Source organism: Capra hircus, chromosome 18, assembly GCF_001704415.2.
Source record: "Capra hircus breed San Clemente chromosome 18, ASM170441v1, whole genome shotgun sequence".
NCBI lineage: Eukaryota > Metazoa > Chordata > Mammalia > Artiodactyla > Bovidae > Capra > Capra hircus.
Window position 1 is genome coordinate 19423247 of NC_030825.1, and position 71642 is coordinate 19494888.

Sequence of the window (71642 nt, forward strand, 5' to 3'; positions counted from 1 at the left end):
GCATGCATGCCTTAATGTATTTAGTCTTTGATTCTGCCTCCGGCCTTCCTTTATGAATAACCTTGCTCTCAGAGACCCTTCAGAGTGGGGACATTCGGATGATAAGCGGGCAGCTGTCTGACTTGGGCTTCTCATCAACTTCATTGCTTTTACATTAGCTGGGGTGGTGGAACCTGAATGTTAGCGGCTTAATTGCACCCACTTTTTAGCCCTCTTCTTGAAGATTGATTCCAGGGCTTTCTTAGCATACTACATGCCACCGTCTGTAAAAGCGGAAAGCAGCAGCGCTCTTAACTGGAACAGCAAAGTCAATTGATGCGTTTCTCCTGTTAAATTTACTGGCTTTATTGAAAGGTCTTTGGGGAGTTGCTTGCTCATTAAATACACCAGATACAAAATCTCTCTTAATACATTATTATCTAGGTAATATAGAAGACTTCCCCAGCATGAGCTCAGAGAGAATTGTCAAAGCTTTTCGGAGGCCACCTCGTAAAGCTTGCCCTTCTCCTCCTAAGCATCCGCTGTGCGCTTCTGCGATTCAGGCTGTCTTACTCTGCTTGTTCTGGCCCAGCCCATCAACCTCATTGCCTGACTCCCTGCCCATCGTGGTCCAGGCCAAAGTGTGGCAAGAGCTAAGGCAGCTCCCAGAATGGTAGAAAAGGTGATGTCAGATCTCAATGGCTTTTTGAATTGAAGAGCTGGAAATGACTTAGAAACAGCGGCATCTTACTGTGCACGCATGCGCGCGCGCGCGCGCGCGCGCGCGCGCGCACACACACACACACACACACACACACACACACACACACACATTTTCTCTTTCTCTTTAGCCAGGTGTCTGCCTTATCTTCAGATAGTGGCAAGAGGATTAATTGGTGGTGAAAGTGGAGAAGAGGACAATGGCTGGCTGGTCCCGTCTCAGACGTTCTGGGACCCCCAACCCTCGTGAGAATGTTGAATTAGACCCTGGCTGCAGCCAGCCGAATTCTGCTTCCCGAGGGACATGGTTGGGTGTGCATAGAACCACTCTCCCCACTGGACCACGGGCCCCAGAGAGTCCTTACTTGATGTGAGATCTTTACTAAGTCAATTCCCAAGTTCTGACTGTCAGTTTCTGAGTAAAATCAGGTTAAAAATTCCTTTCCCTCTTTACAATTTTGGTTCAAAAAAAAAGATTCCATCACTTTCCTAAAAGGATATGGGTCAGCTAACAGCATAGGAAGCCTCAGATAATTTTAACAGAATAGAAATAGAAGGGAAAGCCCAGAGTGAAGGGGAGGAAGGGGAGCTTGCACATGCTTAGTCAGGGGAGGCGTGGGGCACCAAGGGCTTCGTGAGCAAAGGACCAGCCAGTGATGCCTGGAGGGATGTTACATTTAGAACAGGGCACACACACAACCCCAGCATTCTCGCCAGCCTCCCCCTTCCCTTCAGACTCCAGTTCTGTATCAGGCACTGTACTCACCGATTGGAGGTGGGGCTCTTAACCTCTATTGTGGTAGGGGTCCACTGGCAGTCTCAGAATGATGCTTTTAAATGTGTAAAGTCGAAGATATGGCCTTGCAAAGGTGGCCAATTATATTAAAAGCCAGTCATGAAAATATTTTAAAAATTATCTAGTGATGTGCTTTTGTTGGCCTATTATGTAATATGGCGGAACTAACAATGCTTTTTGAAGCAGTGATAAGCAAAAATGCTTTTCTGATGTATCTGCAACAACTGCAGCAGCGTGATTGGAAAACTGTGCTTTCTCTTGGTGACAAAGTCACAGGGACTGGGGACACCATTGCAATTTGTTGCCTGTGTTTGAGAACTCCATGGACAGAAGAGCCTGGCAGGCTATAGTCCATGGGGTTGCAAAGAGTCAGACATGACTGAGCGACTAACACTTGCTTTTTCCGGAATGAACGCAAGTGCGCATCCTCTCCTGTGACCAGACCATGCTTTCCAGAAAATAGAAGGGATGCTCTTCTCATTTCAATCACCGTTTGGTGATTTCCATCTCATGCAGCAACTCACAGCAGCTGGTAAGACCCTGTCTCCTCACTTATACTTTCCCTGGCTCCACCCATAGTCCTTCTGGCCATATTTTCCTGGAATGCACTGAGGTTACTCCTGCACAGGACCGATGCAGGTTACTCCTACACAGGACCGATGCTCCTGCCGTGCCTCTGCCTGGCACACTGTCCATGCGTGTGTCTCGTCTTGTCCTGCTTCATTTTCCTTCCTGGGCTGTATTGCTATAAATGTGTCTCGTCTTGTCCTGCTTCATTTTCCTTCCTGGGCTGTACTGCTATACGTGGCAGTGTGTATGTATTCGCTAGTGTGTGATCTGCTTGCCCAGCCGCGCTGCGCCTCCCACGAGGGTGAGGACTCGTTTCTTACTTGCTGCCCACATGCACCTCACATGTAGTTAGTGCTTGAAAATACTTGCTGACAAGGAAAAGACATTTTGGAGAATAACTGAGTAAGAACTAGCTATTAGACGAGAAATTATTGTTAATTTGATTGAGTGTGATTGTGTCATTGAGGTTACGGTGAAATAAAGAAGCCGAAGTATTTATGGGTAACATGGCATCCTGGGATTTGCTTTAAAATATTCCAATTTAAGGAAAAATAGGAGTTGATGAAACAAAAATGGCCAAATGTTGATAACTGTTCAAATTAGGAAATGAATACAATGTGGGCTAATTATGTTACTCTCCTTCTTTGGTGGGGAGGGGTTGTTGAACATTTCCATAATGAAGAGTTAAACATGCTTGTTGACCTCAGGGGTGAGGGAGCGAATGGTGTGTAAAATGCCCTTAGTCCACATCCTAGCACAGGACAGGCACTTACTACTATTAGCTTGTAAAATTATCCATAAAAGTAATGAAGAAGCAGGTAAGGGAGTACACTGGGGACTGGAGCAGCCTGGACTTGGAGGGGGATGACAGATACCATTGTTGCTGATGCTCTTGAAAAGCAGCCCCCTGTCTGCCACACTCATACCACGGCCTGGGCAGGCAGGGTGAGTGTATCTTGTGCCCATGGCCAGTTCACCCTCCATGGCTCCCAAAGGATGTGTCGCGGCTGAGCTGGGTTGAGCAGACTCGGAAGGTGGAGGGCTCAGTGAAGCTTTCAGGACGTTTGTCCAGCAGCCACACCACACCTGCTCCATGGCACTGGGACTCTAAGAGGCATGGGGTGAGCTAAATGAGCCCTGGCCTGGGCAGGATGGGCAGGGGCGCCACGGAGCCACACACTTATGCACTGCTGAGTCATGGAGGTCCGGAACCGATGCGGTCCAGGTTCTCTCTGTCCACTCAGGGAGCCGGGCGCCCTGGGGAGGATGGCATGTCGTTTCTGTAGTCAGATGGGCAGAGGGAGCCCCAGTGGCTTTCAGTGGGGCCAGGAACACCGGTCAGATAGGACTGAGTCTATCGCCTGGAGTGTCCTGCTGGTCAGAGCTGTAAAGGTTCAGTTAGTGCTCCTGGAGGTAGGCGGGGGAGGGGGGTGGCTGCACAGCCCACCTGGCTAAGGGCCTGCTCCGCTTTGTGGCTTTTTGGCCACAGAGCACTGATGGCTGGAGGGCAACTGTGCTGGGTGGGGACGTCAGCTCACCCTGTTAGCTCTGCAGCCTTGGGCCAGCCACTTCTCTTTCTGAGCCTGTTTTCTAGTCTGGAAAATGAGGCTAATGATAGTCCCCGTTGGGGAACCCTTCTACACTGCTGATGGTACAGCCTCTATGAAGAACAGTATGGAGCCTCCTTTGGAGGAGGGCATGGCAACACACTTCAATATCCTTGCCTGGAGAATCCCATGGATGGAGGAGCCTGGCAGGCTACAGTCCATGGGGTTGCAAAGAGTCGTACATGACTGAGCGACTAAGCACATGGAGGTTCCTTTAAAAACTAAATATAGAGCTACCATATGACCCTGCAATCCCACTCTTGAGCATATATCTAGAGGAAAACACAATCCAAAAGGATACAAGTGAAAGTGAAGTAGCTCAGTCGTGTCTGACTCTTTGCCACCCCATGGACTGTAGCCTACCAGGCTCCTCCCTCCATGGGATTCTCCAGGCAAGAGTACTGGAGTGGGTCACCACTTCCTTCTCCAGGGGATCTTCCCCACCCAGGGATCGAACCCTGGTCTCCTGCATTGCAGGCAGACGCTTTAACCTCTGCGCCACCATTGCAGCACTGACTTAGCATAGCCAAGACTTGGAAGCAACCAAAATGTCCATCAACAAAGGAATGGATAAAGAAGATACGGTCCATATATACGATGGGCTATTACTCAGCCATTAAAAAGAATGGAATAATGTTATTTGCAGCAACATGGATGGATCCAGAGATTGTCATACTGAGTGAAGTAAGTCAGACAGAGAAGGAGAACTATCTTATAACATTCTTTATATGTGGGATCAAAAAAGAAATGATACAAATGAGCTTACTTACAAAACAGAAAGAGACTCACCAACTTAGATAATGAACTTATGGTTACCAGGGGGAAGGTACAGTTAGGGAGTATGGGATGGACATGTACACACGGCTATATTCAAAATGAATAAGCAACATGGCTCTACTGTACCTTGAGCACATGGAACTCTGCTCAATGTTATGTGGCAGTCTGGATGGAAGAGGAGTTTGGGCTGAGTCCCTTCTCTGTTCTCTTGAAACTATCATAACACTGTTAATCGTCTATACCCCAACACAAAATAAAAAGTTTTTTAAAAAATTGATGGTCTCCACTTAATCAGGCACAGTGCTTAAGGGAGGCAACGTGGGTACCATGCCACACATAATGCCTGGCCAGAGCAAACACCCTCTTCCACCAACACAAGAGAAGACTCTACACATGGACATCACCAGACGGTCAACGCCGAAATCAGATTGATTACATTCTTTGCAGCCAAAGATGGAGAAGCTCTATTCAGGCAGCAAAAACAAGATTGGGAGTTGAGTATGGCTCAGATCATGAACTCCTTCTTGCCAAATTCAGACTTAAATTGAAGAAAGCAGGGAAAACCACTAGACCATTCAGGTATGACCTAAATCAAATCCTTTACGATTAGTGGAAGTGACAAATAGATTCAAGGGATTAAATGTGATAGACAGAGTTCCTGAAGACCTATGGATGGAGGTTCATGACTTTATACAGGAGGCAGAGATCAAGACCATCCCCAAGAAAAAGAAATGCAAAAAGGCAAAATGGTTGTCTGAGGAGGCCTTACAAATAGCTGAGAAAACAAGAAAAGCGAAAGGCAAAGGAGAAAAGGAAAGATACACCCATTTGAACGCAGAGCTCCAAAGAATAGCAAGGAGAGATAAGCAAGTCTTCCTCAGTGATCAACAGACAGTTCAGTTCAGTTCAGTCGCTCAGTCGTGTCCGACTCTTTGCAACATCATGAATTGCAGCACGCCAGGCCTCCCTGTCCATCACCAACTCCCAGAGTTCACTCAGATTCATGTCCATTTAGTCAGTGATGCCATCCAGCCATCTCATCCTCGGTCGTCCCCTTCTCCTCCTGCCCCCAATCTCTCCCAGCATCAGAGTCTTTTCCAATGAGTCAACTCTTTGCATGAGGTGGCCAAAGTATTGGAGTTTCAGCTTTAGCATCATTCCTTCCAAAGAAATCCCAGGGCTGATCTCCTTCAGAATGGACTGGTTGGATCTCCTTGCAGTCCAAGGGACTCTCAAGAGTCTTCTCCAACACCACATTTCAAAAGCATCAATTCTTCGGTGCTCAGCCTTCTTCACAGTCCAACTCTCACATCCATACATGACTACTGGAAAAACCATAGCCTTGACTAGACAGACCTTTGTTGGCAAAGTAATGTCTCTGCTTTTGAATATGCTATCTAGGTTGGTCATAACTTTCCTTCCAAGGAGTAAGCGTCTTTTAATTTCATGGCTGCAGTCACCATCTGCAGTGATTTTGGAGCCCCAAAAAATAAAGTCTGACACTGTTTCCACTGTTTCCCCATCTATTTCCCATGATGTGATGGGACTGGATGCCATGATCTTTGTTTTCTGAACGTTGAGCTTTAAGCCAGCTTTTTCACTCTCCTCTTTCACTTACATCAAGAGGCTTTTTAGTTCCTCTTCACTTTCTGCCATAAGGGTGGTGTCATCTGCATATCTGAGGTTATTGATATTTCTCTCAGAAATCTTGATTCCAGCTTGTGCTTCTTCCAGCCCAGTGTTTCTCATGATGTACTCTGCATAGAAGCTAAATAAGCAGGGTGACAATATACAACCTTGACGTACTCCTTTTCCTATTTGGAACCAGTCTGTTGTTCCATGCCCAGTTCTAACTGTTGCTTCCTGACCTGCATACAGATTTCTCAAGAGGCAGGTCAGGTGGTCTGGTATTCCCACCTCTTTCAGAATTTTCCACAGTTTATTGTGATCCACACAGTCAAAGGCTTTGGCATAGTCAATAAAGCAGAAATAAATGTTTTTCTGGACCTCTCTTGCTTTTTCCATGATCCAGTGGATGTTGGCAATTTGATCTCTGGTTCCTCTGCCTTTTCTAAAACCAGCTTGAACATCAGGAAGTTCACAGTTCACGTATTGCTGAAGCCTGTCTTGGAGAATTTTGAGCATTACTTTACTAGCATGTGAGATGAGTGCAATTGTGCGGTAGTTTGAGCATTCCTTGGCATTGCCTTTCTTTGGGATTGGAATGAAAACTGACCTTTTCCAGTCCTGTGGCCACTGCTGAGTTTTCCAAATGTGCTGGCATGTTGAGTGCAGCACTTTCACAGCATCATCTTTCAGGATCTGAAATAGCTCAACCGGAATGCCATCACCTCTACTAGCTTTGTTCGTAGTGATGCTTTCTAAGGCCCACTTGACTTCACATTCCAGGATGTCTGGCTCTAGATTAGTGATCACACCATCATGATTATCTGGGTCGTGAAGATCTTTTTTGTACAGTTCTTCTGTGTATTCTTAGCTATTTGTTATTGTTGGCTTGGGGTGGGGGGCAGAACTTCACAAATATTTCTCAAGTGATCCAGTTTGTTTCACCTATTGCCCACTATTCCCCTGGAGTGGCAGAGGGTTGGTTTTTACTGATAAAATTGGGAGCAGTTATCAGGAGAAGGGGAAGGATGCTGGGGCATTGCTCCCCAGCTGCTCATCTCCCAGCCCCATCTGGCCAACCCTCCCTTGTCATGATGACCACCATGGTCCTGCTGAGATGCACAGCAGGGACTTCCCTCTGCAGAAGGGCTATTCTTTGACTGCTTAGTCCACACTGGCACTAGGCTAGGTGCTTCATCTGTGTGATCTTATTGAACTCTATGACAATGCTATAACTTAGATATTTGTATTATCCCCCTTTTAGAAATGGGGAAACAGGTTGCTGGAGTGAAATACTTTTCCTGGTAGAACCCAGACTTGACTGTAGATAAATCAATTATGAAAGTGAAAGTCGCTCAGTCATGTCCACCTCTTTGCGACCCCCTGGACGATACAGCCCACGGAATTCTCCAGGCCACAATACGGGAGTGAGCAGCCATTTCCTTCTCCAGGGGATCTTCCCAACCCAGGGACTGAACCTAGGTCTCCCACATGGCAGGTGGATTCTTTACTGGCTGAGCCACCAGGGAAGCCCTATACCCCCAATATAAAATAAAAATTAAATTTTAAAAAATTTCAGAAGAGACTTGATCAAAGAATCTGAGGGATCAAACACTTGTTCTCTTTCCCCTGGGCTGGTTACAGGGGAGACTCGATGCCTGCGGGGGTGGGGTTCACCCTGGAGGGGCTTGGAAAGGTGAAAGCATGAAAGTCGCCTTGCCTTGCACCCGAACCACACTCTTGAGGGGAGGGAGGGCTGATCATGACAGATAAAAGGACACCTGCCTCACTCTCTGGAAAATAATGTTCTCCTAAAGTACCGTGGGGCTTCCCAGGTGGCTCAGGAGTAAAGAATCTGCCTACCAGTGCAGGAGACTCAGGTTTGATCCCTAGGTTGGAAAGATCCCCTGGAGAAGGAAAGGGCAACCCACGTCAGTATTCTTGCCTGGGAAATCCCATGGACAGAGGAGCCTGGTGGTCTATAGCCCATAGGGTCACAAAAGAGTCTAAACAGCAATAACAGCAAGGTGCAGCAGCCTTGGCTGAAAGCATAAACTGGTTTGTGACTGAACGTCCGCTGATGCATCCTCCTGGGCTCCAGCGATAGCAGGTAGGACTGTGAGGACTTGGGGTGTCCCAGGATGAGTGCTAGCCTAGAAGTTCCTAGCTCGGCTTCCAGGTCTAACGCTTAGAGCCTCCATTGTCCTCTAACCTGGTGGGACCCAAGCCAACCCTCAGAGACAATCCGGGGTGTGTTTGAGTGACCAGGGTGCAGCGCTGGGTCTCCCTCTTCCTGGGCTCCAAGCCAGGAGGGGAACCTCTGGAGCAGCTATAGCCCCCTTGCCATCTGACAGGAGAACATATTAGAGAACAAACCCTGCAAAAGCAGGAGAGCTGAGAGATGGGAGAAGGTTTTTCGGATCCTAGGCACACCATTAAGCTCCTGGATCAAGCTGTGTCTGAAGGCAAACTGGCCGTGGGCTTGTCCCTTAATAAAAGCTGGCTCATTGCTCTTTTAGGTTAGCCGCTCTGGGTTCTTGTTTTCATCACTTGCAAACCTAACGGCTCCAACGTCATTGGAAGTTTGAACACCCATTTGAGGGGGCCATGGGGAGCCATTGCACGTTTTTGAGCTGAGGAAAGGCAAGCAGTGAGCCTCACTCCAGAGGGTGTCTAGGGGGGCTTCTAGGAAGGGGGAGAGCACGCTGGCCGCACCTGCCCTGGCGGTGCTTCGTGCCTGTCTCTGCCTGTTGCCTCCACCTGCTGGGGAGAGCGAGGCTCTGAGCATCCATGTGCCCTGGCGCTGGCTTCACTCATAAGCATCTTCTCTGCGAGAAAATGAGCTTCACATCAAAGTGTTTCCTCAAACACAACAGCCTTCCCCTCCCCACTGCCTTGCAGAGGCAAGAAACCTCATTTAACCACCTGCAAGTTTCCATTCATGGTCCCGTTTCATTACGGGAATGCTTTAATGGGGGCTGGGCGGGCCTGGGAGAGATGCCTGCCACCATTACAATTAACTTGTTAGGAACAATGACGCCCAGCCAGGGCCCTGCCGGCTTGGGGTGTCGGGTGGGTGTGATGAAAGCGTGGGCCCACAGAGGGGGTCTGCAGCAGGGCCAGGCCCTGGCGCCGCAGGAGGAGACCGTCGAGTGGGGGCCCAGCTCCCTGCTGGCTCTGGGAACATGCCCATCGGTGTCCTAGCACAAAGGGACCACGTGTGCCACCAGACACCAAGTGCCATCTTTTGTGACTTAACCAGGAGGCTAAAAGCCTAGCATTTGGCGTCAGACAGCTTCACCACTGGACTGTCATCAACCCGTGCCACTTTCCTGAGCCTAGTTCTTACTGGTAAACTGGAATGGAGGGTGAATGCTTGTAATGGGGGAAGCAGGGTGTGTGGCCTCTGTGCTGGCCACTGTATCCTTATTTAACAAGGAGTGGGCCTCCAGTGCAGGAGTCCTGGGAGAGTAAATGGGTCAAATATCAGCACCAAAATCACGGTGTAAAATCTCAGGGTCCTAGGACCTGGGCTTGAGCCCCCTCCCTTAGCAGGGCAGTCCCCCTGGTTGGGGAAGGGCAGTGATATCTCCCACCCCCTCCCTGACCCTTTGACTCACAGACTCGGGGGCATCCTGGGACTTAAGGACTGGGAGGGTCCTCGCAGTCCTCAAGGTCGGTCCTCATCATCCCCAGCCAATGCTGACTCCTGGGTCACTCACTCCCGCCTTGAAACACACAGCTTCGAGCCCCATAAGAAGTCCAGTCAGTCTCTGTGGTTCCTGAAAACTCAGGGTCTGGGGGGCGGGAGGTTGGCTGTTATCTTTGGGTCACTGTGGAAAAGTCTTACCATCACTCTCGTTCACCATCACCTCCTCCAAGCAGGTGTCTGAGAGCTAAAGTTAAGCCCGTCCTCTCTGTAGATCTGGCTCTCTGCCGGCCCTCAGGCTTGTGCCTGAGCAAGCGTGGGTTTTAGAGGAACATGGGTCCTCCATCCTTGCTTGTATGGATGGCTCTCTTGGCACCTGATAGAGCTGGAGGTGGGGAGAGATCGGCAAGGAAGGAGTTGAGTTGTGTGTCTCCAGCCTCAGCAGCACCAAAGCAGCCCCATCACGCTCTCTCCCCTTCCTGGGCCCTCACCTGGGGCCACTCTTCCAAGAACTTCCTGCCCAACTCCCTGTTCCCAGCCCATCTCTCTCCACGAGCCCGGCTCGTTCTGGTGTCGCCTCCTCGTGCCTGGCGTGATCACCTCTGTAGCCCCATTCCCGGGCCTTTGCACGTACCGCTCCCTCCACTGGGACACACAGCCCCTCACCCCGACTCCTGGCTGTTCCCCTGAGGCCTCCTGTGGCTTCCCCATCCCCCACTTTGAAGCAGGGGCCAGTCCTCCTCACCCTCAGCTCACCTTGAACTAGGCTTTCCCTCTCGTTAGCTCTGATGGTTTCTCCCCTGCATCTTCCCAGCACCCAAGGGGTCTCACAGAGATGTGGGATGCTGCTTTGCTCCCCTTGTATCCCCGACCTCTAGGTAAAACCTCCTCACCTGGCTTGACGCCTGGCCTGGGCTGCCAGGTAACCAGGGAGACCCTGAGTAAAGGCCCAACGTCTGGGTGAACCATCCCGGCTTCTCCCCAGTGCACAATAGCACCTAATAATTAACTCTCCAATTAGGCCCGTAATAAAGGCTTAATCTGGGGCTCACTGGTAATGAGGCTGCTCACAGCCGGCCTTTCATCCTGGGCCCAGGCCGGGGCTCCACGGCCCCCACCCTGGCTGCGCGTCAGAGCCACCCCCTTGTTAAGCCGAGCCTTGGCTCCCTCCCTACCCGGAGCCCGGAGCGCGGAGCCCAGGGCTGTGCACCTCACAGGAAAGCCTCTGTCTGTCTGCCGGGCCGGGATCAGCTGCTGGGAGCGTGTGCCCGGTGGGCAGAAGGCCCTCCTCGTTACGGAGACGGGGACGCACCAATTGGCACAGCCCATGAAAGACTTCAGGTCTGCGAACGTTAAGACTTAATTGCCTTATGGACGCTCAAAGAATGGAGCGGCTTCTCCAGGGAGCGGTCCTCGCCTTGCTTCTTTCCCCCTCCCCACTGGATCATGACAGGGCCTGGGACAGACTAGAGGAGGGAGACGAGCTCCCCTGTTGCAGACTAGTGACAGGTTTCACCTCCACATCCCATCCCCAGTGACTCGCTTCCTCCCTGACTTCTCAGAGGTGATTCTTCTTCTTTTTTCAAACTGGAGTATAATTGCATTACAGTGCTGTGTTAGTTTCTGCCATAAGGCAAAGTGAATCTGCTATATGTTTACGTAGCTGCCCTCCCTCTTGGACCTCCCATGCCGCGACCCCATCCCACCCGTCTAGGTCATCACAGAGCGCAGAGCTGAGCTCCCAGTGCTACACAGCGGCTTCCTATGAGCTGCCTACTTTGCACAAGGTAGTGTCTATGCCCATCCCAATCTCCCAGTTCATCCCCCCCACCCCACCCCATCTCCACTTACCTATTCCCTATGTCTGCGTCTCTATGCCTGTCCTGCAAACACATTCATTTGCACCATTTTTTCCCTGATTTGGCATATCTGTGTTATTATATGGTATTTGCTGTTCTCTTTCTGACTTACTTCACTCTGTGGGACAGACTGATTTTTAATTGCATTTTCCCAGCAGAGACAGGGCGTTGAGATGGGGGCAGGGTGGGCCAGTCCCGGGCACATTCCCAGCATCCCCCATTTAGTGGGACTCACTTACCTTGCAGGGCTGGAGTTCTCAGTAAATCCGTGGATGGGGTCAGTGTGAGGAGGAAACCGTGGCGCAAAGCTTCGCTGGCTTGGTCCTGACCTCCAGGCCCTGTGGAAGCGCGTCTGCATCTGCAGACCTCACCCAGGCCCACTCCCTGCCCCGTTCGCTAGCTCCCGCCTCACTGGCCACGCTGACCTCGCTGCCCTCCTGCTCATCCACTCCAGGCCTTGCGTGTTAGCGGTTCCCCTCCATGCAAAACACAACTCCTGGATCTTTGCACGGCTCACCGCTTGCTATCATTTAGATGTTGCTTCCAATGACACAGACAACCTGCTCTGTACAATGTCAAGCTCACCCTTCAGAGGCATCCCCTTACTTTACTCTCATGCTGTCAACGTTTCATTAACATGTATTCAGCAAGCATCTCTCTCCCTCTCTGAGACGTGCTTGGGACCCATCTGTTTGTTCACTGTGGTTTGCCTGGTGCCTAGCTCTGTGTGGGTATCTAAATATTTATGGAACAACGAGGCAGATCTCCTCCTTACAGACCCGCAAATGCTCTTTCAGCCCCACGGGTCTGGTGGAAAACCTCTCCTAGCCTCGTCGGGGACACACCCCTCCGAGGACTTCGCTGTTGACAATGGTACCTTCTTGAAGTCACCTCCATTTCCACGCTGGCCCAGTGGGGCCAGGATAACGAAGCTGCTTTAGCATAAATAATTTGCTTCCGAGGTGTAAGAAATAGGGAATATTTTTAGAAGGCCTGCCCTCCTAGGGGAAGTAAATGACTTATGAAAACGGGATTTTTCAAAGTGGCCTTCAAGAGAAAAGGGAGCCGTGTGTGATGGCCAAAATGGAATTCTATGAATTAGTGCGATTCATTATTCTGGCCGTGTGCACATAGACACACACACACACAGGCACACACACTCACTCGCTCACTCACTTTTCCTCCCTGCCTTCCATTTCATGGTCTTAGCTCAAATCTGAAATAAAACCACCGCAGCCCTCCTCCCCTGGCCCTCAGCGGCGGCCTGTCTGATTGGATCCCTCCCACAGCCCTGAAGACCGGAGCTTCAAGGAGGAAGCTGTCGGGGACACGCTGAGCCCTCGCCTCTTAAAGTGCGCGCCGTAAGTTACCTTGAAATGTTATTTTATTTTATTTTTTTAAAGTATTTTAGGTTCAACAGACACTTGGGTTCCTGTTAACAACTCATTTAAGGAGAAAGTGGGGGGAAGGCATTCAGATCAAGGCTCCTTTGACAACACGGACCTCCTTACTTTGAATCCTTACACTGGGGATCGGATGAAAGATCTCGTGGAAGCGCAGATGGGCAGGCGTGGGTGAGAGAGAACAGATGTTAGCCGCAACAGAGACGCAGGCATCTTGGGACGGTCTTTGTCTGCCCAGTAATGGAGAATAGATTTTGGAGGGAGGGGGCTAGTGGGAGGCCCAGAAAACCAAGATACAAAACCCCCCACTTTCGTGGCCATTGTATTTCCACTGGAGTCTTGATCTATGGAAGATGTACTGTTTGGGGAACTAATAAGGCAACCAGCTCGTTTGAAGAGGCACGTCTGAAAACCAAGGTCTGGAGGAGTCATCCATTGCTGACTCCTTGGGTTCTTTCTTCCATTGTCTACAAAATCTGGCCTCCAAGGAGGCATGGATCTGTCTGCCTATCACTCCTGAAGCCCCAGACGACCGGCTCTGGACTCCTTGTCTGGAAGATCATGGTAGCTTTCCACTGTTCACAGGCTCAACTTCCAAATCCCAGGCTGGTCCTCCATGAAGTGAGTTGGGTGCACTCTGCCTTACTCCCCAGTCCCCACACCTACCATGACCTCTACTCCCATCACACCCACGTCCTCGCCCATCCCACTTCATTCTTCCCTCTTCCATGGAAGGCCCCCTTCTCTGAGCAGTCTCTTCTCTCCCTGGATGTCCAAAGTCTACATGTCCTGGCAGACCTGACTCCCAAGAGCCTCCTGAGACTAGCCCATCCTCACTGAACTCCTTGGTGAGTTCTCACACACTGATTCCAAACGCATTCGACCCACCTCACTGACGGTCATTCTAGTCTACTGTCCCCAAAGGACTGTCAGCCTCCTTGGGTTAAGGATTCGGCCCCGTAGGTGGCAACACAAGGCATAGGACATACAGAGTGGGCCCAGGAAGTGCTGGCCTCTTGTAAACTGTGAGAAGTGGCCAGGTTGTGGGCAGGAGAATGCAGCCTCACCACCTTCTCCTGGGGCTCTTCCACTCCTGAGGCTGGGGAACAGGACTCAAAAGGAGCTGCCACCCTCTGCCAACTGCTCTAGAGGACTGATGATCCCTGGGGCCAGGCTAAAACTCTCAGCTGCTCAACGTTGTCTCAACTCTTTCTGTTCTATGACAGTTCACTCCATCGATAAAGAACTGTTAAGTGGCCCACAATGTGCCAGGCACTGGTGGCTATGCCAAACACTGTTCCCCATTCTCTTAGGATTTACCAAAGACAGGCTTGATTACAGTTGTGATAAATGCAGGGAAGGGTAGGTGAAGGCTGCTCCAGGAGTACTCTGATGGACCTAAAATTGCTTCTCAATGTGAGCCAGCTGTGCAGCTGTGGAGGACACTGAAAGCCCTGAGCTGTCCTGATGGACCTCTTGATAGGATGCTCAGAGTAGTGAACTGACGGAAGGTCGGTTCTCACTGAGGGTCTCTGGTGAGGCCGGTACTCTGAGAACGTATGGACAGAAGCAGGGCTTGTTATGAATGTGGAGGCAATCAGACTGAGGCCAGAGAGGCTCCGATGTTCTCTGATGCCAAGTGCTGTCTCCTCTGTGAAATGAGGCCCTTCTCCCAAGTGCCATGTCCTTCAAAGCCTCACTAACGTCACCCTAGTGGTAATCGATCACTCCCTCTCTGTATCTGTCTCACTTCCTTGATGTTTCTGTTAATGAAACTAGTGAGCTACCTTGTATCATGGCTTCTTCTGCAAATGTTCAGCCACTCTACATCATGGTGAACTTTAGGAGAATTGGAATTACATCCAGTTCTCTGGGTAATAAGGATTCTAGGTGAGGGCATAAACCAGGTACAAGTTTCTGGCATGCCTGCTATCACCTCCTAATTTGGTGGCCATGACAGACATTATTAATCAATCCTAATTAATTTCATTTAATCTCATTTATGGGCTTCTCTGGTAGCTCAGCTGGTAAAGAATCCACCTGCAATGCAGGAGATCCCAGTTCGATTCCTGGGTCGGGAAGATCCGCTGGAGAAGGGATAGGGTACCCACTCCAGTATTCTTGCCTGTATAATTCCTTGAACAGAGAAGCCTGGCAGATTACAGTCCATGGGGTTGCAAAGAGTCAGACCCAACGGAGAGACTTGCAGTTTCACTTTCAATCTCATTTCCGCTATACTTCTGTGGGATTTAAAAGCACCTTCTCAGAAGCGTCTTCTCTGATCACCCTCCAAAGGAGGTAATCCCTTCCCCAATTGTTTTCTATGAATAAACCCATTCTTTACAATGCTTGTCACACTTAGCCATTGTGTATTTTTAACTTACTTAATGCCTGTTTCCCCAACTAACCTAAGCTCCATGCAGTGGGATTATGTCTGGTTTTGCTCACCACAGAATCTCACAGCTGAGCAATCTTTGTCACATAGGAACAGCCGAGTAAATGTTTGTGGCAAGTTGACTGAATACTTCAGGCCATGAATGATTTATTAAAGAGAGAACCCAGGCTTCCTCATCAAAATGTGTGTGTGTGCGCATGCGCTCAGTCATGCCCGACTCTTTGTGATCCCATGGAGTGTAGCCCACCAGGTACCTCTGTCCATGGATTTCCCAGGCAAGAATTCTGAAATGGGTTGTCATTTCCTTCTCCAGGGGATTTCTTTCCAACCCAGGCATCGAAATCTTGCATTGGCAGGTGGATTTTTCACCGACTGCGCCACTTGGGAAGTGCCCCCTTGTCAAAAAACTTGGGATGAATCCCAACTCTGCAACTTCCTACCCAGGTGCACTTGTCCAGTCCTGCCTTTCTCCAGGCCAGGGCTCAGACTGGTTAAGAGTTTAAGCTGTTAAGGCCTAAACCTGCCATCTTAGGGGTTTCCTGCAGATCTGGGACAAATCCTGTCCCTTTGGGCTTGGTAACCACGGGAATTTGATCTTGAACCTGAGCGTTGGTTTACTTTGGACCTAGTGGGCTGGTGGTCAGTGTGGGCTCAGGAGATGTGTCCTGGGGGCAGGGAGCAGAGTTGCAGCCCTACCCTCCCACTTGGGTCCGTGGTGAGACCCCCTGCAACTCCTGGGACCCTGTGGGGTGGGGCCCTCGGCTCCCAAGGACTGGGCTCTGCTGGCACGAAGCATGGACTTGACTCTGGCCCTTGATTATTGAGGATGTGGTAGTGCCATTCTGCCTGGATCCTAATTTCCTCTCTTCCTCTTCCTCCATCTCCCTTCTACCAAGGTGGGGGTGGTGAGAAGGGTGCTGTGAAGCCCACTTTGTTGCTTCTATGGCTGGGGCCAGATGGCCCCCTCCGCCCTGGAGATGTGAGTCCTACCCCCCCGGAGCCCGTTTCTCTGCAGACTCACCCTGCTCTGACCACTGAAGCCTGCTGAATAAGTCCTGGGGGAGGCGGGTGCCTTAGGCAAAGCAGGTCCCCTGGCCCTGCAGCCTGTGGGAATTTGCGTGTGTTTCTGGCGAGCGGAGTGGGGGATCGGGGATGGCCCTGTGGATTGGTAGGGCCCCAACTGGCTGCCCGCAACCCCAGCCGCCTCAGCTGGGGTGGAGGGCAGTGGCTATCAGGAGTCCAGTCTTTCTTCCGGAATGGCAGGCCCATGATCTCTCCCCCTGGGGGACCAGTTAGGTGGGGGAAAGTGTGTCCTTCCAGCAGAGAAACCAAGCAGAAAGCCCAGGCAGGCTGGAAGCAGGCAGCCCTTGGGTCGTTTCAAAGGCTTTCTCTTCAGCAGAGCTGACTCCACCCTCCTGCTTTTGCCTGGCCTGCCCTTCTTCCCATCTCTGCCCGGTGAGCTTCTACTCATGCTCGAGATCCAATTCACATGTCACCTCCTCAGAGAGCCTCCTGTGACTCCTCCAGCCGAGGTTACTTGCTGCCTCTTTGGGTTCCTACCCTCTTCATTCCTCTTCCATTAGGGGTGGGGGGTGCCCTCAGCTGAGTAGTTACTAATCAGCTCTGACGTCTTACCTTCTGCCTCTAGACAGCGAGCTCCAAGGACATCATCCTTGTGTGAGCATCTGTTCTTTCTGCTTGTCTTACCTCCTAGTGCGGTGCTTGCAGCAACCAGTCCCCGTGATGTCCTCTGTGACTCTCGACTCCCGACCATGGGTGGTCCCCTCCCACAGTGAATAAGGCAGAGCTGTGTGACCAACAGATGTTGCGTTAGTGATGGTGTGTGTGGCTTCAGAGGTGGAAGCATCAAGGGCAGGATGCTCCTGCCTTGCTCAGAGGTAGTTGGCACCATGTCATCAGGATAGATGAGCGGCTCTAGGGAGAGAGACCAGCGTGGAGAGGAACTGGGGCCTCCTCCCCACCACCAGCACTCACCAGCCACCCATGTGAGTGAGCCACCTGGGCAGCAGTTCCTCAGCCCCGGCCACGCCTTCAGATGACCTCAGCTGACTGACAGCTTGACAGCAACCTCAGGAGCCATGCCAGCCACGCTGCTCCCTGATTGCTGACCCATAGAAACGGTGAGACAATCCATGTTAATTATTGTTGGAGGAAAACCCTTCCCCAGCAATAGATGACTGATAAGGCCCCCAGAGGAGAAGGCAATGGCACCCCGCTCCAGTACTCTTGTCTGGAAAATCCCATGGACGGAGGAGCCTGGTAGGCTGCAGTCCATGGGGTCTCGGAGAGTCGGACACAACTGAGCGACTTCACTTTCATGCATTGGAGTAGGAAATGGCATCCCACTCCAGTGTTCTTGCCTGGAGAATCCCAGGGATGTGGGAGCCTGGTGGGCTGCCATCTATGGGGTCGCACAGAGTCGGACGCAACTGAAGTGACTTAGTGGCAGCAAGGCCCTCAGATCCCCTGGGGGAACTACCTTCCCCCTTCTCTGCTGTGTGTGGACTTGGTGGAACCGTCTGTGAGGATGTTCCATCTTCCCTGGACCAAGGGATGCGGACCTGACCTTGGAGAGGACAATCAGACCCTCTCCCTGAAATCTGTCTGTCAGACAGAGATACCAGATCAGGAAGTGGTTAGGGTGATCCTAGAAACCACTTGATATCACCCACCCCCACATAAACACATGCTTTTTGTGACTGTGCCAAAGTTGGTTACTGGCAATCAAATACCCTGGACTGGCACAGCTACCTTGCAGTCATCACCCCCCACCCACCATGCTGAGATCACACACCATTCAGTAAGAGTTCAACCACTGTGTGTCGGATAAACAAAAACCCGGACATGTGAACGCTCTCAGGGCTATCTATGGTGAGTTTAATTTGTGTTTTGTTTGCACTCTTGGAGGAGAAGTTAAAAGCCTGAGAATTCTGTGTGCTTGGCTCTCCGCATTTCTCCCTCCACACCTTCCTGGAGGAAACAAGCCCTGGGTCACCTGTGCCCAGGCCGGGAGCAGCAGGTGTCTGCAATTCACTGGCCTGCCTACCTTGGCCTGGAAGCCTGGGCTCTTTGAGGTGAGTTCTGGGGTGACAAGAAAGCACAGGCAGGAAAAGAGGGCCAGCCCAGCCTTGACGGCCAGCACGGCCAAGATGCACAGGTACCTTAGTTGCTGTCAGCAGCTTGGAGGTGCCAAGCCCCTTCTGGGAGAGCCAGCAGTGTGGCCCGTCTCAGGAGGCAGGACCGTGGCCGTGGGGCCTCCCAGCGGAAATCCTGGAGCCCGCTCGGTGCAGAGCCAGTGCAGCTGCCCACCTGCAGGGCACCTGGAGGCGCTGCGGGCTGTGACCCCTATAACTCAGCAGTGACTAGTGTAGATTGCCTCCAGTCTGCACCTGTACTGCTCTAGGTAACATCTGGGCTCCTGGGGGTGTGAGAGAGGAAGCCCCACCCATGACTGAAATGGAATTTCCCACCAGACCAGCAAGGCAGAGGCACAAAACTTAATCCACAAAATGAATTCATAGTAACTGAGGAAAATGTTCCATTTTTTTTTTGCACCTCTGTTTGTGGAATAAGACTCAAAGCTACTAGAATGTCAGCTCCATGGTGGAGGGAACTTTCCTTTTTAAAAATTTATTACTGTATTACAGGGTCTGGTACGCTGCCCGACACACAGTAGGTGCTCAGTAAGTATTAATGTATAAAGGCACGGGTAGAAAATAAATTAGTGGGCTGCCCACTAAGTGCTCTGCTTCCTAGCTGGCATTAGTGATAAAGAACCTGCCTGCCAGTGTAGGAGATGTGAGAGATACGGGTTTGATCCCTGGCTTGGGAAGCTCCCCTGGAGGAGGGCGTGGCAACCCACTCCAGCATTCTTGCCTGGAGAATCCTGTGGACAGAGAAGCTTGGAGGGTTACAGAGAAGCCTAGCGGGTCACACAGAGTTGGACATGGCTAAAGTGACTTAGCACACAGCAGGCACCACTATGTGCGAGAGACTTATGGAAACTCCCCCGAGCTTCTTTCCACGACAAGCCTAGAAACCTGGTATTCTCAGCCACATTTTCTCTTCCTCCCTTTCTTTCCTCCCCTCCTTCCTTGCTTTCTGCCTCCTCCCCTCCCCGCTCCCTCTTTCCTTGCTAACCCCATTCCAGCTGTCCCAATGCACTGATACACGTTCTTACAGCGCACTGTTTATATGTATATATCTCTCTAGTTTATATGATGGTTAGTGTGTCACGTCTCATCCCATTTCCCACCTTTCCCACCACATTCAGCATCCCTCGTGTGGAAGGCCTCTAGTGCCCAGCTACCCCTATCAGCACTGAGTGAACATCCTCGAGCGTGTCTCCAGTGATAGAACTTGGGGACGTACACCCGGGTGCAGAATTGCTGGTCACTGCAACGTCTGGGTGTAGCTTCACTAGGACGGGTGGCAATGATCTACTACCTATGTCAAGGTTTGAGGCTTCTTTCATTTCCATATCTGGGCCATCCTCGGCATTCCGTGGCTAAGTAGTATTTTCTTGTCTCATTAGGTATAGAGTAATCCTTTAAATTGCATTTCCTTGCCTTCACCTGGGGGGCAGGGAAGAATGGCAGCTTCAGAGAAGTGACATGCCCAGGGGCTCTCAGCTGGTGTGAGAGCAGCTGGGCTTCACCTGCCCACTCTGGGCTCAAGCTGGAGACACGGCCCAGCGGCCCTCGTCTGGGCTGAGGGCTCTATCCGCAGCCGGTCACACTTGAGCAGATGCGCGTCTTCCGCTGTGATCGAGCCCCACCTGGTGGGGCTGAGAGGGAACTGCCTCTGTGGAGGGGGCGAGACAGGACGGGAGGGGAGGGCACCTGAACTGATCACTTTTCAGGCTCTCCTTGGTTTCTGTTTTTAAATTTTCAAAATTGAGATATAATTGACACACAATTTCAGATGTACAACATAAACTTTTCTTGTGATGAGAATTTTCAAGATCAACTCCCAAATACACAGCACCCCATCATCAACCATACTCACCATGCTATACACTAATCCCCGAGACTTATGTATCTCATGACTGGAAGTTTGAATCCCTGCCACTTTCACCTTGCAGGTGAAGAGAAGCTGAACTGTGTCTATTCTGAGGTTTCTATTGTTTTTAGCAAATAAAACTAGAACTCTCACAAAAACATATAGTATACCTTTTCTTAAAGGGACTTTCAATAAAATACAATATACCAGCATAAGTTATGACCAACCTAGACAGCATATTAAAAATCAGAGACATTACTTTGCCAACAAAGGTCTATCTAGTCAAGGCTATGGTTTTTCCAGTAGTCATGTATGGATGTGAGAGTTGGACTATAAAGCTGAGCACCGAAGAATTGATGCTTTTGAACTGGTGTTGGAGAAGACTCTTGAGAGCCCTTGGACTGCAAGATCAGACCAGTCCATCCTAAAGGAGATCAGTCCCGAGTGTTCACTGGAAGGACTGATGTTGAAGCTGAAACTCCAATACTTTGCCACCTGATGCGAAGAGCTGACTTATCGGAAAAGACCCTGATGCTACGGAAGACTGAGGACAGGAGAAGAAGGGGACGACAGAGGATGAGATGGTTGGATGGCATCACCGACTTAATGGACATGAGTTTGGGTAAGCTCCGGGAGTTGGTGATGGACAGGGAGGCCTGGCATGCCGCAGTCGCAAAGAGTTGGACACGACTTGGTGGCTGAACTGAACTGAACTGAACTGAGCATAATGGACACAGATACCAAAGGTACAGCTCAGTGAATTTTCACCAGTGAACACTTGTGTAACAAATGCTCAAGGCAACCCTTCCAGCCCCTCCTGCCGCCATCTGACTCCTAATGCTGGAGATTCTAGATTCCTTTGCTGGATTGACTGCTGTATACTTGGAATTAGGCAGCTGTTCCTTTTTCTGTCTTGCTATTTTTGCACAATATTGTGTGTGGATTATGCATCCATCTTTTGTACAGTATTCCATTATATGAATATACCACAAGTTAGCTTTCTCACTGTTGATGGATATTTGGGCTGATCTGAGAATCTGGCTCTTTTGAATAAAGCTGCTATGGACAGTCTACCACAGATTTTTGTTGCAGCTAGGCATACAGTTCTATTATGTACGTGTCTAGGAATGGAAACTGGAGAAGGAAATGGCAACCCACTCCAGTGTTCTTGCCTGGAAAATCCCATGGACGGAGGAGCCAGGCAGTCTACAGTCCATGGGGTCGCAAAGAGTTGGACACGACGGAGCCAGCTCACTATATATAGGAATGAAAACACTGCAGCGAGGGGAAGGTGCACACTCGACTTTCATAGACACTGCCAGTTGTGCCAAGTTCCCATCCCAGTGGCGGTGTGAGTGTAGGTTGCTTTGCATTCTCCCCTACCCGTGGTATTGTCCTGTGTTTAGCCATTCTGGTTGGTGTTAGTGGTACTGCTTAACATTTTTATTTTTTTAAGTCATTATCATTGTTATTTGTTTGGCTGCCCTGGGCCTTTATTGTGGCACGCGGGCTCTTTGTTGCAACCCTTGAACCTTTTCTGGTTGTGGTGCACCCGCTTCTCTCGTCGCAGAGCAGGGGCTCTAGAGCATGCAGGCTCAGCAGCTGTGGCACACAGACTCTAGAACGCATGATGCCTAGTCTTTTTCGTTCGCAGTCCTGATGACTAATGAGATTCCTTATGTTTACTGGCCACTTGACTAATCTCTTCTGCAAATTGTCTTTCGGCTGCTTTTCTGTTGAGTTGTCTCCATTTTTCTTACTGAAATATAGGACTTAACCCATGTCATCTGGATATGAGCACATTTTTAGAAATGTTTCCTCCCACTTGGGTCACTTGCCTTTCCACTCTCAGTGATGTCTTCTAATGAGCAGAAATCCTGGCTTTTACTGTAATATAATTTATTAATATCTTCTCTTACTATTAGGGCTTATTGTGTTGTATTAAATTTTTTTTTTTTTTTGCCTATGCCAAGGTCATGGAGATTGTCTTCTGGTTCTTCTAAAAGCTTTCACAATCTGCACCCATCTGGAACTGATTTTTGCATCTGGTGGGAGGCAGAGGGTCAATATTTTTTCCATATGGATATCTAATTGACCAGCCTGATTTATGGAAAAGATCCCCACTGCACGGCAATGTCACCTTTGTCATAAACCAGGGGATGGTACCTGTGTGAATCGGTTCCTGGTGTATATGCCTGTTTCTTTCAGAAAATACTGTGTCATGGTCCCGTGCATGAGGTCATTTCAGAGTTTATAAACTGTTAGAATACAGCGTGCAGCAGGTGGGATTGTCTGGCTTGAGCCTGCTGACAAGCATTACCTTTTCTTTGTTATCTTGGGGTTGACTGGGGCTTATTTGACCAGAAAGTCAGAAACCTGACTCAGTGCTCCCTGTAAGGTTCCTGAACCCCCAGAGGAACACTCATGGGTCCCTAGAAGCTGGGGTGAGGCAAAGTCTCTTCCCATTTCCCCATCCATGCTGGACCCCAGGGAAGCCTACACCCAGCCATGCAGGGGCACCTGGGGTCTGAGACGTGGGGTTCCCATAAGGACTCCCCACCTGAGGGGCTAGGAGCACCAATCAGCCCCTTGAGGATGTGGCATTCCTCTCAGCAGGGGCTGGAGCTGCCCTCCTGCTAAGATTACTTTGCTTTGTTCAAAGGGGTTGCATGTTGATAAGAAAATCCAGCAACCAGGGCCTGGGGGTGGGGTGGTGGGGGACCATCTCTTGGAGGCTCTGGCTCTCTGAGTATCTCAGAGAGTAGCAACTCTGGTCCTGAGGCCACCAACCTGGGGCCCAAGCTCTGGGACGTCCTCTGGGCCGTGATGGGCAGTGTGGGCAGCAGGGTGTGGTGGGAAGGCTGGGTCAGGGAGAGGTCTGGGTGTGGGTATCACAGCTCTCTCATGAGCTCAGGAGGCTCTAGCTGAACTCTCCGCCCCTCTCTAGGCCTCTAACTCCTCATTTTGGTCTCTCTGTGTCATGGGTTGCATTGTGTCCCCAAAAGGATATGTTGACGTCCCAACCCCCTGGAACCTAGGAATGTTACCCATTCGGAAACAAGGTCTTTGCAGATATAATCGGAAAAGATGAGGTCATAGCTGGGCCCTGATTTAATCTGGTTGGTGTCCTTCCAGGAAGAACAGAGACATATAGAGAAGACAGGCATGTGAAGATGAGGACAGAGATTGGAGTGACGCTTCCACGTGCTCAGGAACACCTGGGACCACCAGAGGCTGGAGGAGGAGGGGAAAGACCCTTCTCCAGAGGCTGCAGAAGGAAACCGGCCCTGCTGACACCTTGATCTGGGACTTTCATCCTCCAAAACTCTGAGAAAACAAAGGTCAGTTGTTCTCAGCCAGCCACTCTGTGGTCTTCTTACAGCAATCCTAGGAAACAAACGCAGCCTGTGTCTGGGCTGGCTCTGCCCACCTGTCCATCATCACATCACTCTCCTGGTGAACACCTGTCAGTTCAGTTCAGTCGCTCAGTTGTGTCCCACTCTTTGCGACCCCATGGACTGCAGCACGCATGGCTTCCCTGTGTATCACCACCTCCCAGAGATTGCTCAGACTTGTGCCCATCGAGTTGGTGATGCCCTCCAATCATCTTATCCTCTGTCATCCCTTTCTCTTCCTGCCTTCAATCTTTCCCAGCATCAGGGTCTTTTCCAGTGAGTCAGTTTTTCACATCGGGTGGTCAAAGTATTAGAACTTCAGCTTTAGCATTAGTCCTTGCAATGAATATTAAGGACTGATTCCCTTTAGGATGGATTGGTTTGATCTCCTTGCAGTTCAAGGGACTCTCAAGAGCCTTCTCCAACACCACAGTTCAAAAGCATCAGTTCTTTGGTGCTCAGCTTTCTTTATAGTCCAACTCTCACATCCATACGTGACTACTGGAAAAAACCATAGCTTTGACTAGACGGACCTTTGCAAGCAAAGTAATGTCTGCTTTTTAATATACTGTCTAGTTTTGTCATAGCTTATCATCCAAAGAGCAAGCGTCTTTTAATTTCATGGCTACAGTCACCATCTCCAGTGATTTTGGAGCCCAAGAAAATAAAGTCTATTAGTGTCCATTGTTCCCCCATCTATTTGCCATGAAATGATGGGACCGGATGCCATGATCTTAGTGTTTTGAATATAGAGCTTTAAACCAGCTTTTCTCTCTCTCCTCTTTCACTTTCATTAAAAGGCTCTTCAGTTCCTCTTCACTTTCTGCCATAAGGGTGGTATTATCTGCATATCTGAGGTTATAGATATTTCTCCTGGCAATCTTGATTCCAGCTTGTGCTTCATCCAGCCCAGCATTTCACATGATGAACTCTACATATAAGTTAAATAAGCAGGGTAACAATATACAGCCTTGACGTGCTCCTTACCCCATTTGCAACCAGTCCATTGTTCCATGTCCAGTACTAACAGTTGCTTCTTGACCTGCATACAGATTTCTCAGGATGCAGGTCAGATGGTCTGATATTCCCATCTCTTGAAGAATTTTCAACATTTTGTTGTGATCCACACGGTCAAAGGCTTTGAGGCAGTCAATAAAGCAGAAATAGATGTTTTTCTGGAACTCTCTTGCTTTTTCTATGATCCAATGGATGTTGGTAACTTGATCTCTGGTTCATCTGCGTTTTTAAAATCCAGCTTGAACATCTGAAGGTTCTTGGTTCATGTGCTGTTGAATACTTGCTTAGAGAATTTTGAGCATTACTTTGCTAGCGTGTGAGATGAGTGCAATTTTGCGGTAGTTTGAGCACTCTTTGGCAGTGCTTTTCTTTGGGATTGGAATGAAAGCTAACCTTTTCCAGTCCTGCGGCCACTGCTGAGTTTTCCAAATGTGCTGGCATATTGAGTGCAGCACTTTCACAGCACCATCTTTTAGGACTTGAAATAGCTCAGCTGGAATTCCATCACCTTCACTAGCTTTGTTTGTAGTAATGCTTCCTAATGCCCACTTCACTTCAGACCCCAGGATATCTGGCTCTAGGTGAGTGATCACACCGTCATGGTTAACTGGGTCATGAAGATCTTTTTTGTATAGTTTTTCTGTGTATTCTTGCCATTTCTTCTTAATATCTTCTGCTTCTGTTCAGTACCATTTCTGTCCTTTATTGTGCCCATCTTTGCATGAAAGTTTCCCTTGGGATCTCTAATTTTCTAGAAGAGATCTCTAGTCTTTCCCTTTTTATTGTTTTCCTGTATTTCTTTGCATAGATCACTGAGAAAGGCTTTCTTATCTTTCCTTTTTATTCTTTGGAACTCTGCATTCAAATGGGTATATCTTTCCTTTTCTCCTTTGCCTTTAGCCTCTCTTTTTTCTCAGCTATTTGTAAGGCCTCTTCAACCATTTTGCCTTTTTGCATTTCTTCTTCTTGGGGATGGTCTTGATCACTGCTTCCTGTACAATGTCATGAATCTCTGTCCATAGTTCTTTAGGCACTCTGTCAATCAGATCTAACCCCTTGAATCTATTTGTCACTTCTTCTGTATAATCAATCATAAGGGGTTTGATTTAGGTCATACCTGAATGGTCTAGTGGTTTTCCCTACTTTTTCCAATTTGAGTCTGAATTTTGCAATAAGGAGTTCATGATCTGAGCCACAGTCAGCCCCTGGTCTTGTGTTTGCATAGAACTTCTCCATCTTCTGCTAGGAAGAATATAATCAATCTGATTTTGGTGTTGACCATCTGGTGATCTCCATGTGTAGAGTCATCTCTTATGTTGTTGGAAGAGGGTATTTGCTATAACCAGTGTGTTCTCTTGGCAAAACTCTGTTAGCCTTTGCCCTGCTTCATGTTGTACTCCAAGGCCAAATTTGCCTGTTACTCCAGGTATGTCTTGACTTCCTACTTTTCATTGCAGCCCCCTATAATGAAAAGGACATCTTTTTTAGTTAGTTCTAGAAGGCCTTGTAGGTCATCATAGAACCATTGAACCATTGGCCAGGGGTCATCCTTGACTCCTCTCCCTCATGCCTGCATCTAACTCAGTGACAAATTCTATCAACTCTGCCTCCAAAGTGTATTTCGGTTCTCAGTTCTTTGCTTCCACCATGATGACAGTATTTTAAGACTGCAACTGCTCTTTCTTGAACTACATGACAGCTTCCTGTGGTAGGTTGAGTGCAAAAAAGTGGCTATAATCCTTTATTGCCCTCTCTGTGCAGACCCTTGGCAATGTGACTTTGCAGTGCCCTCCTTCAACAGGCAGAGTCTCCTTCTCCACCGCGAGCTCTGAGCTGACCTTGGAACTTGTTTTGGCCACTGAGAACTACGTGAGGCGACGGTATGGTGAGCATGCCAGTTGTGAACCTGGATCTCGGGAGACTTTGTGCACTTCCTGGAACACTGCCACCATCATCACTTTACATTACCACACTTCACTTCCATCACCAGTCACATCCAAAACTGAGCGCTGGTTTCGTTTCGGCTCTGTCCGCACAAGCCCAGGCTAGCCTGTTAGAGGATGATGTGCACAGAGCAGGAACTAGACATCCCAGTCAAAGCCACTGTAGACCAGCCAATCCTCAGTGAAATCACTAGCTAACCCACCAACACATGAGCCCAGCCTAGATAGGCCAAGCCTGGCCCGGATCAGAATGGTTCAATTGGCCAGTCAACTCATCAAGAATTACATTCTTTAAGTCAGCAGCCCCCAACCTTTTTGGCCCCAGGGACCAGTTTCATGGAAGACAATTTTTTTCCCCCCACAGATTGAGTGAGGGTGGGAGATGGTCTGGGGATGATTCGAGCACTTCACATTTATTGTGTGCTTTATTTCTATCACTGTTATTACATCAGTTCTGCCTCAAAGCATCAGGCATTAGATACTGGAGGTTGGAGACCTCTGCTCTAAACCATGGTTTGAGTAATTTGTTATGCAGCCGTAGCTAACTGATACATCTCCTTAACTAGTCACCAGGCTCTCCCTTCCCCTCTCACAATATTTTCTCCTCTCAGAAACCAGAGTGATCTCTCCTCTATCACCCTCCAGTGATTTCTTGTTGCAATTGAATGAACTCCAAACTCTAGACTTCAGACTCTGCTCTTTACGGCTTGACTGATTCCCTCCTCTCCTTCCTCATTCTCCTTCAGTCACAGTGACCATTCTCTCAGTCCCATCAATGTGCCTTTGGTCTTGCTGTCCCCTCTGCTGGAGCAGACCCTCCTATATCTGCACATGGCTGCCTCCTCCACAGCCATGTATTAACTCAAATATTTCCTTGGAGAGGCCAATCTAGCTAAAGATATCCTTCCTCCCCATCCTTTGCCCAGTTCTTTACTTCCATTGCACCCTTTTTATTTTCTCATCAGTTGCTGAAATGTGTTGAGGGACATAGTAACTCCTTTAACTAGAACATTCGCTTCCCTGGTGGCTCAGATGGCAAAGAATCTGCCTGCAGTACAGGAGACCCTGGCTCAGTCCCTGGGTTGGGAAGATCCCCTGGAGGAGGGAAAGGCTACCCGCTCCAGTAGTCTTGCCTGGAGAATTCCTGGCGGTCTACAGTCCATGGGGTCACAAAGAGTTAGACATGACTGAGTGATAAACATGAGCCCGAGGCAACAGGAAAGCAAGAATGGTGTCTTTTTCTGTTTAATGCTCTATTCCCAGTAGTTATAGTTCCTGGCATATAGTAAGTGCTCAATAAATATTTGCTAAATGAACAAGCCCAAGAGGGAGGAAAAAAAAAAAACAACCCCTTTGTGGCATAGCTTACAAATCCTTTGTAAGCATATGATTTCCTGCTACTGTTCTTGTCAGTTCTCTGCACCACGCAGACAGACTACCTGCAGTTACTCCATCACGCTGCCCCTGATCTCAGAGCTTTCTGTACACACTGTTCCTTTGGCCTGCCCTTCCTTCCCAGACAAAAACATTTGTGACCGTTTCTTCATCATTGCATTAGAAGTTTCGCCCTTCAAGGAGCTTTTCTTAAAAATTTTGGTGTTAGCAGATGCAAACTATAATATATAGAGTGAATAAACAATAAAGTCTTACTGTATAACACAGGGAACTATATTCAACATCTTGTGATAAAATGTAATGGAAAAGAATACTAAAGGTGTATATATGTACATATAATTCTTGCTGTGCAGCAGAAATTAACACAACGTTGTAAATCAACTATTTGTTGTTGTTCAGTCCCTTAGTCATGTCTGACTCTTTGCAACTCCATGGACTGCAGCACACCAAACTTCCCTGTCCTTCAGCATCTCCCAGAGTGATGCCATCCAACCATCTAATCCTCTGTCATCTCGTTCTCCTCCCACCTTCAATCCTTCCCAGTATTGGGGTCTTTTCTAATGTGTCAGCTCTTTGCATCCAAAGTATTGGAGCTTTAGTGGCCAAAGTATTGGAGCTTTAGTTTCAGTATCAGCCCTTCTAATTTTAGTTCTTCTAAATTCAGGATTGATTTCTTTTAGGATTGACTGATTTGGTCTCCTTGCTGTCCAAGGGACTCTCAAGAGTCTTCTCCAACACAGTTCAAAAGCATCAATTCTTCAGCATTCAGCCTTCTTTATGGTCCAGCTCTCACATCCATACATGACTACTGGAAAACCATAGCTTTGACTATACGGACCTTTGGCGACAAAGTGATGTTTCTGCTTTTTAATACACTGTCTAGATCTGTCAACTCTACTTCAATTTAAAAAGAAAAGGAGGGATGGATTTCCCTGGTGGTCCAGTGGCTAAGACTCCGCACTTCCAACATAGAGACTCGGGTTTGATCCCGGGTCAAGGCACTAGATCCCACATGGGACAACTAAGCTCGTATATGCTGCAACTAAGGCCTGATACAGAAAATTGCATTTTAAAAAAGGAAGAAAGGAAAAGAAGAGAAGCTTTCCTGTGTCCCACTCCCAGTCATGGTGGGGCCCTCTTCCTCCAGGTCTCCCTAGGCACTCCACATGCTCAGTGCACTGCGCTGACTGGCTACTCCTGCCTTCAGGACTGTATACTCCAGGCTGGCAGGACCTGCCCTTCTTAATGCCAGAGTTCCTGATCCACCTATAGGACCTGGTGGGATTCTGTAAATATGTGATACGATCAGAGGCAGATGAAGCAGGTGAGCTAAAGTTCTGCTCTTTCCCAGGTGGTATATCCAAACCTTTGAAGCTTCAGGGAGAATGTGGACCCTGGTGGATTTGAGGAGCTGGGTGATGCAGTGGAGATAGTAACTGGAGTGTTGGAATCACAAATGTGCTGCTATGAATCCCCTGACCACTCCATCAGGTGAGAGAGCTCCAGATTAGAAGTCAGAAGAGTGGCACCTCCCCTGGCTCGTTTGTGACACCAGAAAGGCTGGGCTTGCCCCTCCCTGAGCACCCCCCTGCATCTGGGCCTCCTAGTGAGTCATGGACAAAAAGCTAATATACAGCTCCAGGCCTGCAGAAGAGGGCCCAGCAGTCTCAGTGGACCACAGGGGGAATACAGAAAGCTTGCCATTTAACACAGTTGGTGAGGGGAGAGAAAATGAATGAATGAGTGCAATCCATAGCCATCTTAGAGTCAGTCCACCCTGAGTTCCAGAACGGAACTCGGTCTTTGGCATCTTGTTAGAAAACAGGGCTAGACCCATCTTCATCAATGTGCTTTAAGAGGGCTATGGAAAGGAAACTGGAGAAATAATCAAATGGAAGTGTATGACAGAGAGCTGGAAAAAATGGTCATTGTCGTATCACAGGCTGCTCTTATTGATGCATCTGACATTTAACTTCCCAGGGCCTTTCATCTGTTCATTTGTTCCTCAGCACACATCCTCCAGAATATGAATATTTATCAGACAATGAAGACCAGCTTCTCCTCTCTTTCCACTGTGGCCCAAAGGAGAGAAAACAGGCTCACACTGCAGCAAGAGAGAGGCAGATTAGACAGGAAGAAGGACTTCCTGGAGGCCAGAACGCTTAATGCAGGAAAACAGCTGGCAGTGCTTCATGCAGACCACTGAGTCGGAGCACAAAGTGGATGTCTCTGAGGATGGTGGTGGGCTTTGGTTTTGAATGAAACAACACTGATAAAGTGCCTGACACTCAGTAATGCTCAGGAAATACCTTTCTTTCCCATTTTTGAAGAGCTGGTTCTCCCCAAGAACAGGTACTTACTGGAGAGAAACTATTACCTAATCATTTACAACTGGTTTCTCGACATTCTTGCCAGGGCGCAGTGCTCTGCGCATGTGTTTCTGACCTGCCTGCAAGCCTAAGGGTCTCTGCCTTCCCTTAGGAAGTCCCTTAGTGGGGACCTGAGTGGGTGCATGGCGGCAGGCAGGAGAATCGGAAGCCTCCGACTTTAATCTGATTCCCAAGGGCAATGACTCTCAGCGGAGAGAGCCACTCACTTCAGAGGGGTTGCTTTGTAGCTGTGAAGTGGGGCACAGAGATTTAAAAAGCATATGGTGGAGACTTCCCTGGTGGCCCAGTGGCTAAGGCTCCGCACTCCCCCGGCAGGGGACAGGGGATGTGAGTTCGATCCCTGGTCGGGGAACTAGACCCCACATGCTGCAACAGAGAGTGTGCATACTGCAGCTGAAAATACCATGTACTGCAACTAAAAAAGGAAAAAAGAAAGGATCCCACATGCTGCCATTGAAAGATTCTGCATGGTGCAACTAAGACCCAGCACAATCAAATAAATAAATAAGTAAACAAATAAGTATTTTTTAAGTAAATCCATATTTTAAATAAATAAAAAACATGGTGTAGGGGCGTGGTGGGATCCAAGCCCTTTTTGAATATGGAAGCAGAAAGTAAAGTGGGGCCTGGCTAGTGAGGCCCGTCTGGAGCACGGCCACATGTCACCCTCCGGGGTGCGCAAATAGCCCCTGGGGGCTGAGGGACCATTTAATTTTTGGACATACCACAAAGTCCAGGGGCTTGGAATCAGCATCCTAGACTCAGCACCAATCGGCCCCGTTTTCAGGACACTTTCTGAGGAAGCCAGGGCTGGGAGGGCTGAAGCTGCTCCTCGCCACCTCAGGAGCTGTGGGAACAGCACGTTTGCTGAGCTCTGTATGTCATTGTCTGGTTTTGCTTCACACGTAAACTCCCGTTTCCTCTTCTCAGGATCCTCCCTCAGCAGGTTCTATCATTAGCCCCATTTGATAGATGAGGAAACAAAGGCCCAGAAAGGGAAGGTAATTTGCCAAAGTCACACAGCTAGTCAGTGTGGCCGTTGGAATTTGACCTTACTCGAAATGCTTGCAGGGATGTCAACTGGCATTTGCTCCATGGTGGGAAGGAAGTGGCTCTGAATCGTCCTGCAGGATTTGCCAGAGGCTCCATCACAGGAGAACGGGAGTCGAGGCGAGGACAGTCTTCCCCCCCCCTGCTGCTTCTTTCCTGTGTGACTCTGAGCCAGCCTTGCCCTCGGTGACTTCTTGGAGTAACCCATGTTTGCCTGAACAGACTCCTCCCTCTTCCATTCTCCCAATCCACTCTCCACCCTGCACACCGGAGGACCAGCTTCCCACAGAGTCATGTCCCCCATGAGAGGTGGTGGGGATGGTTGGACAAGACCTGGAGTGTGTGTGTCCCTGACAGCCCCTTACCAGGTTGTCCCCCCTGAAATCCCTCTGGAGACTCTTGCTGTTGTTCAGCCACTAAGTTGTGCCTGATTCTTTGCGACTTCATGGATTGCAGCAGGCCAGGCTTCCTCGCCCTTCACTATCTCCCAGAGTTTGCTCAAACTCATGTCCATTGAATCGCTGATGTCATCCAACGACCTCATTCTCTATCACCCCCTTCTCTTCCTGCCTTCAATCTTTCCCAGCATCAGGGTCTTTTCCAATGAGTCAGCTCTTCACATCAGGTGGCAAAAGTATTGGAGCTTTAGCATCAGTCCTTCTATTTGCCATGAAGTCACAGGACCAGATGCTATGATCTTAGTTTTTTGAATGTTGAGTTTTAAGCCAACTTGTTCACTCTTCTCTTTTACCTTCATCAAGAGGCTCTTTAGTTTCTCTTCACTTCCTGCCATCAGGGTGGTATCATCTGCATATCTGGGGTTATTGGTATTTCTCCCAGCAATCTTGATTCCAGCTTGTGATTCATCCAGCCCAGCATTTCTCATGATGTACTCTGCATATAAGTTAAATAGGCAGGGTGAATATATACAACCTTGATGTACTCCTTTCCCAGTTTGAAACAGTCCATTGTTCCAGTTCTAACTACTGCTTTTCGACCTGCATACAGGTTTCTCAGAAGGCAGGTATGGTGGTCTGCTATTCCCATGTCTTTAAGAATTTTCCACAGTTTGTGTGATCCACACAGTCAAAGGCTTTAGCATAGTCAATTAAACAGAAGTAGATGTTTTTCTGGAATTCTCTTGCTTTTTCTATGATCCAGTGGATGTTGGCAATTTGATCTCTAGTTCCTCTGCCTTTTCTAAATCCAGCTTGAACATCTGGAAGTTCTTGGTTCATGTATTGTTAAAGCCTAGCTTGGAGAATTTTGAGTATTACTTTGCTAGTATGTAAAATGAGAGCAGTCGTATGGTAGTTTGAACATTCTTTGGCATTCCCTTTCTTTGAGATTAGAATGAAAACTGACCTTTTCCAGTCTTGTAGGCACTGTTGAGTTTTCCAAATTTGCTTGCATATAGTGCAGCACTTTGAAAGCATCATCTTTTAGGATTTGAAATAGCTCAGCTGGAATTCCATCACCTCCACTAGCTTTGTTCACAGTGATGCTTCCTGAGGCCCACTTGACTTCACACTCCAGGATTTCTGGCTCCACGTGAGTGCTCACACCATCATTTTATCTGGGTCATTAAGACTTTTTCTGTACAGAGACTGGAGACTTTGGACTCCCATTTCTCACTTCTAAGATTTCTTTTCTAGGGAGTGTTCTTTGGGAGGTGGGGAGAAAACCCATAGTTTCTCCTGCGTTGGTTCTGACTTGGATGACAAGGACAAAATATCACATCAACACAATGATCCAAGCAGTCTATCCTTGTTTCCTAATTGCTACTGTCTAAAGGGGGTGCCCCAGGTCTGAAGGGCCAGGTGCGGTGTACCAGAGGGTGGCATCTGGCGGTTGAGGACCCAACAGCAGGGGGAGCTCGAGTCTGCCAGGGAGAGGGGCTCTTTAGAGGGCTACACTGATGTTTTGGTTGAACACCTTTTTAGCGTCTATCTCTCCTTCGATCATGTGGGGGTGGATGTCCACGTTCATTCCCGCATCCTTGCACAGCTTGAGCAAGGTTCGAATGTTATTCTTGGATAACCTCAGGTATCTGTGCAAAGACAAGGCCAAAGAGTTCAGTTGAGGGTGGAGTCACCGCAGCTCCAAACTTTATTGAGAGGAGCTTAGATTTAAGCAGTGTCAGTGTGGGGACCTCTGTAAGGACTGGCTCTCCAGACATTTCTGGAGCTGACAGAGGTCTCATAAAAGACTTGGTGGGAGTTTTTACTGGCATAACTCCTTAAAATTTGTTTTTAATCGAAGAATAATTGCTTTACAATGTTGTGTTGGTTTCTGCTGTACAACATGGATCAGCCATAAATATATCCATACCTACTCCCTCTTGAGCCTCCCTCCCGCCCAGCCACCCCATCCCACCCACCTAGGTCATCACAGAGTGCTGAACTGAGCTCCCTGTGTTCTAGAGCAGCTTCCCACTAGCTATTTAGTTTACATGTGATCGTGTATATGTGTAAATGCTACTCTCTCAAACTGTCCCAACCTCTCCTTCCCCCACTCTGTCCACAAGCTCATTTTCTACACCTGTGTCTCTATTCCTGGCCTGCAAATAGGTTCATAAGTAACATTTTTTCTGGAAGAGAAAAACAAATATCGTATATTAACACATATATATGGAATCTAGAAAAATAGCATAACTCTTTTGGAAATAAATTGGGCAACATTTATGCCAAACAAGTTGCCTCTCTACCCAAAAAATTTCATTATTTTTGATTCAGTAATTCCACTCTGGTCCTCAACTTATCCCAAGAAGAGAAGTCAATGAAAGAAAATCTATATCAATAAAAGTATTTATTTGGGGGGTTATTGACAATAAGAAAATGGTAAATTCCATCAGTAGAGGAATGGTCAAGCAAACAATGGAATATTCAATTCAAGAAATCTTCTTAATGTTAAAATATCACTTGCGAGAAGAAGGTGCAATATGGCTGTGACGTTACGCCAAGTGGGGAGGAAAAACCTGAATGCAAATTGTTAGGTGTTTTCTCTCATCACTGCCTTGTGTGTACAATCTGAGTGAGGCCAAGGGCTGGGGGAAATACAGGACAGTGGAAATAAAGGCTGAGAAAGTTGTAGAAATAGAGGTGAGTATTTTTTAATAGTATTCAAACAATTAAAATTAAAACATCATTTAAAAATATTAGCTAAAGCCCCACCGTTCTGACTTGTAACTGAAGAATAGGACTGGTGCCGTCTCTGCCATGCGGTTTAGAGGTGTCTTTGCCATCATGCCCCTTATCCCACCATCAACCTTGGCCTTGCTCTCAGCTTTAGTATAAAGAGGGAGGCCCCCGACTCAGGCTGCTTTCAGGCCACCTTCTGGTTGCTCACTTTGCTACACAGGGTGGGGAAGGAGTTGTGTATTGTAGAAACTGGGGTTTCTATCCATTGGAAATGGTCTCCCTTCTCTTTACTTTTTTTTTTTTTGACCGTACCCACAGCCCACAGGATCTTAGTTTCCTGACTAGGGATTGAGCCCAGGCCCTCAGCAGTGAAAGCCTGGAATCCTAATCAGGAGGCCACCAATGAACTTCCCTTCTTTTTCAAGATCTGCCCAGAGCTTCCTTGTTCTCACAGTCAGCTCCCACCAGTCCTGCCTTTCCCTGATGGCTCCAGCCACAGTCCACCCCATCCCTCCCTGACCAGCCCAGCCCCTGGGGGGAGGATCTCACACACATCTACCCATGCGCCCTCACTAAGATAACAAAGGACAATTTCATCCTTTGTTTCGATGTTTTTCTAATGGCTTGTTTTTTGCCATCTCCAAATATTCTCTCCCCCTACGCTGTCCAAGTCTCTTTTCTCCCCACCATGGAACCCAGGAAGACTATCTTTGGCCAGAGTCAATTAAAACCACGCTATCAGTCTGAAAGCCATGGCCAAGTCATTCAGCTGTGGAAGTGGCAGGAGCCAGAAACCCCCCTAGTCAACAAGGCTGGCTGCCCATCTTTCAGCCGGTTAGCCATTCCACCCATCCACCCCCAGCCAGTCAGCCAGCAGAGCAGGACTGTGTGATGGGGCCTGTGGATGCCAGGTGTCTGAAATGTGCAGGTGAGTTCGCTGCTGTGAACTCTACAAAGATGACTACCTTATTCTGTTGTCCTATATCCTCCTCTACTGAAGTTTCTGAACCGTGTCAGATACATCTTCACATGAAGAGTAACATCAGGCTGGGGAGGGATGCTCAGATTGGGGCAGAAGCCCTGTTGTTTGGTGCTGCTGAAAACAGGTAGGTCTTGTAACCAGGACAGAGAACAGCAAGAAGGGCGACCCCCTGGGAAGAGCGTACATGCCAAATGGTTTCAGACTTTGTTTATGGTCACTTTAGAGTCTGAAGCCCCAAACATACAGCAGGTAGCCCCTGGGAATGGTGGCTACTGTCCCAGCGATTCAACACCACAGCATAAAGGAACTTAGGGGAGTTTCCTGTTAAAACAAGGCCACACAATCTACAGATTCAATGCAATCCCTATCAAGCTACCAGCTGTATTTTTCACAGAGCTAGAACAAATAATTTCACAATTTGTATGGAAATACAAAAAACCTCGACTAGCCAAAGCAATCTTGAGAAAGAAGAATGGAACTGGAGGAATCAACCTGCCTGACTTCAGGCTCTACTACAAAGCCACAGGCATCAAGACAGTATGGTACTGGCACAAAGACAGAAATATAGATCAATGGAACAAAATAGAAAGCCCAGAGATAAATCCACACACCTATGGACACCTTATCTTCGACAAAGGAGGCAAGAATATACAATGGATTAAAGACACTCTCTTTAACAAGTGGTGCTGGGAAAACTGGTCAACCCCTTGTAAAAGAATGAAACTAGAACACTTTCTAACACCATTCACAAAAATAAACTCAAAATGGATTAAAGATCTAAATGTAAGACCAGAAACTATAAAACTCCTAGAGGAGAACATAGGCGAAACACTCTCCAACATAAATCACAGCAGGATCCTCTATGACCCACCTCCCAGAATATTGGAAATAAAAGCAAAAATAAACAAATGGGATCTAATTAAAATTAAAAGCTTCTGCACACAAAGAAAACTATAAGCAAGGTGAAAAGACAGCATTCGGAATGGGAGAAAATAATAGCAAATGAAGCAACTGACAAACAACTAATCTCAAAAATATACAAGCAGCTCCTGCAGCTCAATTCCAGAAAAATAAACGACCCAATCAAAAAATAGGCCAAAGAACTAAATAGACATTTCTCCAAAGAAGACATCCGGATGGCTAACAAACACATGAAAAGATGCTCAACATCACTCATTATCAGAGAAAGGCAAATCAAGACCACAATGAGGTATCATCTCACACCAGTCAGAATGGCTGCGATCCAAAAGTCTACAAGCAATAAATGCTGGAGAGGGTGGGGAGAAAAGGGAATCCTCTTACACTGCTGGTGGGAATGCAAACTAGTACAGCCACTATGGAGAACAGTGTGGAGATTCCTTAAAAAACTGGAAATAGAACTGCCTTATGACCCAGCAATCCCACTGCTGGGCATACACACCGAGAAAACCAGAATTGAAAGAGACACGTGTACCCCAATGTTCATCGCAGCACTGTTTATAATAGCCAGGACATGGAAGCAACCTAGATGTCCATCAGCAGATGAATGGATAAGAAAGCTGGGGTACATATACACAATGGAGTATTACTCAGCCATTAAAAAGAATACATTTGAATCAGTTCTAATGAGGTGGATGAAACTGGAGCCAATTATACAGAGTGAAGTACGCCAGAAAGAAAAACACCAATACAGTATACTAACACATATATATGGAATTTAGAAAGATGGTAATGATAACCCTGTATGCGAGACAGCAAAAGAGACACAGATGTATAGAACGGACTTTTGGACTCTGTGGGAGAGGGAGAGGGTGGGATGATTTGGGAGAATGCCATTGAAACAGGTATACTATCATGTAAGAAATGAATCGCTAGTCTACGTTCGATACAGGATTCAGGATGCTTGGAGCTGGTGCACTGGGATGACCCAGAGAGATGATATGGGGAGGGAGGTGGGAGGGGGGTTCAGGGTTGGGAACTCATGTACACCTGTGGTGGATTCATGTCAAGGTATGGCAAAACCAATACAGTATTGTAAAGTAAAAAATATATATATATACATATATATATATATAAAAAGAAAACAAGGCCACAAACAACTCATTCTTTCCTTTGTGAATAACAGTCATGGTTTCTTCTGTCAAACAGAAATTTGGTGAAACTTATGTAGGTGTCCTAAGGCAGGGCATCAAAACGCCAGCACCTAAATGTCGTGTTTGTTAGTGGACCTACCGGCTTCAGTTCTTTGGGACTCAAAGCAGAGCCCGCACATGCTGCAGCCACCCTCCCTTGCTCGGGGCTCAGCCCAGGTGTCTGAACCACAGACCGTCGTGAGAAGAGCCTGGTCTTACAGGAAGCACCCAGCCCCACCCGCGCAGGGCTGCTTACCGGCAGCTCAGCACCTCTTCCGGCTTCAACATCTTCATCATCTCCATCTTGGGCTCTGTGCCCTTGTCCATGAGGCTTTTCAGCTTACGCTCATAAGAGGCATCAGGCATCCTGCTCCCCCACTCTCTCAAGACAGTTGACTTCCGCTGGGCAAAGGCAGTGTCCTGTAATACGGGTTCGACGACGCTTTGTCGACGGTATGGCACTGGGCGCTGAGTGGACTCTTGAGCGACCGCATCTTTGATGTCTAAGTCTGAAATTAGACAGATGTCACCAGGGAGTTAGGTCCTGGTCTGGGTGGTGGTAAGGTGGACAGGAAGGGGGTGGGGCCTGGAAGGCTGCATGGGCTTCAGACCTTACCGGATCTAACGTCTCTCCAAGACCTTGGTTAGTTCTCATTCAGCATTTGTTTAATCCCCATTCATCTTATCCTCCTTTACTTTCTCCTTGTCTCTCATTCTTCTCAACTCTCACCCTTTTTCGCCTTTCTTTCATTTCCTTCTCTCAATCTTCTCTCCTTCCCTAGAGAAAATTCACCTAAAGTGAACTTTAGCCTAACGGGGGTTTAAAAGAAGGTATCAGAGGAGATCAACTTTGAACTGGGATTTTAAAGGACCAACAGTTTATCACATGATAAAAAGGAAGAAAAGTATTGCAGGCAGGAGGAACAGCATGGCTGAGCCGGAGGAACAGTGTGCACAAAGGCACACATTTATTAAATGAAATAGTGAGGGTCTGATGCTACCCAGATATGGAGTTTGTACTGAGTGAAATACTGGTGGGACTAGAGCTTGGCGGCCTTAATTATTTTCTTGTTAAATATACTGTTCTGTATTTTACAGACTTTTGCTTGAACGAGTAGAGTATTTTCTTCCCATTTCTAACTGGTGAGACTGGTATAGAGAAAAGACTACTGTTAAAATTTTGTTTTTTCTAGTACACAAACAACCACACCATACAGTATCATTTCGGGCCTAGAATTTCTTGAATTTTGCAGAAAGATGGTCATATCAGGAGAAAAATGAAAACATATTCCCCTTAATATTTATAAAAATTATGTACTCTTCTTGACATGCTGCATTTGACACTCTCCAAAACAGTGTCAATAATGAAGGAAGTCATGCTTCATTTTGTTTCTGATTTTAATAAAGAGATTTAACATTCCATCACTTAGAATGATGTATGCCAGAATTTTCAGAATGCTTTGTAATATTCAGGAGTTTTACTCCTAGTCTACATAAGGTTTTTATTAGCAATAATTGATTGTCTGTTTATTGCCTTTCTATCATCTACTGATAAGATCATATGACTTTCCTTTAATTTACTGATAAATCATGTTATTGGATACCTTGATATCCTAACCATTTGCAAGCTGCTATAATAAATCCTACTTGCTCATGGCTTGTTATTCATTTCATAGATGGATATATTTGCCATATTTTCAAACATTAAGTCTATTTGCTAACATTTTAAGAATAACTTTGCATCCATATTATTGTGAGGTTGGCCTGCTTTTTGCCTAATATTTTATTTTTTTTAAATTTAATTTTTAATTGGAGGATAATTACTCTACAATATTGTGATGGTTTCCACCATACAGCACCATGAAACAGCCACAGGGGTACATATGCTTTCCCCCACCCAAACTTCCCTCCCACCTCCCTCCTCATCCCACCCCTCTAGATTGTCACAGAGCACCAGCTTCGGGTTCCCTGCATCATCAGCATGGTGGCTTGTCAAATTAATGCAGAAATACCTATATTTTCTTATTTTTTAATTTTCAAGTTATGAAAGTACAGTACCACATTTACAGGAGACTTGGAAAATACAGAACAAAGTCACATATGGTTCCACTATATATTACAATTCTTTTTTTAAGTAGATAAATTAAAACTTTTAGTCGAAGCTTCACTATCAAGCTCTCAAAAATTAATAGAGTGAACAGACAAAAAAGTAGATGGATATAGTAGACCTGAAAAGCGCTATGAACCAATTCAACACAATTAAGATTTATACAGTTTTCACACAACAACAGGATACAAATTCTATTCAAGTTCCCATAGACTATAAATCAGGAGACTATAAACTGGAACATATCCAGGGACGTAAAACAAGGGGCAAAAATTTCATGATCTGAATGACTGATTCTGAATCATACAGAATCTGTTCTCTTATCACTGTGGAATTATGTTAGACATCAATATCAAAAGATATTCAAAAATAACCTACATATTTTCAAGTGCAATGTGACATTTACCTTAGCCATTGGAAGCCTCAATAAAGTTAAAAGACTGAAAAAACACAGGGTGATTGCAGAGAAGAAAGAATTTAAGTGAGAAATTAATATCAAAATGATAAATTAATATTAGAAATACTTTAAAAACTATGCATTTGAAAATGAAATGTGTACTTTTAAATTACAGACCTTTACCTAAAAATCATAACAAGGAAAATTAGAAAATAGAAATGTCTATATTCATGTAGCCTGAAATAGCTGAAGTAACATTGGGATTATTTGATTTTTAATGTTAGGTAGAACTTGGTGGGAAACCTTTTGTCCTTGTGCCTTTTTAGTGGGAAGGTGTCTACTGTCTTCCAATTTTTACCTCAGGAATTGCTCTGGTCAACTTTTCCACTCTTTATTATGTCCATTTGATAGTTTATAGTATAAGAAGAAGTTATTCATTTATGTTGGGTTTTAGTTCAGTTCAGTTCAGTTCAGCCACTCACTCATGTCCAGCTCTTTGTGACCCCATGGACTGCAGCACGCCGGGCCTCCCTGGCCAGCACCAACTCCCTGAGTTCACTCAAACTCATGTCCATTGCACTGGTGATGCCATCCAGCCAGCTCATCCTCTGTCGACCCCTTCTCCAGCCTTCAGTCTTTCCCAGCATCAGGGTCTTTTCAGATGAGTTGGTTTTGCATCAGGTGGTCAAAGTATTGTAGTTGCAGCTTCAGCATCAGCCCTTCCAATGAATATTCAGGACCGATTTCCTTTAGGATGGACTGGTTGGATCTCCTTGATGTCCAAGGGACTCTCAAGTCTTCCCCAACACTCTATTATAACTCACTTAATGTATTTCTTACCTTTGCTTATGCACCTTTTCTCATATAAAATCTTGTATATTTTTGACTCTTCTTTTGACAAGGCTTATGATATACATACTATTTGTCGCATGTTTTTTTTTAAAAAGCTAGCTTTGGTTTATCTTTTTAGCTACTTTTAATTTTGTATTTCATTCATCTTAGTTGGTATTGAATGGATGAATTCTCTTTTTCATATTAATTATTTCTTCTATGTCATTAAATTAATAAAAGTATTACTTTTTTATTTGTTTTATATAAGATAAAAACCATTGCTTTCAGCTTTTGCTGTAAAATTTCTCCTAGGCATAGATTTTGCCTTCATCCCATAGATTTTGGTATGAAACAGTCTTATTTCCATTAGTTTCTGTCTTTAAATCATGGCATTTTGGAAGTGTGTTTCTTAATGTTTGTTGAGATTATCTTTTTAAATTTTATTTCTAATTATTGACTGTAACTGGCCCTAAAATCTTTACTATCTTGAATGTTAAAGTTTCCTTTTGGTGAATATGCTTTGGCCACATAAAAATGTGTATTCTGTATTCAAATATAAAGTTGTGGTTTGTTAATTGCATTGTTAAATTCTTCTAGGCACTTCCTAAAATTAGCTATTTGATCTGTCTTGAAAGAGGTATATTGCAATCTCCTACTGTAACTATTTTTGTCAGACTTACTTTGCATTTCTAAATGTTTATTTAACTCTATTTTTGGTGTGTGTAGGTTTACGGTTTACTCTGTTTAACATTTTAAAATCTCTCTCTTTCAGCCTGTTGTTTCTTTTAGCATTAAATCCACTTCATCTGTTTGCATATCTCTTTGCCTATCCTTTTTCATTCTTTCTAAAAAATATGATTTTAAGTGCATATCAAGATTTTTATTTTTAAACTATTTCCTAATTTGATGCCTCTGCTCTCTTCTAGAGCATTTTCTTTAGATAAATGAATATATGGCTGAGAAACTCCCTAAATATCTCTGACTTTGCAAATATCTTTCATTCACCCTAACAGTAACTTATGTATGGACTAAGAATAAGATTGTGAGACTGTAATAATCAGTAGTCTATAAGTATCATTTCTAGATTGATGCTAATTTGACTCTTTTTTTGTAAGTAAGTTGTTTTTCCTAAGTAAAACAACTTGTAAGTAAGTTGCAAGAATTCATGAATAAAATGCAGAAAATTTACCAGAATACATCTAGGAAAGTCTAGACATTCTATAACATAAATGGAGGGACAACAGCCTAGAGAGAGGCTCTGACTTGCCCAAGGTCTCACAATGAGTCCATGGCTGAACTGGGATCTTTGTGTCCAGTACAGCTCTCTAAACTGACAGCTGGCCCCTGAGAGAGTGATGGGGTCAGGTGGCATCAGCAGTCCGTTTATGCATGGTGGAAATTGATACCATGTTCCAGGAGAATCATGAGGTACACATCTTCATTGACGCAAATGGAAATCCCTTGGAGAAAGGGCCATGGACTTTCTTGAGACATCTGAGCCTTTTCTGGATCAAAGTAGGTCTCATGCAGGGAAGATGAGTACTAAAATGAATGGTAATGAGAATTATACACATTGGCTAACACTTATTGAGTAACTCATGTTTCAGGCAGTTTTCTAAAGGCTTTCTAGGGAGGGGGCACTGCAGTCTCACAACCATATCATGCCCATTGATCAAATAAGAAAGTGGAAGATCAGAGAGATTAAGTCATGTGACCAAGATGCCAGGAAAACGTGAACCCAGGTTATCAATGCCTTTTTCTGGGAGCCTGTCCTGGCTACCTTCTTGGACAAAATGTCCCATATTTCTGAGTTCATTGCTGAATGAATACATTAGATTTCTGGTGAGCTATGTTTGGGACTCTAGGGGTTGACTCTATAATCACCCAGAGACAGAAAGGGTAACTGCACCCCAACCCTCTGCATTAGGAATACACCCTTGCCTGACATTGACAGAATGCCCTGAGCATAGGTGGGCAAGAAGAGAAAGCCAAATGAATTCCATTTTATTAGCCTAGATGCTCAGACTTTGTCAAGATTTACTTTGCAAATGTGTTCCCAATGCTTTCCCAGCATCTTTTAGTGGCCCTTAGCCACAGTCACCTTTTAAGAATTCAGATCCAACTTCATAAACTTTTTCCAAGTCTTGTGACTGCACTCAATTAGGGCTGTGTTTTGGAAAGGCCAATCTGAGATTTCTGCTTTCAGCCAAGGTGTGGCAACAGGAGCTAGATTTACCTGTCCATCTCAAGCAGTTAAACACTGGGGCCTGATAGGTGAAATGGCATTTTTCAGACGTTGGCCATACAGGGCAGTGATCCTTCAGAAAATGAAACAGAAGGGGTGAGTCCCACGAGATCCCCAGCTGATGGCTGGAAGATGCTTTGGGGTTGCAGCATGGGTAGAGAAAACCTAGACAGTTTTCCCTGAGTTGAGGGGAGAGAATAGACAATTCAGCTAGAGTCTACAGGGCAGAGTAGCATGGAGAGCTGCAGAAATCTGCACAGGCTTCTCTAAGTTGATAACAGGATGTGCAGGAGAGGAAACCACACAGAATTGGTGGCCAAGACCCCTAAAACAGCTGGTTCTTGAAAATGACGCCAGTTATTTGGGCGCTGAGTGGGGTTGAGGGAGGTTAGTAAGAGATGTTCTGGGTAGAATATTTCTCCTTGTTTGGGATCAATAGGTACACACTGCTATTTTTTAAACGGAAGTCTAACAAGGACCTACTGTACAACACAAGGAACTCTGCTCAGTGTTATGTGGGAGCCTGGGTGGGAGGGGAGTTTGGGAAAGAATGGATGCATGTATTTGTATGGCTGAATCCCTGTACACGTATCCTGTATCCCCATAGATGTATTTGCTGTCCACCTAAAACTATCACAACATTGTTAATCCTCTATACTCCAATAGAAAGTAAAAAGTTTAAAAAATTTAAAAAAAAAACGCTTTTTCTTGATCCACACTTATCCTTCTTAGACTTTTGCCATAGGCCTTAACTGCCTCTACGCCCTTCCTAGAGGCTGCTTTGTCTCGATCTTGACTCCCAATCCAGATCCTGCTCCCTCGTTTCAGGCCTCCTGACAGCTTTCACAGTACGTTCCTCTTGCTGTGCCCAGACTCAGCCCTGACTCAGTCCTGGTGCCACGCGTGGATCCCAGGTGGATGCCTATGCTGGATGCCTACGAACAACCGCCCACTTGTCTGAGTGAGCTCCGGCTGACCCCCAGTGGCCATTGGTTGTATTACATTTGGAGAGGGCCGCCTGCTCTCCAACAGGGTGGCTTTGTGGGGGACAGAGCTGGGCAGATAGACGCAGGAGGCACTGCAGAGGACCAAAGGGCTGGCAAGCCAGCCTGCCCTGCTGGCGTCCTTGTGCAGCGAGACGGAAAAAATTAAGCGACTTGTGTGAGAGTTTCTCTTAGGGAAAGAACTGCCTTTGTTTAGGAAAATATCTTTTTTTTCAGACTACATTGAAAAAAAATACTGTTTTTCACAGACTACATTGAGTGTGGAATGAGACAGGGGCACAAAGTGATCCCTTGAGGTAAGAAGGAATGGGAATGTGTGGGTCAGGGAAGGCGGAGGATAGAGAAGGGAGAGGAAATAAGGGAAGAGGGAGAGCTGGGCAGAAGCAGGACTAGAGTGAGACGAACGAGGCGCTCAGGGGCGAAACTCAAGGAGGTGTGTGCTCTCAGGCTCATGAAAGGGCAAGGTGGGCGGCTGAGAGAGACCAGCTTCTTAAATTTTGTGTCCTGGGTGCCTAGCTTGTCTGACCCTAGTCCTAGTCTTGGAGTTGAGCAAAACATCTGGAAACCAGCCCTGCAGGAAATGGAGCCGTCAGGGAAATCTGATGGCAGGGGACAAAGGACTTTGAAGAACATCATAATAGACTTCTAATATGTTTGCTGTGTAAGTCTGTGATGTAATTATTTACCTTTGTTGCCACAAACCTTCAGTAAAGTTTGCTGACACGCAATGGCTTCATGTGAGAGGTCTGGGGAGAAGGGATGTGTTCCCTGTCTGGGTTGGCAGAGAGCAGGGAGAAGGAAGTAGTCCTGGAAGTGAGATCCACAGATGCTCAGCCTCCCAGCAGGACCAGGACATGGAGAACGACAGGAACCTTGGGGAAGGGGTGGGGCTTCCCACAGGGCATACGTTGAACTCCTCCCACTGTTTACAATAGCCAGGACATGGAAGCAACCTAGATGCCCATCAGCAGACGAATGGATAAGAAAGCTGGGGTACATATACACAATGGAGTATTACTCAGCCGTTAAAAAGAATTCATTTGAATCAGTTCTAATGCGGTGGATGAAACTGGAGCCGATTATACAGAGCGAAGTAAGCCAGAAAGGAAAACACCAATACAGTATACTAACACATATATATGGAATTTAGAAAGATGGTAATGATAACCCTGTATGCGAGACAGCAAAAGAGACACAGATGTGTAGAGTGGAATTTTGGACTCTGAGGGAGAGGGTGGGATGATTTGGGAGAATGGCATTGAAACATGTATACTATCATGTAAGAAACGAATTGCCAGTCTATGTTCGATGCAGGATGCAGGATGCTTGGGGCTGGTGCACGGGGATGATCCGGAGGGATGATGTGGGGTGGGAGGCGGGAGGGGGTTTCATGTTTGGGAGCTCATGTACACCTGTGGTGGATTCATGTCAAGGTATGGCAAAACCAATACAGTATTGTAAAGTAAAATAAAGTAAAAATAAAAATTAAAAAAAATAAATAATTTTTTTATTTTGGAATACTTTTAGATTTATAGAAGAGAAGAATTGCAAAGACAACTCTTACAGACAGCTCCTATACGTCCTCCCCCTAATGTTAACATCTTACATAAGCCAGGAATGAGAGATTAACATGGGCATATTACAGAGTTTTTTTTTTTCCTGGATTTCACCAATTTTTTCACTGAATAACTAGCCTAGGATTCAGTCCTGGATCTCACGTTGCATTTAGAGCCAATCATATTTAATTCTAACTGGCAAGTAACCACAGTTTTGTTACAATGGCTTTGGTACATTAAATGAAAAAGAAATGAACTTTTTGTTGGGCAGAGTGTGGGACAACACAGGAGAACTGGCAACCCCTACTCCAAGGCTCTTGCCCCTCTTCCTTTGAGCTAATTGGAAATCCCCTCCAGAATTTTTTTCTTTTTTAATCATACACCTCCATCCCAAGAGGCCAGGTACAATAAATGAATTTGTTATTCCAACACAGCCCACCTGAGAATGTTAGCAAAATGTTTACAGAGAAGTTCCATATGCTTCCCAGGTGGCTCAGTGGTAAAGAATTGGCCTGCAATGAAGGAGGTGCAGGAGACGGTGGTTTGATCCCTGGGTTGGGAAGGTTCCTTGGAGTAGGAAATAGCAACCCACTCCAGTATTCTTGACTGGAGAATCCCATGGACAGAGGAGCCTGGAGGGCTATAGTCCACGGAGGCACAAAAGTCGGCCATGACTGAGCATGCGCACGCAGCCCTTTGCTAACATCTATTGAGCACCGACTCTGCATCTGGCGGAGTGCGGTCTGTGCCTCGACTTGCTAAAATACTACACTACACTGTGAGGCTGCTTGTGTAATTGTTGCATTTTGCGGATGTGAAAACTAGACCCCATGGATGGAGTGGCTTGCTTGGGATTATACAACTCTGGGTTTGTTACCCATCAGTGGGGCTGGGACTCAAACACAGTCAGTCTTAGCAATAAGTATCTGGCATAGCCCAAGCCCACTTCTTTTTCTTGGGTACTAGCATCAGCTGGCAGCTTTCAGGCCAGCAGCTGTGGTACCTTCTGTAGCGCCTTGACACTGTCACAGTATCTAAACTAGTTTGATCATTTGGGCATGAGGATGATGTCACCAAAATGACTTCAGGAACCCTGGGGACATGATACTAACTTCCTGAGAAGAAATGCCCCCTCCCCCCGGGTGCCAGCTGAGGCTTGACACCCACTTGTCTCCTGTCCAGGTCACATCCCCTGATGCTTTGATCCCTAGTCATGGGGGTTCCTGCATCCACAGAGGTGGGGTTGACATAGATGGTGCTGCCTTAAAGATGGTGCCATCTCTGGGCCCCTCTGATAGGAGGGCAATGGCGAGGACAATTCTGGCATCCCCCCACCGAGGTTCTTCCCTTACCGGATTTCCTGGGTGTGTCCTTGGAGTTGGTGCTCGGGGTCAGGCTGCTGAGGCGTTTTCCCTTTGCTTCCACTCTGTAGAGCCTTCGGTACAGGGCAGAGGTTTCGTCCTCCCTGGAGGAGTTTTGCCCTGAGGCCTGGGAGGAGATCTGGAAAGATGTTATAGGCTAGAGAATGGGTTCTGGCTCTGCTTCCTTCATCCCCCAGCGAGTGAGCTCAAGGGTTGGCTGAAGGGCAGATGAGGGGGACCCAGGGAGAGGCTGACTCTAGGTGCTGGGTTCCTGGGACAGGAACACACACTGGTGTCTGCTCACCAACTTCTTTCTTCTGTCCCCAGAGCTTGTGAGGGACCCTGGAGACCACAGCCATCGCTGGTTGTCCCCTCTGCCCAATGGCATTCCTGAGTGGTTTAGGGGAGGGAGGTGGTACTCAGGAAGAACAAGCCCTACCGCAGGGGTGCAGGTCTTCCCACTGGGATTGCGCAGTGTGTTGGGTGGGAGCTGGCTGGCTGGAGGGGGTGGGTGACCTGTGTGGGTGCTACTGTGCGGCAGGGATGAATTTTAGAGCCCCACATTTAAAAGAAAAAGTAGCCAATTCTGTGCAAGAGCAGAGTGGGCACCCCCTCCGTCCTGTGAAGGGGCTGGGATAGGCGGGGTGATGTCACCTGCTCAGAGAACGCCACCTGTTGGTTCCCTTGGCTCTTGCGGCGGGCTCCCTGATGTTTTAGGGCACTTTTGGTTTTCTTTTGTTCCTTCGCAGGTTCTGCCAAGCCTATCACCTCCTTGGGTTTGTTCTGAAACAACAGGGAGAAAAGCCCTGTGGCCACCTCAGTGGGCACAGACCAGTCCTGCACACCACGGAGGGGAAGGACCACGCAGCCTGAGCTACTCTCATCCTACTGTTCCCCTTGTGGCCCCTCTGCCTCCAGACACACCTGGTGACCTCATCCCAATTCCAGCGCCAGGCGTGGCTGTCCCTCTCCACTTCAGAGTCCATCACTGGCTCCCTGCCACCCTCCACAGGAGGGCCCCACTCTCCAGCCTGGGAGGAATTCCTTCCAGCCCTCCAATGGCCTTGCTAGCTGCCACTTCCTTACGTGACCTCCAGTCATCGAGCCCAGCCAGGGTGCTCCCTCCTCTCTCCACCCCACCCCCATCCCATCTTGTCCTCCCTGAGCTGTCATCGCGACTCCTCCTGCCTTTCTCTTTCCCCGGATGCTCCAGTCTGCCTGGTGGGAATGGAAGGCCAGGTAAGTGCAACAAGTCCATTCGAGGCATGTATGCTTGGCTCTCCCAGCTGCTGGAGAAGCCGGTAAAAGAGTCAGTTTCATTAGTAAGTCTCATCACTGCCCAGGAAGGGAGGGGCCCACAAAGGTGCATCCAGGACCATCCTTAATGGGTAGACTTGGGGTGCTGGAGCATAGCAGGGAAACTGAACTGACCAGATCTCCTCTTGGGGTATGCTGCAGGTTCTGAGGGTTGTGCAGAGGTGGCCAAGACTGGTCTCCAGGGCTGATGGCCTGGCTTGCAATCCTGCTCTATGGCTGGCTGTCTGGCCGAGTGACTTTGAGCAAGGGACAGCTCTCCGGGCAGTTTAGTTCCCTTATCTGAGGATGAGGATGGTAGCAGAAGCTACTTCATAGGGTTATGGTGGGAAATAATGAATTACTGTGGGGAAGTGCTTAGCGCTCCCTGATTGTTAGCAGCACTCTGTGAATGGAAGGAGGGTTTTGATAAGCCAGTCTGGGTGTGTGGAAGGAAACTGTCCAAAGACCGTCTAAGAAGTGGGTGCTAGCTACCTTCAGGGTTTTGTGGGGCTTAGTGGGGGAAGGGGTGCAAGCTGGGGCCAGGGCTGATACTCCTAGTTGATTAGAGAGAAACTAAGTCTAGTTACTCTGAGAGTGGCCCACCTCCCTCCTTCCCCTCTCAACCTTCAACCTCTCTTCAACAGCTGCCCGAGTAGCTACAGTCCCCTCTTTTGAAGGAAGCTGAGTGGAACTGATTTGGTACCACAGACCCATCAGGAAACTGTCACAGAAACTGACTTGGTGGCCCCTGTGCCCGAGACCTTAAATCTCAGGGATCTTCTTTTATGACAAATGTTCACAAGGGGCACAGCCCTCTGGGTAGACTATAACCCAGAGGTTATAGTGCTGAAGTGGGGGAAAAGCCTGGACTGCCAGGGAAAGGGAGACAGGGGCACAGAGAGCCCTCCTCCAGCTGTCTTCACTAAAGGGCCCCCTGCCACCTGCCATCTGAGACCTGCCATGGAAACATCACCCTCTCTCTCAGGAGCTTCTTTCAAAATCCAAATGCTTCTGGAAAGGGTAACGATGCTTGAAGATTTAATTGTATTTTGAAAGTAAATTTGTTCCCTTTCTGGGTCCAAAATTATTTACAAGAAAAGCTACGTAGAAGCTACAGCTGTGAAAACATTATTAGAATATAAACTTAGCAGGAAGAGATGGGATCAAGTATATTCATCAAAGCAGTGAGTAAGATTCCTGTAACTGAGTTCTGAGAAGCCCAGCAGTCAAGCCCTAACACCTCCCCCCCAAAATGAGGGGTAATTGGTAGGGTAGGTAAATCACTAGCTCCTTAGAGTAAAAGATGTTTGTCAGATGTGTTTCCATGTACCTGATGAAACTAGCCCTCCAAATCGCTCTGACTGTGTGTTAGTAGCTCAGTCGAGTCTGACTCTGCTACCCCATGGACTGTAGCCTGCCAGGCTCCTCTGTCCATGGGATTCCCCAGGCAAGAATATTGGAGTGGATTGCCATTCCCTTCTCCAGGGGATCTTCCCAACCCAGGGATCGAACCTGGGTCTCCTACATCACGGGCAGATTCTTTACTATCGGAGCCACCCTCAGTAAATGACTATAATGATAAATAAACACATAACCAGAACAGAAGCTCCCGTGAAAGGCAGGGGCCGATGAGCTGGGAGAAGCAGGAAAGGACAGGTGGTGGCAAAGGTGTCTGTGGGGTGGGCCTGACAGCCCATGAGCTGGGGAACTGGGCGTGTCTGGCTGAGACTCTCACTAGCTCCGTGAGCTCCTCTCTTCATTTCAGCTTCCTTATCCTTCAGCTGGTGGGTAAGATCAGTGTCTACCTTATAGCCTTGCTAGGAGCAGTTGACCAGACAACTCACTGCAATGCCAAGCACAGGGCCTGGCATGCAGCAAATGCTTAGTAAAATATATCACTGTTGTTAGTAATGCCATTTTCACCCATTTTTTCTCTGGGGGCCAGGGGAGTCAAGATCAGGTGGCCTCCTCTGCTGAAGAGACCCCTTTCCAAGGGTATGGCTTGACCTTCTGTAGATGAAGGGACCAAAGGGGAACTCTTGAGGGAAACTGGGGCAAAACTGGTTGTTCCTGGAGAAAGAGAGAAAACTAGTGTTGCAGAATGTTTCGTGTGCCCCCCTCCCCGTAAATTCACGTGTTGAAATCCTAATTCCTAATGTGATAATGTTGGGGAGGTGGGGCCTTCGGGAGGTAGTGAGGTCATGAGGGTGGAGCCCTCATAAATGGGATTAGGACTTTAGAAAAGAGGCCCTGGAGAGCACTCCTGTCTCTTCCTCTTTATGAGAACATAGCAAGAAGCAGCCATCTATGAACCACAAAGCAGGCCTTCATCAGATATCAAATCTGCTGGCACCTTGATCTGGGACTTCCCAACCCTCTCAGTTGGGAAGAAAGAAATTTCTGTTGTTTCTAAGCCACCTGGTTTATGGCATATGACTGTAGCAGCCCAAATGGATAAACTAAGTTCTGATGAAGGATAGGAAGGAAGAGGTTCCCAGGGGCGCTAGTGGTAAGGAACCTCCCTGCCAGTGCAGCAGATGGAAGAGACACAGGTGTGATCCCTGGACCAGGAAGATCCCCTGGAGGAGGGAATGGCAACCCACTCCAGTATTCTTGCCTAGAGAATCCCATGAGCAGAGGGCTTATGGTCAATGGGGTCCCAAAGAGTCAGACTCAACTGAGCATCTGAGGTTTTTTGTGTTATCAGGAGTCGCAGAGAGGACAGTGGAGGTGGAAGATGCCCTTTGACCCTGGGGCTATCACAAGGCTGGAAGTGCCTGGGGACAATGGGAAGGACACAGCAGCAAGACCCTAGAAGCAGTTGTCCCTCAGCCCTTCTGAAAAGCGGACAGAGACAGCTTTAATGTCTCTCATTAAGTGAAACCTCAGTGAAACTAGACAAGAGTGTTCCTGACGGTAGACCCTTGACCTCCCCTTTCCTAGAACAATTTCTTTAGAAAATTTACACTTGTAAATTCCTTTTCTGCCCCTTTGAGATATAAATCCTCTCTCAGCCTCTTGCCCAGGTTTACAATCCAGGAATGTTTTTCTCCAGATGCTAGGTCAGGAAGATCCCCTGAAGGAGGGCATGGCAACCCACCCCGGTGTTCTTGCCTGGAAGTTTCCATGGATAGAGGAGCCTGGTGGGTTGCAGTCCAGGTTCGCAGAGTCAGACATGACTGCGCACAAGCATGCAGAGAGCCATCCTTTGAAATGCGAACATGAAGAAAGACAGCATCCCCACCTCCCAGTCTCTGTGGCAGGGTGGGAGCTTAAATACATGGGGCTCCTTAGCAAACAAGGATGGCCTGACCCCGTGGACAATCTCCCCCACGCCCTCCAGCGCTCTCCTACTGGCTCACCCCCGTGCTGCAAACCCGCCCTCGCCCCATTACATCAGGCTTCAGTCGCCTTGAGCGAAGCCTTCCTTGTAGGTTTTCTGGGATAGTACACACCTGGAGAGCTTGCTTCTTCTTCCCCTGCCTCCGTTCCAGCCACTCCAACACTCGAGTCAGGTCTGACATCCGCCTCTCCTCGGCCGTCCTCCACACGAGCTTCCTCTCTGTGGGCATGGAGTTCTTTAGGTCCTCTGACTTCTCCGTCATCCTGGAGCCCTGGCCCTGCCGTGGGCAGGAAGGTGGCCCACTCCCACTTTGCTGAGCCCTCTGCCTCTGGTCACTGGTCCTGGATGACTCAAATGGTGCGGTGTTTCCCTCTAGACATGAACATATATGCGAGCATAAAGGGCAGTGTTGGGGCAGAGCCGGGGATCCTGGCCTCCAGGGGCAGGAGGTCCAGAGGCTGATTGTGAGGTCATTGTCAGGCTGTCAGCAGGGGTCAGAGTGGAGTGGGCTTCCCCACGTGGATCCTGTCCCCTCTGTTGTAGCCACGGGTTCTGGGAAACAAGCTCACTCAGAAGGTCAGTGCAGATAGTGGAGTTCAGTTTATTACACCGGTGGGCCCAAGGCAGAGTCTCCTCTTAGCCAAGGACCCCGGCCAGTTTCTGAGAAAACCTTATATACCCTAAGTGTATAAGGTCCCCTGAAACTAGCCTGAACAAAGGAAAAAGAAAGATACAATCAAAGTTCACCCGTGATCGTATGCCTTAAGCCTAGGAAGTTAACAGTGACAATTATCGATAGGCCTGTGGTCATACCCCAGTAAGCATAATAGAATGTATGATTCTATTTGGTTACACAGATAATTAGGGTATTATTTTAGGCGACGGAGAACCCTGGGGCTCTTCCTTCTGGGGGCCTGGTTTTCCAGTTGGTATGTTGTTTCCATAGATACTGGATGTATAGCTCAAAGTCCACAATCCAGCCCGAGATGGAGTCCTGCTTTCAAGATAGAGCCTGTTCTGTTTCCTCCCTCACCTCTTCAGGCACTGTCCATCTCCTGGATTCTGCCACAGCCTCCAGTATGGGCTCTCCACCTCCATTTCCATAGAGATCTTCCTAAAACAATGGTCAACTCACCTATCTCCTCAAAAACCTTCAGCGGCTCGCTGAAGCTTATACAAAAATCTAAATTTTTTAGTTTGGTAGGCTTTCCACAATGTGTTCTAATTAGAATGAGGATTTGTATAGGCTTAATTACTTTTATATTCATTGACTAGATATCAGATGCCTGCTATATGCCAGCATGGTGCAGGGGATATAAGGCAAGATACAAACATCATCAGGACTCCTAAAACATATGGGCTAGTGGGAAAGACAGCAGTTCCATAATTACTCTGTGAATCCATCAGGACAAATGAAGAGGAGCACTCTGAAGGAAAGAAATATAATTCTAAGAACTAAACAAAAGAACTAGACTAGGATGGGTTAGTGGGTGGATCACACTTGGGGAGTGGCTGAAGTTAAAGGGTAAACTGGTCTTAATGGGTCTCTGGACCAGGAGGTCGAGCATGTGCAAAGGCCCTGTGGCAGGATAGAAGCAGGGAACACTTGCGTAATAGCAGAAGGCCAAGGTAGCTAGTGTTGTAGCCATGCATTCTGGGAAACAAATTCATTCAGAAGGACAATGCCAATAGTGGAGTGCAGTTTGTTACACCAGCAGGCCCAAGGCAGAGTCTCCTCTTAGCCAAGGACCCCAACTGACTTTTGTGAAAACCTTATATACCTTACGTGTACTGCTCAAGCCCACATCCCCCAATTCCTTAAACCTAGCCTGGAAAGTGTTAAAGGGAGATACAATCGGGTTACAGCCACGATTCATAATCAGAAGCATCAGCTGGTTATACGTTGTAGTACACCAGTGGGTGCCATAAAGATTACAAAGGTGATTGACTTCACAGGGGATTATCACACTCTTTTTGGCGATGGGAAATCTTGGTATGGAATCTGGTGTTTATCAGTCTGGGAGGTCAGTTCAGCTGTAGATATGTTATCCCTATGGCTACTAGGCATATAGTCCAAAGCTCCCTGAAAGTGCAAGATGGAGTTTCCTTCTTTTTCAAGAGGGAGGCAGCTCGGCCTGTCCCTTTCCTCCCACACTAGATTACAAGGTAGTGAGGAATGATGCTGGGGAGGCAGGCAGAGGCCACACCAGGCAGCTCCTGTTTCGCTGAGTCTGGAAAGGAAAGGGAAGCAAAGGGAAAAGAAAAGGGATTCAGACAGGGGGGAGGTAGTGACATGACCAAGCTTCCTTCTTTGTTTTAGTAAATTATATTGATTTAAACTACATGCAGAAATGTGCCAGAATCATAAATAACCAGTGCTCCAGAATTTCCCCCCTATGTCCCCTGCTAGTCACTCCCTCCCTCCAAGGGTAAACACTACTCTGATTTTTAATTTCACATTTGTTCTGTCTGTTGGAATTTTATATAAATAAAATCATATACATGTAATCTTTTGTATCTGGATTCATTTGCTTTATATTTGCAGAATTTTAGCAAAATCGTTAGTCTTTGTGTATGTGGAACTATCTGTATTCTTCTCTTCATTTCTGAAAAAAAAGATTTGCTGGATGATAGACTTCTTGGATGGCACCCTACTCCAGTACTCTCGTCTGGAAAATCCCATGGACGGAGGAGCTTGGTGGGCTGCAGTCCATGGGGTCGCAAAGAGTCGGACACGACTGAGCGACTTCACTTTCACTTTTCACTTTCCTGCATTGGAGAAGGAAATGGCAACCCACTCCAGTGTTCTTGCCTGGAGAATCCCAGGGACGGGGGAGCCTGGTGGGCTGCTGTCTATGGGGTCACACAGAGTTGGACACGACTGAAGCGACTTAGCAGCAGCAGACTTCTTGGTTAACAGTTTACTCAGCACTTTGATGCATCATTTTGTCGTCTTCTGCCTCCTGTTGTTTTCTATGGGAAGTCAGCTGTTAGTCAGGTGGTTGCTCCGCTACGTATGTCATTTTTCTCTTGCTGATTTTTCTGTTTTTGCCTTTCGAAAGTTTGCTATGATGAGTCTAAGTGTGAATCTCTTTATATTTACTCTATGTGGGATTTGTTGAATTTTTGGATATGTATTTAATGCTCTTTCATTAAATTCTGGAAGATGTTGGCCATTTTTTTCCATTATATTTTTCTGTCCATTTCTCTGCTTCTAGACGCCTATGCTTAATGTTGTCCTCTTGGTCTCTAAAGCGTTGCTCATGTTTCTTCAGTCATTCTTTTCTCTGTTCTTCAGACTGGATAATTTCTATCTATCTATCAATCTTCTTTCCTCTGCCATGTATAATCTGTTGTTGAGTCTTTCTAGTGTAATTTTCATTTCAGTTGTACATTTCAAGTCCAGAATTTCACTTTAAAAATGATTTCTGTCTTATTATTTGGAATCCCTCTTTGTTGATTCATTATTATCATATTTAAAAATTTAAGACATGTTTTACTTTTGTTATTTGACCATATTTTAATAAGTATTGAAAGTCTTTCAACATCTGGGAACACTCAGAGACAGCTTATAATGACAGTTGCTTTTCTGAATACAGTTCACACTTACCTGTTTTTTTGGTATAACTTGTAATTTTTTGTTGAAAATTGGACATTAAGAAATATGGTAGCAACTTTGGATTCTGATTCACCTCTACCCTCGCCTCAAGTTTATTATTGCTACTTTTTCATTTGGTTATTTTTAACATAACTTCTCCAGACTCTATGAATGAGGCAATTCTTGTCTGATGTCCTGTTTTCTCTATGGTGTGAAGCTGCTGAAGTTCTGATTAAAATTTTTATATTCTTGTTTTTATACTTAAGTCTAGCTTCCAAAACATTCTCTCTGTGTCTGCATCTGCATATCTGACTGGACAGAGATTGTGCTCAAAATGCCAACTTTCTGTCCTCTGTTGATTAGTCTGTGTCTGGGTAGGGGAGCTGTGTCAGTTACCATGTTGTTACATAACAAATCAACCCAAAGTTTAATGGCTTAAAACAAAAACATTACTATTGTACGCTTTTGTGGGTCAGAAGTCCGGGTACACTTTAGCTGGTCCTCTAACTCAAGCTAAATCAAGGTGTTGACCAGGTTCCTTGGCCCAGAAGCCTTGACTGGGAATGCAGCTGCTTCAAAGCTCCTCATTTGGTTGTTGGCAGGACTGGGTTTCTTGCAGTCCACTGAACTGGGTTCTTTCTTTGCTGGCTGTTGGCAGCAGGCCACCCTCATTTCCCTGTGACATGTGCTTTTCCATAAGGAATTTTATAACATGGCAGCCTGCTTCATCAGAACAGCAAGGGAGAAGAACTAAAGAGAGAAGGAGAGCGAGAGAGAAGTCAGTCTTTTATAGCCTAGCCTTGGAAGTGACATCCATCACTTCTCCCATGTTCTATTTATTAGAAGCAAGTCACTATGTTCAGACTATGCCCACAGAGAGGACACTAATTTTAGAGGCAAGGGTTATTGGGAAACCTTTTTAGAAGCAGCCTATCTCAGGAGCATATTCAACATTCAGGCCATTTTCACATGTTCCCTGTCCTTTACTTTCTGCTGGGCTATCTCCTGTCTCCTTTACACACATGCACAGCCTCAGGGTTGGCCACGAGCTTGCGGCTTGATCGGCCTCTTCTAGTTTCCGAGGCACGTGCATGCAGCTTTAGCCAGAAATATATATGTCCAATCACAATTGGAAACTTGGTCCAGTGGAACTGTTGGTTTTCATGTTTCTCTGACTTGGAGATTTTCCCTTAAACCGATAAGGTTGCCAAGAGTGAGTGCTATTTACTGATCAAAATCCACTGAGCCCCCTTTAACCAAACCAGAGAAACTGCCCCACCCTGGTGGAAACTCCATTCTGACTGAGTTGGGAGGAAGGGAATAGAAGACTCAGGCTAAAATGATATAGATCCTCACTGTTACTGCCCAAATTTCCAGTTTCCAAGCACAGATGTTGCTCCAATTGTTAGGCGCCTTTGGTTGATATCCAGAGTACTACATGGTTGTTTTGATCAATTTTGCCCAACTTTATAATTGCTTTTTGGGGAGAGGCTTTGCCATCTCCTGACTCAGCCAGAGGCAGAAGTGCTCGCCAAAGCACCCTTATGTCACACATTCTGTAAGGGGTTTGCTATCTTGCAATAAAATTCATATACGACTTAACCTATTCGCAGATACATACTTCTAAAAATTACTAAGATCTCCCAAACCAAAAAAAGAGAAAAATTTAAAAGATATAATTCTTCTTTGGATGTATTTCAGTATTTTAATGCATTCTCACAACTAAAAGCTGGTAAAGAATCTGCCTGCAATGCGGGAGACCTGGGTTCGATCCCTGGGTTGGGAAGATCCCCTGGAGAAGGGAAAGGCTACCCGCTCCATATCCTGGCCTGGAGAATTCCATGGACTATGTAGTCCATGGGATCGCAAAGAGTCGGACATGACTGAGCGACTTTCACTTTCACAACTAAAATAGAAGACAACCCCCCAATTTTCTAAATACCTCTTAAGGAATAGTACAACTCCGCTGAAAACCAATGAAATAATTAATTGCAATCAATCAAGAATGGTCATGATGGGTGGAGGCAGGCAGGAGTGGGATCGTAGAAGACACCACCAAAGTCGTATTGGAGCTAAGTAGGTCTTGAAGGATGCAGAGGACTTTGACAACAAGGATTATACACTCCAGCTGGAGGGAACTGCACCCACACTACAGTCACACCGCCTGTCCCCTTTCAGCAGGGGCTATAGGCTGAGGAGGCAGTGATAAATAGGCATCAATACAGTGAGCAGGTGAGTGAGCAAGTGAATGGACAATACCTGGGGACTAATCTCAAGCCTCTTGATCCCAGGTTTCTCTTCCTCAAATCTTCAGTAGAGGTCGGTGGCCACATGTTTCTAGAAGCCCAATTCTGAGGCTGAAATTGGGGTCACAGAACTCTGCTCTTGTGAACCTAAGTATTAGTGCTGTCAGTCATCTGACAGCCATCACTGTCGTTTTTGGAGGCAAGGGGACAGGCCCCAGGCCCCAGAGTATCATCTCATGGGTCAGAAGGGTGTTCAAATCAAGGAATATTTAAACTTGTGTCTCCGGCGCCAAGCACCATGCTGGGCTCTGAGTAAGGAGGAACCCCCAGATGAAGTAGAGTCAGCCCCTGCGCTCACAGAGATTATTGTTTCCTTGGGGAGACATTTACAAAGCCCTGTGGGCACTGTTGTGTGTCCCTAAGCTCCCTCCATTGCTCCCCATTGTGGTCTGGGTGAGTAAACATTGCTCCAACTTGAGGGAGGGAACCAGGTTGGTCTAAGCCAATCAACATGCAGCATTCCCCAGCCTACAGTGACTGGCACAAGAGAGGCCCAATCAGCATGGAATAGGGACAGACATGTGAGGAAGCCTACTTCCGGTGAATCGTGGGAGATTTCGACCGTGAAGCCTGCAATGGTGGTGGTCATGTTGGGCTGATGAGGGAAGAATGCTACCATTGAAATGAATCTCAGTCAAAGAGCAGGGCAGAGCCACGAGACTCACTGAAAAATTAAACCAGTATTTTAAGCTTTTCATAGTGTAACTCAGCCTGAGTTGTGTCTTTTGTTACTTGTTATCAAAATCTTTTATGTGATACAAATAGCTAAAGCAGAGGAGATGGTTAACAGTGTTGTGGGTGCCCAAGAGAGGGCATGGTAAAGTCTGTTGAGGGGATCAGAGAAGAAACCACCAAAGTAGTATTGGAGGTAAGTAGGTCTTGAAGGAGGCAGAGGACTTTGACAACAAGGATTACACACTCCAGCTGGAGGGAACTGCACCCACCAAAGCATAGAGGTGTACAGGGAGAAAATTAATCAGTGTGTCTAAAGAATGAAGGCCTGGGGAAGCAAGTGGAGAATTAGTTTGGAGCAACTGGGAAAGGAATACGTCAAGGCTGTATATTTTCACCCTGCTTGTTTAACTTATATGTAGAGTACATCATACAAAATGCAGGGGCTGGATGAGGCTCAAGTTAGAATCAAGATTGCTGGGAGAAATATCGATAATGTCAGATATACAGATTACACCACCCTAATGGCAGAAAGTGAAGAGGAACTAAAGAGCCTCTTGATGAAGGTGAAAGAGGAGAGTGAAAAAGCTGGTTTAAAACTCAACATTCAAAAAACTAAGATCATGGCATCTAGTCCCATCACTTCATGAAAAATAGATGAGGAAAAAATGGAAACAGGGACAGACCTTTATCTTATTGGACTCCAAAATCACTGCAGATGGTGACTGCAGCCATGAAATTAAAAGACTCTTGCTCCTTGGAAGAAAAGCTATGACAAATCTAAACAGCGTATTAAAAAGCAGAGACATCATTTTGCCAACAAAGGTCTATATTGTCAAAGTGATGGTTTTTCCAGTAGTCGTACATGGATGTGAGAATTGGACCACAAAGAAGGCTGAATGCTGAAAAATTGATGCTTTTGAACTGTGGTGCTGGCGAAGACTCCTGAGAGACCCTTGGACAGAAAGGAGATCAAACCAGTCAATCCTAATGGAAATCAACCCTGAATATTCACTGAAAAGACTAATGCTGAAGCTGAAGTTCCAATACTTTGCCATCTGATATGACGAGCTGACTCATTGAAAAAGACCCTGATGCTGGGAAGGATTGAGGGCAGGAGGAGAAGGGACGGACAGAGGATGAGATGGTTGGATGGCATCACTAATTCAATGCTCATGAATTTGAGCAAACTCCGGGAGATAGTGAAGGACAGGGAAGCCTGGCGTGCTGCAGTCCATGGGGTTGCAAAGAGTCAGACGTGACTGAGCAACTGAACGACAAGGGAATGAAGGCACCAGGATGTGCTGCTTTTGTTTCATTCAACCAACCACTCTGGACTGCTTCCGATGGGCCAGGTGATATGAACAGAAATAGGAGCAGGTAGGGAGGAGAGTGGGCAGGCTGAGCTGGAGAAAGCCAGGAAGACACCTTGCATATGTGGAGATAGCATCCAATAGAGCACTGTTGCTGGCAGGCCCAAGTGCCAAGCCTAGATTGGACCTGGGATTGAGTTGAGGGTTGGCAGAAAGAAGGGAAACTTGGGAATTTGGGGGTGAAGTGGAGAATAATGCCCTGCCATTGCACCTCCACCCCCAACCACTGGCATGATGTTCATCTTTAATAAAAGATGTTAGGAACAGTGGTGGAAAAAAAAAGAGAGAGAGAGAAAGTATAGTCAGGGGGAGACAGTGTTTTCATATGTTTTCTGTCATCTAGTCCTGCCCCTGGGCTGGCCAGCCTCTAAGCTCACTCTTGCTGGCTTCAGAGCCTGGCTCTGTCTTATGAACAGTAGGTGGTGGGTGGGTTAAGAGAGACAGAGACTCAGTGACTGGTACCCAGGGAAACTCGAACAGCTTCTCCCCTCTTTCCCTGTCTCCTTCCCTTTAACAAATATTATGGCAGAACCTAAGTAGTCAAGACGCTCTTGGACTGCTGTTGAAGAGAAAAGTTTGCAAGACCAGGTCCTGGAGGCAGTCCGAGGGTCAAAGCTGGAAACGCTCCTGGAGTCTTCTAGTGCTCGCTCTGTTTCACAGATTCGGAGCCGACCAGAGCCCAGAGAGCCCGAGAGACCTGCCCAAGGTCAAAGCCAAACATTGGGATCCAGAAATTCCATTAATAATAACGAAGCCCAGAATCTGTAGACTTCCCCCAAAGACTTTTCATATCTGTTGCATTAAATCAGAGGTCTCAAATTCAAGTGTGAAGGAGGTAACATAAAGGAGTGAAGCTGGCTGGGTACCGGAAGTCAGGAGTGGGTGGCGTCAGGGGTACCGGAAGTCAGGAGTGGGTGGCGTCAGGGGTACCGGAAATCAGGAGTGGGTGGCGTCAGGGGTACCGGAAGTCAGGGGTGGGTGGCGTCAGGGGTACCGGAAATCAGGAGTGGGCGGCGTCAGGGGAACAGGCAAGCTGTCACTCAGCTATAGTCCGTTGTGACCACATGGGAAGGTCAACTCTGTGTGGCCAGATCTTCTGATTTTTCAAGAGAAGCCAGAAATCCAGATGTTTATGTGAAATTAGTCCGAGACAAACTTAAAAAGAAACGCTGATTGGGCAAAACCCATGTGGCTTTGCTCACGCCTGGGGATGGATATCCGTTTGCAGCCTCTGCTTCACTGGAGCTTCACCACAGCTGGGTGCGGTGTCAGCACAGAGGACAGAGGATGAAATTGAGTGGGGTGGGAGCGCAACTTGCTCACATCCGCTGAGCTGGGAATATCTCCATCCAGGACCGGAACCCAGTTTTTCTGACCCCCAGCACCGTGAGAGCACTGTGGAGTTCAGGAGAAAGGAGTCTGAGAACAGGGCTCACGTAGCCCCCCACCCCCATACCTACTGCAAGAGTCAAGGAGACTAGGGGATGCCTGGGGGTGAAATCCACAGGGAGTTTTTAACCTGGTGCTGAACGATTCCTGCAGAAATGAGCTGATGGTCTTTTTTTTTTTTTTTTTCTTTAATACTGTGTCTTCCTTTCTGGCATTTTAGGACGGACACGACTGAAGTGACTTAGCAGCAGCAGCAGCAGCTCCTTGCAATACACAAGGGCCATTTAAAAAATATATAATCTTGTTAGTGAGAACCGGCTTCCCTGGCTGGTCCAAGTTCCAGAGAACAGCCATCAGTCCCCGGTCTCGGCGGGGTGTCCGCGGCGGGTGGCTCTGACTCTCAGAGCGCCACATCTGCCCTAGTTTTTGAGGACACTCCAAGCAAATGTCTCAATTAGGCCTCAGGATGGATGTGCTATGATGTACATACTCAGAACCCTGCAGTGTCCTTTGTCCTGGGAGTGTCCTTTCTTTGCTCTGCAGGGCTCCCAGGAGCTCACTGCTTCCCAGGGGCACAGACTTCGGGCTGGATGGCTCGGAGGGTGCTGGAAACCGCCAGGCAGCATGGAACTGGGAGAGCGGACTGGGTGGGGAGCCAGAGGGCTGGGCTGAGGCTTGCCTGGCTCTGCCTGGTTGGCTGTGTGACCTTGGGCTTGCTGTTTGGCCTCTGTTTTTCTAGCAACTAGAACTCCCATTAGGAGTGACAAACCGGTGCAAGTGACATTTGGTCCACAGAGGTATGTTATTCAGTCTGCAAAGTGTTTTAGAAATCAGGGCATTTCATTAAAAAAAAAAAATCAGATTTCTGATTTGTTTAATAAATGGTGATCTGGTACAACTGGGCTGGCATCTTTTCCCCTTGAGATGGAGGTATGTGCCATCTATTGCCACAGCTCCTACCTGGCCAACTTCACCCACCTACCTGATCCATTTGTCTCCTGATGACACGTGAGTTTGTGACCCCCGACCCCCCATGCAGTAATTCTAAATACACATTTTACAAAGTCACAAAAGACAAATGTATTTCCTCCTATCGGCTCAGTGGTGAAGAATCTGCCTGTAATGCCGCAGGCACTGGCGATGCAGGTTTGATCCCTGAGTCGGGAAGTTCCCCTGGAGGAGGGCATGGCAACCCACTCCAGTATTCTGGCCTGGAGAATCCTGCGTGGACAGAGGAGCCTGTGGGCTATGGTCTGTAGGGGTCACAAAGTTGGACATGACTGAAGCAACTTAGCACACGTGCACACACACATCCTTGATCTGGATAAGTAAGGATTCTTATCCGATTCCATAGGTGTAGAGCCCAAGATTTGAAGTGGCCTGGGCCCTAGGCTGTCTGACTGCTGTGTGGTAGGGCTGGGGTCACACCTGTCTGATCACACTCTCAAGCCCACCCTCCTTCCAGGTCTGTATTAAGTAACAGGTTGATCCCCAAGGGCTTCCTGGGCTGACTGAGGCTAAGGATTCTTCCAGATCTTATTGGTAATGACACCTCCAAATTCCACTGCTCTGTCTGGGAGAAGAGAGGGGAAGGGTTGAGGGGCTGGGAACAAGTAGCATATTCTCTGAGACTCAGATCTTTTGCTCCCTCAGGGGACTAGGAGGGCGCAGGAGACCCCTGTGGTGAGGGATTCCCAGAGAGGCTGGGCTGGGTGTCAGGGGGTTGACTATGTCCCTTCTCTTTTCTGAGGCTTCCTGAGTGCATGACCACAGGGAGGCTGATTCTCCATAGACCCTGGTTTTCTTATCTATAAAATGGCATTAACCTCAACCTCACTTTGATCATGGGGATGTTGGGAGATCATGGCACAATCAAGGGTTTTGAAAATTTGCAGAAAGTTGGGTCATAAGCTAGTGGCATATTATAGCATCATAATTAAGAGTATAGACTCTGTAGGGGAATCCATCATGTGCAAGCTGTGTATACTTGGGTGAATAGCTTAACCTCTCTGGTCTAAGTTTTCTCTTCTATAAAATAAAGCCAATTATAATTCCTACTCCAGCAACTGTGAGCATTTGATGAACTATCTGAGTAAAGTGCTTACTTCCAGGCATACAGTATGTGCTTAATAGGTGATAGCCACATATATGCAGTGGACAAATACATGGGCCTATGATAGCTAAAGGTGGGAGTGGTGTAGGAACACTGATCCCAAGAACAATGGGAAAGACCCTTAAGGGCAAGACAAAGTGGCCCAATGCAAGGGAAATAGCCAGGCCTTGGTCTCCCTACCTTCCTCCTCCACGGGGGCACCGAGGCAAGAATCAGCAAGGAAGAGGGGCTTGGCCTGGGCTCTGGGGGCTTGTCCTGCTGCCCAGAAGGACAGCTCAGGGCTCATTCCTCTCTACCCCCTGCCTCTCTAGGAAAGCCAGCCTGGAGGCCTGGCCCAGCGGGTGGGCAGGAGGCAGCTGATTCCAGATGATGGGCTCATTCCAGATGGGGACAGTTTCAGCCTGGTTAGGATAAATTGGTCCTGCTCCCTACCCTGGGCCTGTCTGTGGTGAGTTCCAACCTCCCTCTGCTGTCCCAGCTCAGTTATTATTATTATAATACAGAAAAGAATGACTCCCCTACTCCCAGGGGAGTGGCAGGAGCCTGTGGGGCTTCAGGAAGGTGGAGCATGCTATGAGAGCTAGCTGCATTCCCCTCCGCTGTTCGGGAAGCAATCCTGCAGCAGCCAGATCTTCAAAGAGCCCTGGATGTGGAGTGTGCATGCCCAGGGGTGGGAAGGGAGGCTAGGCTGACACCTGCTCTGAGAAACAGCTATTTGGCCACTTAACTCTCTGATACATATGCTGGGGGTAGGATGAGGGCCCGCCAGCCCTAGGGGAACAGCTCAGATGTGATCCTGGGGCTGACATGGATTCCTGAGCACTATTATCTCATGTGCCAGGCACTATCTCCAGGTTCACAGGTATTTTTTCATTTCATTCTCCCACTAAACCAGCCACAGAGGTATTATTATCCCCTCATGATACCGGAGACAGGAATAGGAACGACGATGGGCTGTATTTTACAGAAGAGAAAACTTAGACCAGAGAGGTTCAGCAAGTTGCCCAAGGATACACAGCTGGCACATGGTGGACTCCCCTGTAGGGTCTGTACTCTTAATTATGAGGCTATAACTATGACACTATCTTATGCCCCAAGTTTCTGCAACTTTTCAAAACCCTTGATTGTTCTGAGGATCCATGAGGTCCTCCCACCATCCCCATGATCGAAGAGCTGAAGTCTCTTGTGAAGGTCCCACCATTGGTGAGCAGGGAAGCCTGGGTCCCTCCTGTTTTCCAGGGAGGTGGGTGTGATTCTCATTGGGTAGATGAGGACCCTGGGGTTAATGGAGGGACCCAGTGGTCCCACTGGTGGGCACTGGAGGGTCAAGAATTTAAACAAGCCCTCAGCCTTGGAATCCAACACCCTCTCCAGGTAGCCGAGCTGGGGGAGGTTCTCAGGGTGCAAACCCTGGTCCCTCTTTGAAGAACTTTCTGCAGGTGTTTTCTCCATGTCACTCCCAGAGCTGTCTCCTCCACTGCAGCCCCACAAATGCTGAGGACAGCCTGGACAGCTGTTCTGCCCTCTGGTAAGGTCAGTGGAACATTCCAGGTGGGAGAGTGGACTCAGAGGCCAGACTAGTGGGATTCGAATGCTGGCTCTGCCACTTGGCATCTTCGGCAAGTTAACAAACCACCACCACCGCCACAAAACCCTCAGTGCCTCTTTCCTTCCCTGTGAAACGGGATAAAATGGCGTGATGTATCTCATAGGTTTCCCTGAGGAATTATTGGGTCAGGACTTACGGCAGTGCCTGGACAGAAAAGGGCCGTCTGCTGGTATTTTGCTGTGCATAGGCAGCTACGTGGGGGCACAGGGTGAACACTGGGCTGGTCCCCACCTGGGCCCCTCCCTCTCGGGGTCTGAGTTTTCTTGCCTTCTGCTCAGTTTCTTAGTTCCCACTTACATCCGATTCCGAGTGTGGGGTTTTGGTGTGCCCCAGGGGTCCCTTCATCACCCTGCACAGACATTCAGCCCTTGCATGCAGTGGTGCCCACACCAGCACACGACTGCCCTCTGTCACGTGTGGAGCCCACGCCAGCTCTTCTGTGCGCTATCACTTTCTTCTTCCCCCTACCCTTGCTTCTGCCCTTCAAGTATCGTGGGAATCCCATGAGGCCTCAGACCCTGCACTGGACACCTCCTTTGTCTCATCTCCTATCCCAGGGACTCTCAGAGGGGCGGCTCCTGCCCCTGCAACAGACGTTCAGCCATGTCTGGAGACATTGTTTTGGTTGTGACAACTGGGAGAAGGGGTGCTACTGGCATCTAGTGGCTGGAGGCCAGAAGTGCTGCTGCTAAACATCCTGTAAGGCACAGAAAGTGAAAGTGAGGTCACTCAGGCGGGTCCGATTCTTGCGACCCCGTGGACTGCAGCCCACCAGGCTCCTCCATCCATGGGATTCTCCAGGCAAGAATACTGGAGTGGGTTGCCATTTCCTTCTCCAGGGGATCTTCCTGACCCAGGGATCTAACCCAGGTCTCGTGCATTGCAGGCAGACGCTTTACTGTCTGAGCCACCAGGGAGGGTGCAGAATACCCCCACAACAAAAACTTTCTGTCCCCAAATCAATAGCACTGAAATTGGGAAATCTTGGTCTCTTGGACAACACAGATATGTGACCAAATAGTTAAAATCAAATGTGATAAGGCTGTAAAAGATGTCCGCCCAGAGTTATCTTGAGGTCCAGAGATGGGAGAAGATAAATGAGTCAGCAAGAAGCAAGGGAAGTCCTCATCTGGACAAGCTGTCTCATATGAGCTCCCTGTGCTCAGCTGACCCATCCAGGATCCAAGTACTGGTCCTCTGATGGTTCAGCCCCCATCTGCTCCGGTAATTTCATTTCTATTCCTGGATCCCCTGGGTAAGATTGAAGGCAGGAGGAGAAGGGGACGACAGAGGATGAGATGGTTGGATGGCATCACTGACTCAATGGACATGAGTTTGAGCAAACTCTGGGAGTTGGGGAAGCCTGGCATGCTGCCATCCATGGGCTCACAAACAGCAGGACACAATTTAGCGACTGAACAACAGCTCCTGGATCCAGCCATGCCTGAAGTCCACTCTGGTTATGTGGCACCTACAGATTTCTTTCTTTCTTACATTTGTACGAGTTGAATGACTTCTACTCTGTAGATACATGTCCCAGCCATGTCTGTACACTCACAGACAGACTTCCCCTCAGCCTTACACACCCAGTGGCCCCCCAACTAATAGCTGCTTTCTTTTCTCTTTCTTGCGGCTGATGCTTCCATCAGGGCTGCAGTACTGGCAGCTGCCATGCCTGCGGCATCAAAATATCCAAGCAGCAATTGCGTGATTGAAGTGTTCCACCAGCCCAGACGGGGGCGGGAGGCAGGGAGCCACGATCAGATGTGGTTTGTGGAACAGCTGCCCGTGCAGGGCTGGCAGTTAATTAAAAGCCCCATGCACTTAGTGATTAACTAATCACAGCATGGTGGCAGCTGGCGATGATGTGGTGACTTCTCTGTGGGAATCAGCTGAAGCTCCAAATGTCTGGCCTAGAGCGGCGAGGCGGCAGGAGGCTTGGGTGGCCCCAGTGTAGAAGTCCCAAGGAGTCTGAAGAGCAGATTCCCAGTTGTCTCTCCTGCTTAAAGCTCCCAGGAGAAAGTGGCAAAGGGAGCCTGGGCGGGAGTGAAGACGGAGACATCACTGCAACAGATGGGGTGCGGGTGGGGCTGGAGAAGCGGTAGGGGGTGCTGTCAGGATCTTGGAACCAGTGAGGTGGGATGTTGGGGAGGGGGTCGGTCACAGGGGTTGGGCAGAGTCCTGGGCTAGCTCAGGGAAGGGGGAAATGGACACCCCTGTCCATTTCAGGGCAGTGTGGCACAATGGTTCAGGAAAGGCTGTCATTTACTGCCTGTGTGACTGGACGTTGTTTTCAACCTTTCTGCCTCAGTTTCCTTACCTGTAAAATCTGGGGTTAATAACCATACCTGCTTCCCAGAGTTGAGGCGAGGATTAATTCCAATAAGCACATGGGAAATATCAACAGGCACTCTTAGCAGCAGAGGGCCACTTCCTCACGGTGGGGAAATGAAGGCCTTGAAAGTGAAGTGGCTTTGGCTCCAGTGCACCAGGCGACCCCTCCCCCACCTCCCCTAGGAGAAGCCTGGGGACTTTGGAAGCCAGGAGGCCTTGGGGCTGGGAGGGCAGGGGTGGGGTTTCCCTGGTGGTCCAGGGGCTAAGATTCTGCGCTCCCCATGCAGGGGGCCCCAGTTAGATCCCTGGTCAGGGGACTAGACCCCACGTTGCTGCAACTAAGACCTGGTGCAGTCAAAAAAAAAGAGAAAGGCAGGTTGCGGTCTCAGTAAGTGGAACTGGGGGAGCCCCTCCAGAAGCTGCATTTCCCCGAGTGCCCTGGGCTGCTGCTCCCGAGGCTGCACCTTACCACCTCTGTCATGCTCCCGGGCCGAGTTCCCCAGCTCCCGATTCTGACCCTGCCCCTCAGGGTGACCCCACAGGACTGCAAGTAGCTGTGACTCGGACATCTTGGCCGAATGTTGGCCCCCAGACTCCCTCTGACTCAACAGGAAAGAAGCTCATACTTTCCCAACCTGGCTTACGGGGCCTGGAATCTGCTCCAGCCTCTGTTTCCACTTCTGTCTCTCATTACTTCCCTGCTGCCTGCAGACCCCGAAGCTGCCACTTTCTTGGCTGACTCTCTTCCTGCTGAGGAATGCTTTGTCTACCATCTTCCCACTTTGCTTCTGGAAATCTGAATCCTCACCTTAAGCGACAGCGTTGTGTGCAGAGATGCGCTGCTGTCTCTCTCTCCTCTCTGTCTCTGTCTCTCGCGCGCGGTGTGCTGCTTTGGAAAGAGGTCCTGTGATGGGAAGGGGTTGGGGGAGCCCATGGAGATGACCAAGGTCGAGGAGGCTGGAGCCAGGAGGAGAGTGACGTGAGGTCCAGCGTAGGAGGAAGAGCAGCAATGGGCCCATAGTAGTCCCATCGTCTCTCACTGGAGTGAGGTGGGAGACTCACCTGCCTTGGGGCCAGCTGTGCTTGGCTGGACATCACATGGCCTGTGAAAGTCCAAGCGGGGAGGTTGGTTCCTCAGAAATTGATCATGCATCCAGGACGTGTGTGAAAGTGATAGGGAACAATCTGACTGGTTGAGCTGCTGTCAGTGATCACCTGTCTGCTACTAGAGATGCTTGACTAAGCACTCCAAGTGTGTCCTGGGGGAGAGATGGTCTCCAAAAGTAATAGTGGGGGTGCTTGTATCACAAGTGGGAAAAACCAACAGACATGTCCCCTCCACTGCACTAGGTCTAGTTTCTGGGAGGGGGCGCTCAGCTGGAACCCCTGGACGACACCCTCCCTCCACCCAGCATCCGTCCTGGCCCTCCACTAAGGGGCCAGGCCACCACTGGGAAACAGCATGTGAGTGTTCTTTCTTGTCGTCCCCAGATCTGTTGCCCAAAGCCCAAGCCTCTGGGATGTTCTCCAAATTCTGAGGGCTCTTTAAAGTGGGTCGATGCACCGTCTCTGGCTGCTGTGTGACTGTGGGAGAGGTCTCTGCCTTCTCTGAACCGTTTTGTTCTCCCTGGGAGTAAGAGACGTAATGGATGAGAAAGCTCTTTAGAAACTATGACGTGTATGCCCACATAACTCATGACTGCTTTCATCTCTGCTCATGGCTTAGGAAGGAGCTGCCTGCTTCCGCCGTTTGAAGTTGGTCCTGCTCCCCTCCAGTTCCCCATCTGTCCTTCCAGTGCCCTCTGCCCTCTCCCTGTCCCCAGCCTGGGGTTGGGACCTGTGTTCCTGCTGAGAGTGCTGCCGTGGGAGCCTGTCCCATGGCCCCGTCACTGCCTAGCCCAGAGGAGACACAGCTGTACAGTCAGCAGAATGGGGGCAGGTGCAGGGTGTCTGGGAGGCTGAGGGCCAAGGCGGTGCCAGGGTGGGGTGGTGGGTCTTGGTAGTGACAGTGTGTGATGATGGTATGAAGGGCAGGAGCCCATCCCCACAGCCGCCTTGCCCTGAATAAGGGACAGTCAGGTCACATTCCCTGTAGCAACATCAGAGGGACTTAATTTCTCAGCCAGAATTCCTGGATAAAAACATCTGGGGCTTGGGGGTCATCATTGATTTTGGGGGAACTCTTGGTTATTCATGGGACTGATCATCCATCAGATAATTCAGTAAATAAGTCTTAGCTCTAGCCGCTATAACAGAAATACTACAGACTGAGTGGCTTGAAGAACAGAGATTTATTTCTCAGGGCTTTGGAAGCTGGGAATTCTGAGATCAGGGTGTCAGCATGGTGGGGCTCTGATGGTCTGACCCTCTTCCTGGCTTTGATGGCGACCCTCTTCCTGGTTTGCAGATGGCCATCTTCTTCCTGCATCTTCACGTGGCAGGGAGGAGAGGGAGGAGGAACACCAGCGTCTCTTGTCTTCTTCTGACAAGGACACGAATCCCATCATGATCTAATTCCCTCTCTAAGGGCCCTACCTCCTGATACGATCACACTGAGGGTTAGGATTTCAACCTACAAGTTGAAGGAACGTCCATTTTCAAGCCCATTTCAGCACGGACTTGGTGGGGTGGGGGACACAAGCATTCAGTCCACAACATATCTCTTACAAGCTTACAAAATTCATTCATGTCTATTTTCTCATTGGGCTTTATCTGCATTTCACAGAGGGGAAGCCTAAAGCCAGAGGGGCCAAGAGACTAGCCCAAGTTCCCACAGCAGTGGTTTAAGCTTGCTAGAATTTCCTCTCACTTAAAGAAAGTATGTGGTGAATGGTCCCGAATGACTCCTGGGCCCAGCTGGACTGCAGCCTAACTGGACACCACACAGGCTGTGAGAGATCAAATGAGGAGGGAAGGAAGTCATAGGTTGGGTTTCCAGAAATAGACTCTGCACCCAAGACTCCCGAGAAAGTAATTTATTAGGAGATGTTTCTGAAATGACCAGGAGGGGCTGGAAGTGGTCTACATAGAGAGAGAGGCCTTGCCTCTGAGGAGGGGGAGGCTGGGTGAGCTCACATGGTCTGTGTCTTGCTGGGACCTGAACCTGAACAGAAGTGAGCAGGTGGGTGGGGCTGCTCTGGCCTTCCCTACGTCAGAGGCCTAGCCCCTTCTCTCCTGCTCTTCTCCATCCTCCAGCATAGCAACACAGGCTCCAGCCATCATGCCCATCTTTCCAGCCAAAAGAAAGGAGGCAAAGAGAAGAAAAGGGGTGCTTCAAGGCCTGTGGGTACCCCCAGCCAGAAAGGAAAGCTCAGAAATGAAGGTCTTATTCCAGGCAACATGGGCCAGCTAAATTTGGGTTCTGTTTCTGAAGAAGGAGAAGGGATAGAGGTTGGGAGAAAAGTAGCACCCACTGTCACAGCTAGAGAATGTGAAAAGGAGCCAGACTACAGTCCTCGAGGTCTCTCTGCAAAGGAGCACAGAGTTGCAGCTGTTGGGAGAATAGTCTTCTTAAGAGGAGGGGTGGGTTGGGGCCGAGCAACAGCATCTCTGGGTCCCCTGAGGCCTTTATTTGTGGGATAAGACTCCACCCAAGGAACAACTGACTCCAGAAGGACAGTGGTGTTGACAGAGCTCCCTGGAAGTGTCTTGGGAGTGGGCAGGCACAGGAAACTGTATTGGCCTGTATCCTTAGCTGGGAGCTGGGCCCTTGGCTTTCAAGTTCCTGGCTCACCTGGAATTTTCTCACTGACCTTCAGAAGGCCTCTAACATCCCTCAGGCTCTTTCTACCATGTGTAAGATAGGGACAGTGTGAGGAATTCAGGGTCGGACAAGGCAGGAGGTACTTAATTCAGGCATAACATTTAAAAGGGTGTAAAAAAAAACACCTCAACAATGATATTTTAATGCAGTATTTTTATTGCAGTAAAATATAAAAAATTTACCATATTAACTATTTTGTATGTTCGGTTCAGTGGCATTGTATAGTCACATTGTTGTGCAAGCCTCGCCTCCATCCATCTTTAGAATGCTCTCCTCTTCCCCAGCTGAAAGCCAGTATCCACTGAACACTAACCTCCCAGTCCCTGCTCTCCCCAGCCCCAGGGGTAACACTGCCTTCTGTCTCTCTACATTTGACTGCTCTAAGGACTTCATGTAAGTGGAATCACGCAGCACTTGACTTTTTGTGACCGTTCATTTCACTTAGCAAAACGTCCTGACGGTTCTTCCATGCCGCAGCACGTGTCAGAATCTCCTCCCCTTTTAGAGGCTGAATACAAT

At 47.9% G+C, this 71642-nt stretch overlaps 1 protein-coding gene across 1 annotated transcript; it reads right to left on the reverse strand.

Annotated features, from left to right (window-relative positions):
• C18H16orf78 (chromosome 18 C16orf78 homolog) lies at positions 33347-52357 on the reverse strand. The gene is made up of 6 exons (XM_018063265.1): positions 52079-52357; positions 50631-50633; positions 47982-48110; positions 47319-47466; positions 38083-38335; positions 33347-33643 (listed from the first exon to the last, which is right to left on the reverse strand). The coding sequence occupies exons 1-6, from the start codon at positions 52226-52228 to the stop codon at positions 33496-33498; spliced, it is 831 nt and encodes a 276-aa protein (XP_017918754.1). The 5' UTR covers positions 52229-52357; the 3' UTR covers positions 33347-33495.

Excerpts from the sequence above, each read along its gene's own strand:
- C18H16orf78 (XM_018063265.1), bottom strand. The coding sequence starts at position 52,228 with ATGACGGAGAAGTCAGAGGACCTAAAGAACTCCATGCCCACAGAGAGG. Across the intron at positions 47,467-47,981 it reads AGGTGGCGTTCTCTGAGCAG|ATCTCCTCCCAGGCCTCAGG; the intron begins GTGACATCACCC and ends ACATCTTTCCAG. Across the intron at positions 38,336-47,318 it reads GGACACACCCAGGAAATCCG|ACTTAGACATCAAAGATGCG; the intron begins GTAAGGGAAGAA and ends GTCTAATTTCAG.